Here is a 71,560-nt window from a genome sequence, read left to right as displayed (position 1 = left end):
GCGCCTCGTTACCTGATTTTATAGAATTCCACGTCCTTTTGGAGTCTTGGATTACAAAACAGACACTGAGAAGTCATGCACTCCATTAACATTGGAGACTCGGCTTAAATTTTTACCCAGAGAAGTTTTCAAAATGTAGCATGTGTTAGTCACCACGCGCATTGCGAAACCAAGGAAATATCTCCAAAGTGCTGGCCTTGACAGTGTAATCTGGCAAGGCTTAGGGAGGAGTAAAAATAACGCTTCTCTGCATCTCCATCTCCAGGGGCAGGAGAGACCCGGCCCTCCCCAAGCCCACAGGTGGTTGGTTGTGTGTGAAGGGCTGAAGGACTGAGCCTGGCTGTCCTCCCTGACCCCTCCTGGGGCCAGCCCAGGTCCTGCCTGCCTTTGGGAGGTTGATCTCAGCCAGGGGTGGCAACGAGAGAAAGACTGGGGAGTCAGGCTCCAGGTTGGGGTCTGGGTCTGCACAGGAGATCTGGGCAACTCTTGGACCCCACTGAGCATTAGAGACTGGACCCCGGGTGTCCCCAGGGACCAGAAACCCCCAGGCAGCCTCAAAGGGTTGTTCTGTGGCAGGAGCTGTGTCCGGGATGACAGAGGGGAGGCGGCCCCTGGACCTTTCCCCTTGCAGCTGTACAGAGAGCTGGATTTTTCTAAACACAACAAGCCCGCATCTCCCCACTGAGTTGCAAGCCGGCAGGTGGCTTGATGAACATGTAGTTTCTGGATGTGACATGAAAGTCAGCATTTGCATGCTCTGGGTCTGGCTTCCCTGGGTTTGTTTTTCTTGCTCTAACGCCCTGAAGTCGTCCAAGCGTGTTTATGTTGAGGAAGAATGCATGGAAATGGAGTGCCCGGGCACCAGGGTCTGCAGACTCCACCTCCACGGCCCCTCCAAGAGGCACCAACTGCGAGGCCCCTGCGGGTGCCCTCCTGACCCCATGCCTGCGGAGCCTGCCCCTACGGCTCTGTGGCCAGGGTCCTGAGTCACCCCCCAAGCAATTTACTGCAGAGGCATCAGCCCCAGCCTGGCTCCCAGGACACCTGTCCACCGGTCCCGGCGGGGCTCTGTGGGTGGCACCAACTGCATCTCGGATCCACCTGGAGTGCCTCTGCCTATGGGAACCTCAGCTCTGGGGTCTGTAAGGGGATAACCCCTGACCCTCCCAGCAACCAGAGCTTGGGATGATTCGCAGAGGAGGAAATCGAGGCTTGGCAGCAAGTTGCTGGCCTAAGGCCACATGGGCAGTGCAGGCAGAGCTGGGTTGGAAACCACCACTTTTTCTGTTGTGCACATGCCTCCTCCGGCTGCGTGGCTGTCTTTGTCATGGTGACACCTGGCTCCCCGGAGCCTCCCTGACTATGTCCAAGGCTCACAGTGTGTCTCCCTCCCGGCTTGAATGATAGGCTTCCTATTCACTCCTCTGTAGCCTCCTGGCACTGCCGGGAGCTGTCCTGTCCTGCCTGCCTGTCGAAGCTGCCACCTGCAAGGGGACAGGGACCTCAGGCTGGCTGCCCCCGAGCCTGGCCCGGGGCAGCCACGTAGCTGACTCTCTACGGAGCCCCACAAGCGGATGGTTTGTTTTTATTCCCTGCGATTGGGTTTCCACGTGTCTGGGCACAGGAGGATAGAGCCTTCCCTGCCTCCAGCTCCTTGGCTGGTCAGCATTTCAAATGATATTGTTTCATATTAAATTATTTTAAATTCCATGGACCCTGGTTTCACAATCAAATAATTCGATCTTGTTTACAAATGGAATTTTTACTTTTTGACGGATTCTAGCTTTGCTGGGCTGGATGGTCAGTGAAAGTGTGTCCTCTCATGCCCCCAGTCCATCTCTGCTGCCTTCCCCAGGACACCACGGTGTCCAGAAATTGTCCCCGGGGTGGGGGGCCAGCGGGCTAGTGGGCACTGTGTTTGGATGAGGCCACCTCACTGTGGGCATGGGAAGGAGCTGCTGCCCTCTGCCTCTCACCTTCCAGCTCCAGCCGTGGGAAACCCACAAATAAAAAAATTTAGGAGGACCTTTGATGCCTGTCATTCTCATGCCCTTTTTACAGGTTGGGACACCAACCTCTAAGGACTGGATCCTGTGGCAGCGCTGAGGACCCAACGCCAGGGCCTCAGACTCCTCCTGCAGGCAGCCCACTCTCCATCCTGGGCCTCCCCAAGCCCCAGCCTGCTCCACTTTCTGCCCAGAGTGAGGGGGACCGGATGTGGAAGACACAACCTCTGCCTGACCTCAAGAGGCTTACAATCTCCCTGTGGAGATGACCGGCCCGACAAGAGACAAAGGGAGGCTGCAGGATGAGGGGCCACGGGAGGCTGGGAGGGGCCGTGTGGGGCAGTCAGGGAGGCCATGCTGAGGAGGGCGGGGGGCAGGGCTGGGAAGAGCAGGGGCGGCAGATGGGGCCCAGCGCGGCTGTCGCCCCAGCCACCTGCGCAGATGCTCGGAGTTCTCAGGAACACACTGTCAGTCTCTCCGGATAGGAGCCCTTGTCACCTTGGAGGCTGGGTCGGTCGCGGTTCTCCAGGGTGCACATGTTCTCAGAGGTTTATGATAAAGAATGGGCTCCTGCAACTTTGGAGATGACAGGTCCCCAAACCTACATGGGCCAGCTGAGCCCCAGGAGAACCTCGGGGGGTCCCAGCGTGGACGTTGCAGGCTGCAGACTCAGAGCGTGTTAGGACTGAGTGTTTGTGTCCCGACCCAGATTCCTAGGTTGAAATCCAATCCCCAGGGCAAAGGCCTCGGGAGGTGGGGCCTTGGGAGGTGACCGGTGGTAGGGGAAGGATCCACACCACTACAAGAGACACAAGAGCTTCTGGCATTTCCTCTCTGCTCGTGACCAAGTGGGAACCGAGAAGGCAGCTGCCAGTAGATGGGCAGCCAGGGCCTCACCAGAACTGGACCGGCAGCACCTCCATCTTGACTCCGGCTTCCTGAAGTTTGAGTGCTGTCTAAGCTGACCGTCCATGCTCATTCACTGCATCAGCCTGAGGAGGACAATGTCCCAGCTCAAAGCCCTGGGGTAGGAGGGCTCCTCCCTTACTCAGGCCAGGCCTCTCTCTTTTTTAAAATTTTTTTCCAGATCTTTTTTTTCACATGTACTTTATTTTTTTTTTGCATTACAATTCTTAATACACATATATGCCACAGTTTTTCAGATTGACACCCAATTCAAGTCTTCACCCATGTACTTTGTATAATGATGACCATTACGTCCCACCATCCTTGCTAATCCCCTTCCCCCTCCCTTTCCCTCCCACCCCTCAGTCCTCCTTTTTGTTCTCTGCCAGCCATCAACTGATGGGACGAGGCTCACCCCCACCAGGGAGGGCAGAGTGCTTTTCCCAGTCCACTCCTCCCAGTGCTAAACTCTTCCACAGACACCACCACAGAAACATCCAGAATAATGATCGATCTGATACCTGGGCTCTGTGGCCCCACCACATTGACACAGAAACTTGACTACTGGAGAGGCTGTCTCCTCATTGCTGGGAATGTGCAGAGCTCCCTCCTGGAACTTTCTCTAAGTGACTAATGGCTTAGTGGCAGACAGCGTCACTGTGTTGTGGCCACTTGGATGTTGACCGGGGTTGTTCCCATCAGCATCCCCGCTGGGCTTGGCTCAGAATGGCATCCGCTATTTCCACAGGCGCCTGGCTTTCTGAGGTCGGAATTGAATCTGCTAGCGGGGTGGGGGTGTCATAGACAGAGGGCCCTGTCCCTGCAGGCGTCCCTCAAGGGCCCAGAGCTCATGTTTAAATGAGTCCTGAGATGCCGAGGGTCAACCTAGGAAAGCGCTGGGGAAAGCTAATGGGTAAGGTCGGGGCAGGCACGTCCCTCTGTAGAGTGTTCTGGAAGGCCTGCTGGGGTACCAAGGAACTGGCTGAGCTCCCAGCTTATTGATCCAGGGCACCCCTAACCCTCAGCCTAACCCTCACCTCTGCTGCTCTGTGGCCTCGCCACGGCCTCCGTGGTCCCTGACTGCTTCCCACGGCCACTTCCACACCAGGTTCCCGGGGACACACAGACTCTGAACTCCAGCCCCCCATCCACGGAAGTGCCAGGGTGACAGAGCAGCCAGTGGAGACCCCAGCGCTGTGGGGACGGGGGAGAGGGGACACACTCCCATCAAAGGAAGGGTGAATCCAGGCAAATTAAAAACACTCCCCAGCACGGGCCAGGATGGGCTGGTGCAGCACCAGCGTCTGGGCAGCGGCAAAGGCTGGGGACCCACAGATCAGAGGCTCACAGCCACCCTTGGGGCCCCTACGGAGCAGCTGCATCTCTCTGCACGTTTTGGGCTGCCTGGGTCTCGAAGCACGAGGAGCTGGACAAAGTGTGACCCAATTTGGGGTTAGACAAAGAAGAAGAGCTAGCTGGTGGCACATGCTCTGGGAAGAAGCGGGAGTCACTGCGTGTGCTAGTACTGAGCACTTCCATGGGCCGGGAGTCCTCTTCCAGAGCCTGCGCAGAGCTAATTCTTTGAGTCCCTGGGAGGCCTCGGGAAGTGGCGTCCTCATTCCAGCCGCAGCAGGTGAAGGCTAGAAGCTCCAGGAGGCAGCGAGGACCTCGTCCTGTGCAGCTGGGACCTGGGCTCCAGGCCCTCTTTGGCAAGACCAGGGGGTGGGGTCTGCTGGGAGAGGGGCTGGGCAGGAGGAGGAGCTTCCAGGTTTCTCTGTAGTTTCTGTATCCTCTGCATTTTCTTCACCTTGGACTTGACTTCAGGAAATGTCAACAGGGACTTCCTGGGTAGGGATCTGTTCCTTTATTATGTTTTCCTCTATTTAAGAGAAAACCAGTTAGGTTGTTTTAAAATTTTACCTCTCAGAAGAGAAAGTACTGGGTCTCCAGGAAGTTGGCTGAAGAGATGATCTGGACACCAGGAAAGTGGCCCTTGTTGGGAAGGCACCTCTGTGCCTGCTTGTGGCGACCCGCTGTCTCCCGTGAGGCTGGGAACAGAACGTGGGAGGCAGAAGAAACCCAAGCAAGGTCTAGGCCGATTCTCCCCATTCTTCATATCGCAGGTGGGGAAGGGAGCCCTAGGGAAGGGCTCTCCCTTGCTCTAGGCATCCATGGGGTCCACCTGGCACCAGGACTCTGGGTCTCCAGCTGCCCTCGGCTGTAAGCTGGAAGAGATGAGAGGGACCAATTATTTCGGCACCATGGCTGCATGATTACCAAGATCAAAAATGCTCCAGGAACTATATTTAGAGCAGAACAGAATTCAAAGACCACCTGGCAACAGGACCGTCCTCCCGAGAGGCCTGGCCCCGCAGTGCCCTCTCGCCTGCCTGAATCCAGCCCGCACTCCAGCGCACACTTGCTGCTCTGCCACTCACTCGACTCTGGAGAGTGACGCTGCCATTGGTGACTGCAGGTATCTCGGCAGCCTGGTGCAGAAAGGCCACTTCAGGCTTCAACGAGGGCCTGGGTTTCCACGGGAGACGGTGGAGCCTTGGTGTGGCTGCCATCCAGCCCTGCCCCCAGTTAACTCCAGGACTTGTCGAAAGGCCCTCCTCCTGGGCCTCAGTTTCTGTAAAACAAGGGAAGTGGCCGGATGGCATCAGACCTGCTGGTGGAAGCCTCTGGGATGGACAGTGCAGCCGTCCGCACGCACCTGGTGCTGCCCTGACTCAGGCGGAGGAAGAAGGATCCTGTGGTTTTCAGGGATCCTGGTCCCATCTCCATGGAGACCAGCCCATGCCCCCCTGCCTGGCTCGTTTCCTGGTGGCCACCATGGGAAACAGTGGCCTCCAGCCCCAGGCCTTGATTTTAGGTCCCTGAAATGGCCGTAATGTGGCTGCCCATTACAGAGAACACCTCACTTCTCAGAGGAGGGACCTGGGCTGTTGCTGGCTTCAGCCCAGACATCTCTGTCCCAGGACGGGCTGCTCACTTCCCAGAGGCTTGCCTGTCCCCATCGGGGCCTCTTTTAATTCCTGGGGTCTGTCCATTTGCAAAACGGGGGCCTCTTACTTCTACCTTGGCCCCCAACTCCTGTCCTGACGTCTGTGAGCCCAGCTGTTCCTACCTTCCACCTCACAGACGAGGCTGTGGGTGTAGGGACTGTCACCAAGCAGGTAGGTCCCCTCCCAAGTGTGCACAGCCCATCTGACAGTGTGAGGCTGCCACCGGCCTGCGGGGCCGTCTTGGACACGGGTTCCCTGGCATCTCCAGGTTTTCTCGATGAGACCTGGTTTCTGCCTCAGCCCCAGAGTACTGCCATGGCTCTCCTGGGAATGCCTCACCCAGTGTGGACAGGACAGAGGTGTGGACAGGACAGAGGTGTGGACAGGACAGAGGTATGGACAGGACAGCTGTGGCCTTTACCTGACACCTTCCCATCACCACTTTTCTGAGGGTCGGTGATAGAAACTCATCTCAAGTGGGCTTATCATTGAATTTACTGTTTCTGTTTTTGTTTTGTTTTGTTTTGTTTTGTTTTTTGATGGAGGATGGCTGGGGATTGAGGATGAACTCAGGGGCACTCGACCACTGAGCCTCATCCCCAGCCCTATTTTGTATTTGATTTAGAGACAAGGCCTCACTGTTTGCTGAGGCTGGCTTTGAACTCTCAATCCTCCTGCCTCACCCTCCTGAGCTGCTGGGATTACAGGTGTGCCCCACCATGCCCAGCTGAATTTACTGCTTTTTGTGACCAACAAGTTCACATTCAGCTGGCCCTGGCTCAAAGGACATCACCAACTCCGTCCAATGTGATAAACTTCAGTCTCTCCCTACAAGTTCCCTGGTCACCTTAGCAGCTGCGTTCGTTAGTCAAGCTTCTCCAGAGAAATGGAACAACAGAATGCAGGTGTCTAGTGCAGGGAAGTGGCTTGTGCAGTGGAGCTACACGTCCCCAGTCCTGCTGCTGGCCAGCCAGAGAGCTGGGAGAGCCGTGGTGGGCCTCCAGTGGAAACCCAGCAGTCTGCCAGGGGCTGAATGTCTGTGTGCCCCAAATTCACAGTGTGAAATCCCAGCTCCCAGGGTGAAGGTCTCAGGAGGCGGTGGGGTCTGGGGAGGTGACAAGGTTGTGACCCAGATTAGTGACTTTCAGGGAGAGTTTAAGAGCTTTCTCCCTCTCCCTGACCTCTGCTTTGTTAGGACGGATTAGGTCTGTCTGTCTCAGCTCAGCTTCCCCCCAGGTCCTTGCTTTCTAGTAGAGCTCCACAGAGTGGCACAGTGGCAGTCAGCTCAGGTTTTGGCACCAGTGTGACACCCTCAGCCCCACTGGGCTCTGGGTCTGACTCTGATTTGGCCCCCTCTGTGCCCTGTTAGCCAATCTCAGCTTCCAGAGGGAAGGGTGGCCGCTGGGTCAGGCACCCCCCTCCTGTCCACTCACACCACCCAAACTATTCGGACACCCTGGGGAAGGAAATCGCTGGGCCAGTGGGCAGCCCGCCCAGCCACAGGGTCCCCCTAACCATGAAGAAGAGCAGGAGCAGAGCGCAGGAGAGGAAGGTCTGCAGACTGGGCTCAGGTTGCCGGTTTATGGAGGCGGCAAGTCAGGCCAACGCATGCCCCGGGGCCACTTCTCTTCTCCCCTCTTCCATGTCCTCCTCGGCAGGCCTGCAGTTTCTCCTGGGGTGTTGGCTTGTCCCCGCCAGCACTGGCCAGCTCGACACACCAGGGGCCACGTGTCAACCCCCAGCCCAACTCCTCAGGGAATTCCAGCTGCCTTTGTGGAGCACACCTGAGGCAGGAAGGACACCGTCTCCATGTCACTACGTCCACTCCACATGTCCGAGGGCTTCTCTCTACAGAGCTTGGCAGGCTGTGCTGAATTAAAGTTGCTGCCCCCCCATTCACGTCTGCCCAGCCGTGCATGGCCCTGCTTGTGTTCCCTGTTGGGTCCAGCACTCCTGACCAGGAGGGAGGCCCTGGGCTTCCTCAGGTGATTTCCCAGGGCCCGCTGCATGGTGGGGAGTGGAACTCAGGCACTTTCTGCAGCGCTTGCCAAAGAACACAAGTGAAGACCTATCTGGGCACAAACCTGCAGAAGCAATGCCCAGGCACAACAGGTGGGCAGGTGGAGGTGGTCACAGGTGCTGTGGTGAACTGCAGATCCAAGACGTCCATCTTGGGGAGCAGATGCATGACTTCATGGTGCCCATGCACGGATGGACCCATCCCAGGGAATTACCAGAGATCAGGCCCTGGGGCCTAGGTAGCCCACAAAGGGCTCTACACCCCAAGCTGGCTCCACAGGAAGCTTGGAATGGAGGCACTGGGCCAGCGGGTACACAACTGTTGTTCCCTGTAAGGATAGTTTTGTCCATGGGACAACAGGTTCATGCATGTGCATGGAGAGGAGGCTTGGTGGATACTGATGCATTGAGCTTAAATGCATGGAGTTATGGGACCAGGGCTTGGTGTGTGTCCCATGCATGTGAGCACATGTGTGACATGGCTCTGTGTGTGTACAGACGATGCTGGGGTGACCCTTCCCGATGTACATTTCATTGGAGCCAAGTCCATCAATTCCCGGCTGAAGCCACGAGGACTAATAGTGGTGTGGGACAGCTGTGGTCTGCTCCTGAGGGGACAGTTAAGAACAGCCAAAGGAAACCAACTTAGCGCTCCTGAAGCAGAGAGGGGCATGCAGGTTGCCCGTGAGGATCAGGGATAGGGTCCAGCTGGGCCATGCTCCAGGGGCTGTGAATTTGGCAGACTGAGCATGAGGGTCTTCACTGGCTGCCCCATAGACACAGACCACACCTTTCTGGACCCCAAATATTGACCTGTTGCCAATGTCTCCGCTTGGCACAGAATCACGAGCCACCACACACCTTGTAGATTCAAACAGCAATCCTTTATTCCGGAACTCACACCGGCCTCTGCACAAACAGGTTCTGGGGAAATCCCAGTTCTGCCAGCCCAATTCACCTACTCCACGAGGCTTTTTTTCCAAATCCCATTTGAATCTCAACGGGAACAAGCAGCAGGAACACCCTAATCCCAGCAGCAATAATCTTCAACCTCCAACTTCCCTAAAACCCCTATTGTCTTAAATCGGAATGCCTTAAACTCAAGGAGCAGGGAAACTTCCTCAAACCTGATCAGCTCTAAACCCAGATCCGCCCTGGTCTTTGAGCAAGGTCACCTTACTAAAGCATACATGCAATGTCCCATCGAATGTCCTCTAAGCAGCATGGGGTACGCTGGCAAGGAAATTTCAATGCGTCATTCCTACTTGGCAATGGCCCTCAGCAACCTGTAAAATGGGGAGAAGGACATTCCTGTTCCCAAGGCTCCACGGTGCCGTGAGGCTGGCACAGGAAGGCCTGGCAGAGAGCCGACTGCCCATGAAGGCCACATGTTGGGCAGGGCGCACGTGTCTTCAGGCTCTACCACCCTGGCAGGTGTCTACCAGGGCCGCCCTGATCTGTGAGATCCGCAAATTGCAGCGGGGACTGGAAGTGGCCCAAAGGGAAGCCTGGGGTGGAGCTGGAAGGGGAAGAGGACTTTACTGGGGGGTGAATGAGGGAGAAGACAATGTCCTGGGTATGGCCAGAGGCACAGGGACAGATGGGACAGGTGCTTGCCACCTGTGTGGGATCTCACTGTGACTCTCGAGTTGGGAGTCGACATCCTTCCCCTAAGAGGAATAAGTCAAAACTCTGAACGAAGGGAGGTGACCTCCCCAACATCCTTGTCATGAGATGTGCTGCCCAGAATCACTCCCGGCAGGATGGTGGGACCCCAGGCCTGGCATGGCGGAAAGAAATGCAGCAGGTGGGACTGTGGCCTCCCCTGGGCCGAGTCCTGAGTTGCCTTGTCCCATATCCTCAGCTCTGCAGAGTGCACTGCAAACCCCATACCACCCTCGTTTATGTCCTAGGATCATTCAAGTGGGTGGCAGACACCATTTGAGTTTTAAAAAAGAAGAAGAAGAAGAAGAAGAAGAGCAGAGCAGCACACAGGATGGTGCGTTGTAGCATGCCCGTCCTTTGTGAAAGCCCTCGGTTCCACCGTAGGAATGGTCCATCCTGTACATGCAGTGGCTGGGGGCACGCTGGGTTGAGACCCACAAGGTATTCCGTTCCCTGGCCACGTCAGCAAGCTTTGAAAGCCACTGCTTTCAGCCTTTCTTGGTTCTGGGACGGCCTCCGGGCCTTTGTTCTCAAACAAGGACGCCAGCACTGGGCACAGGCCAGGGGCCAGGACACACTGGAGGATTTCCGCAGCTGGCTTCTCCCCGTGTGCCAGTGCAGCTGGCTCCGCAAGGTGACGGTGGCATCAGGGTGTGGGGCTGAGAGCATGGTGTTTGGCTGTGGCATGGCGGTGGTGGCTGATGTTCCCAAGGCTCCAGGGCCAGCCTGCAGACAGGCCTTTCTCTTCTCCTGGTCACACAGTTCTCCACATGTGCATGTGGCTGGTGCCGTAGGGGCTCCCAGGACAGCTCCACGGGGCTGGCCAGCTCCAGAAGCTCCACACTCTGTGCGTTGACTGAGGAGATGGAATAAGAGCCTCTCCCGTCCCCAGCCAATGTTGACAGTAAGGTATCTGGGGGTGGCTGAGTGAAGAGCCATAAACTTCTAGATGCTGGGAGGCCCGCAGGGGAAGGAGTCCTCGGAACCTCCTCCTGCAGGCAGCCGGCAGGTGGAGGAAGGCTTTGGGTGGACCCAGTTTGTTTTCTCATCAGGTAAGTCTGGCCTGGAGTTTGGGGCTGGCTCCAGGTTTCCGTTTGCTGGCTTTCTAAAAAGGGAGCTGCCCCTGCCACGGAGACCTGGATGTGGTGCAGAGTCCCAGCCTGTGCCTCTTCAGACGCAGCCTCCAGCTTCCCATGGCAGTCTTTCTCCCCTTCTCCAGGGGCATTGACAGACACGTACTTTTATTTCTAATTGCCCACTCTCCCTTCCTGGGTCTGGCCTCCGGTTTGGACAATTCCAGACAACACTAACCCTTCAGGTGTAATAAGTGCAGAGGGCACCAGCAAACCCTCAAGACTCAGCGTCCTCCTCCTGATCTTGCCCGTCTTGTTTGCCACACTGCCCGCCCCAGCACCCGCAAAGGGGGCTGCATTTTCTCAGAAACACAGAATGAAAGCAGAAACAGAGTCCCTGACACGCACACACATCCACCCAACGGCCCATTCACAATCAGGTCCAAGGCCAGAACCCCTGTTACCAACTTTTGTAGGATGTGAATAAATATGCCCCATTGTTGGCTTTCTCTCCAGACCTTTGGACCCTGGCAAGACCAGCAAGCTCAGGACAACCTGAATCCCAAGATTTGTTCTACAACTCGGTCATGTTTTGTTTTGTTTTGTTTCACTGAAAATGTCCTGGGGCCCCTGACATTGCTGACAAATGACCGGGCCTCTGGGGAGATTTTAAAAGACAGAGACGCTTGCTGGATGAAGGAGAAACCTCCAGGTAGGACCCAAACATGAACAAATGGAGGGTGTCAGATAGAGGAGGCTCAGGCTGCAGAATGGGTGGGTGTCCTGTGTGCCTGCTCTGGGCCTCTCCTGCACTCCTGTTGCAAAACAGAACCATCGGGCTTCCTGCAACTGCACAATTACACAAGCCATAACTGAGAGGGTCACTGTGGAGTGTCTGTGTAGCAGAAATAGTCACCTGGAGCCAGAATGCAAGACATCCTCCCACAGAGTGGCCTTTCTTCTCCATATGGCAAACAAAAGATACAATAAAAATGTATCTTTCCCTTTCCTGTTCAGTTTAAAGGTTATTCCTAAAAAGCAGCCATCAACATGTTTTTCATGTTTTGAAACATGGAAAATTATTTACCAAGGACATCAAAATCATTTGCTTTATTTTATACTCCCCGTTTACTGAGATAAAATCAGTGGGAAGACCATCTCAGAAAAAAAATTTCAAGATTAACATAAAAACCAGAAGGTTACTGCTTATGAGCACAGCTGTGGTTAAATAACCCTAAGGTTATTCTAAGCCCGTTACAAACTAGTTAAACGTTACTGTTTTCTACCAAACAAAACCAGACATTTTTTGGTTTAAAAATAATTGGTCATTTTTCCTGTGCAAATGTTATCTCAAGGAGAGCTCTGATTTTATCTATTTTCAATAAACAGATCGTCAGCATCATCATCAACAGCAACCGAAATCTGAAGCTGTTTATTTCCTTCCTTCTTCCCAAAAATTTATGAGCAACAGAAGAAAAGAAAACCAACTCGAGTGTAGCATTTTCTCTACACACTACAACAACAAGGTCCCTTCCACCCACCTGGAAAGAAATTAGTTATTTCTATGTATTAGTTTAAGATAAAATGATTTTATTTTCACTGTATTTTTCTTTGAGCTTTAGAAAAAAATACTGGGGAAAAAGTGAGAGAGAAAGATAGACTGTAGTTACTCCTCCATTTTCTCTGCAGCCTTTTCTTAATTTCTGGCATTTGTTTTTCTTCTTTTTTTTTTTGGTTAAAAATGTACAAAATGTCTATTTTAAATATCAATAAAATGATAGATTTTGAACACGAGGAAACCTTAGATTCACAATACATTTTTACAAAAATATTAAAAAATACTCTCTGTTTTCAGCCTGTTTAAATTAAAATGTCATTTTCATTTCATATCTCCGGATCTGTTCAAACTGACATTTGTTAGATGTGAAGAAGCTCTGCAGAGGATTTCAGAAAATATTTGAAAAACGTAAACAACCTATATGGAGGAGGTCCACAGAGGCATCCCTGTTTGGTGCACATTAATTTTTAAGACTGTAGGATCTGAAAGGGCAAGCATGGCCCGGGCACCGCGGGGCGGCTGTCTTGGGGACACAGCGCAGCCGAGGCGCCGAGGCCTCTCCTCGCCCCTCCGGCCGAGGCAGCCCCTGCGCCCCTGGGCTGGGCCAGGACCCGGCACCGCGCGCCCTGAGCTTTGCAGCATTTTCCTTCTCCGCATCTCGCGGAGGATGAGGACAGATTCCTCCCGGGCGGGAGGAGGGTGTCGGCCTGCCGCTCAGATCCGGCGGCGTGTCCCACCTGCTTTCGCCTGTCCCGGAGGGCCCAGCACTGCAGCCACCGGAGCTGGCAGCCCCGCCACCCACGAAACGTCCAGAGTTCCCTCCGTCTAGCTCCCATTTGGCTTTTATTTGCCTCTCCCCATCCTAACTGGTTCCAGATTTGCAGCACCAGGGGCGCTGGGACTGGGCTGGGCCAGCTCTTAGCCCCCCAGAGACCACCAAGCAATTACAACGAATGCAGCGCGCGGGACAGGTAGCCTTGCGGGCTGCCCATAACGGCTAGACGCCGCGGGGCTCCTTCCCGTTTCTCGAACTCTCCCGCGGGTGGCGGGGCTAAGACCCCAGCTCCAGCCCTGCTGATCCGGGCACTTGGTGGCTTTCCCCGCCCCGAGCGCACGGCCTCTGCCAGGCCAGGAGGGCTTGGGGAGGGGTCCTCAGTGCCTTTGGATGCAGGGCGTGAGCCCATGGGAGACACTGCAAGCGGGTGAGGAGGACTGTGCGGCGCAGACACTGGCTCCCAGGCCCTGCGCCCCGGGCGGGAGAGGCACTGAGCCCTCCCTGGCGGGCGGGACCACCCACGCAGCAGCCTACATGGGAACCGGGCGGTCACTGAGGCCTCCAGGGGCGCCGCGGGGTCATGAGCTTTGCTTGGTCTCAGCACACCACCGGGCGCCACTATTCTGAGTCACTGTCCTAGGTGGGGAGACCCCATCCCGACCTGATTTGAGTGGTCCGAATCCCCAAGGCCGGGCACCCCCAGGCCTGCCCCCGTGCCTGGGCCCCGCTGGCGCCGGGCACCGGAGGGGGAGGGCTCCGAGGGCTCGGGGCGCAGTTCCAAAGGCCAGAAAAATGGAAACTGTGCGGAAAGAATCCCCAAATCCGGCCGGGCCCGAAGCCCACCGGCTTACATAAAGCCCCGGGAGCCCGCCTGCCCGGCCGCGGCCTCCCGGCCTCGGGGCGAACAATCGGAGGGCGCCCGGCCAGGCCGTCCTGGGGCTGGCACTGCTACCGACCCCCTGACCAAGGGCCTGGTGTGACCCGGGGAGGGGGGCAGGGGTCTCGGCCTCTTCCCACCGTCTGCTCCGAGAAACGTTTAACTGGCCTTTAATCACATTAGCAGCCGGCCCCAATTAGGGCCGCGGGAGGGGGAGGCAGGAGGAAACCGCCGGCCGTGTCACTCGAGGATAAAGATCCTTTCATGCCCTTGGCCTGGCCGTGGGCAACGCGGCGGGCAGCCACCCCCGGCCTTTGATTGTCGGCGCCTCGCCGACGCCGCCACTTCTTTGCCCTCTGCACCCCACAATGTGCGGTTGCTCTCAGGGTGCGGACTGGGTACGCGGGACAGCACGGGAGCCCCCAAGCGGGTAGGGGTCTTGGCGGGTCTAGCCCGGGGGTCTGTGTGCGGCACGGGGAAGGCAGCTGGGCTCGAGGGCGGCACACAGAGCACCTGGGGACAACCTGCTTGGCCCGCCAAGGCTGAGCGCCCGCCCGAGATCCTGGTAAGGCCTCTGCCTGGAGTGGTTCACAGAGCGGGCGGCCTGCGCAGGTCACCTGAGCGCCCCTGAACTTCTGAGAGAGGGGACACAGCCCAGGGTCGGGCTTGGTCCTTTGGGGCGCTGAGTGAGGCCCATTCGCCTCCGAGCCGGGCCCAGGCTCAGGCCCTGGCCGCGCGCTTCTGCGGGCGGTCTCCCCGGGCTCCGAGCTCCCGCGTCGGAGACTCGGGCCACCCAGCCGCCTCGGCCGCCCAGCGCGAGAGAGCGGTCCGTGCGCGCTGTCGAGGGGCCGCCTGGAGCCTGGGCTCGGGCCGCGGCTGCCCGGCGAGGAGGCTTACCTTGCTCGGCGGCCCGGTGGGTGCCGGGCGCGCTCTGGACGGGCCGGGGTCGTGCGAGGACAGCAGCCGCTCGCGCAGCCGGAATGCTGATGCCGCCGGCGGCCGCGACTCGCGGTGGCCGCCCGAGACCCCCGCCCCACGGCGGCAGCTGCAGCCCGGAGCCGCGTGACCCCGGCCCCGACCTCCCCGCGCTGGGCTGTTTGTCCGCACACAAAAGAGAACACTCATATTTTTCTTTTCCCGGCACAGACTTCACACCCGCCCCGTCTCCCCTCCCCCAGCCACCCCCCACCGCACACACGCTTCGCTGAGAACCGCTTTTTCTCTCCGCACCCACTTTGTCTCGCCTTTCTCTACGATTTAATTCCATAGTTGTATTCGAGGATGTCAGTATAGCTTAGAAAGTTTCATAGAAAGTCAGAAAGCAATTAGAGAGGCCCTTTTATTGGCGTCTCGTTGGTGCCATGGAATCTTTTAAAGGAGAGCCCGAGGACCGAACACAATCCCATTAAGCCGCCAAAGCTCCCACAGTCTTCAATAGGGGTGCTCAATACTTCGACAGACTTTCGCTGGCTCATTGGGAACCGCGGGGTTTCAATTCCTAGTTCCGAAGCCGACTCACAACAGCGCGGCCTTGAACCCCTCATTCCTTCCTTTCTCATCAGAATTTCCATTGGTAAAATGGCTTACAGGGCTGCAGAGAACATTAATTAATGTCGGCAAAGCCTTGCGAGGTCGCTGACAAGTGCTTATGAAAACTTCAAGCGCTTTCATACAGCAACACCGCATCCTGACTGTTTATTTGAATTTTATTTTTTTTTTTAAATTCCAGCCCCGTTTCTAGAAATGTTGAGCTCAGTTTTTAAATAAACTCTTACCTCTCTCTCAGTTTTAAAAAATTGATCCGCTAACGTTTGGAAAATGGGTCAAAGAAATTATGCTTTGCTGGAAAAAGACCACGTATGACCAAAGTTTCAGCTTAATTGAATTTTAGTGCCAAATTATAACTCACTGAATAACTAGATTTGGGCGAAGGGGGGTAGGGGCCATGGAGGAAGGACAGCCAATTCTAATGGAAATACAGCCATCCTGAACTGGGGTGGTGGTGGCTACCCTCCCTCTACAGCAAAGGACTGTGACCTCCCCTGCAGCCTAATTCCAAAGAGGTGAGGTTTTCAGACTAGCTTTTATGTGAGAAAACTGGGCAGGGCCCTGTTTGGTTTGTGGATCTGGATTAATATTTTTGGATATTATTTAATGCAATAGGCAACCCCTCTACTGGGCTGATCCTTCCCTTTGCTGTTTTGGAGAATAACTTCTGTTCTTGCCAATAAAAATTAATCTCTTTCTTAAGAAGTCAGTATGTAAAGAAAGCAGGTGTTTTAAGGAAACAAAGTATTAAAAAAAAATAGGTACTTGGTTGTCAAAGCAAAATGCCAGGTTTAGAACAATTAGGATTCTGCTCCCGGTGGGTGATCACAGATGTTCATTTTGTTAAATAGAAGTTTGTGTTTGACAGTTTCTGGATTAATTTTTTGAAAGGAGAGTAGGAGATAGGCTTACACGGAAGGACTTATAATTTAGATGCTAATGTAATGAGCATGGGTTACAAGGAAAATGGACTGTTTTCTAAATCTATCAGGATCATTAAAAATAGGTGTGCAAAAGTGAATGTTTAATTTCAGATGGCTTTGTGCTAGCCATCAGTTAGTCTGAAAACCTTCCTCAAACTTGTCCCCTCTCTCTCACGGCCCCTCCTGGTCCTGCTGCTCCCAGGGTCAGCTTCTCCTGCTTTCTCTGGTCTCTTGTTTTGTGTCCACCCCGCCTCCCCCCATCCACAGTCATTGTCCTTCTGCATCTATTTACTAGGATTCCTCAAGGCCTCTTGTAGCTTGGGTGGTGACTGACAGCAGCCTTCAAGTCCCCTGCATCCAAATGCAAGCCCGGCACTTTCCAGCCCTGCCTTCCAAATCCCAGTCCTCGGCCTGGCCACCTGGGCTCTTCACTGATGGTCAGCAAGTCTTTCTTTCCTGTGAGTGGGCTGCCTTCAGCCTTCTCCCTCCACAAAGCCCTCTCTATCCTCTTTCCCCCTGCACCTCTCAGAATGACTGCCACCTCCTTACCACTCAGACCAACAGGATCCTGGCCCTGTGACCTGCCATGGAACTGTCTCCTCTGCTCAGTTTCACCAAGGCCTGGTGGCACTGTCTGTTTCTAGCACTCTGCTGACTTCTCATACTGCCGTGGGGCTTTGGGCACATTTCTGGTGGATGGGGAGGAGGTCATGGGAACACCTTGCAGGAGGTGTCATCTCATACACTTCTCAGGGCTCCGCCAGCACCCAGCACAGAGAGGAGGCATGTGTCAATCAACAGGACGCTGACTTACAAGTCAGAATCACATTTCAGCAAGCAGGAGGGAGAGAAAGAGTCAGGAGCATACCCTGTCCAACCAAGGCACGTGCCAGCGAGAGGACGTGCTTCTTTGCTGAACTCATAGGAACTGTCACTGGACTTTTTCAAACAACATAAAACTACTTAAATTAAGTGGAATCTTAAATTGTTTAAAAAATGAATATGACTCAGTTGGACTGTGATAGAAAGTAAAGGGAAAACAAACAAAAGCAAATCTAGAAATCTAAACAGTTCTGTGTGCTTTGGATATTCTTGATTTGCCTAAAAAAAGGAACAGATTCCTGAGAAGCAAGCAAGAAACTTGACCGTGCTGTAATGTCTTGGCCAAGGCTCCTGAACAGCCTCTGGGCAGTTATCTGCTTGCTCATTCCTGTAAGACCCTCTTCTTTGAAGTTGCCCTGGGCCAAGGCAGGCTCTGAATAGCTTTGAAAAAGTGCCATTACAGTGATGTCCCGGGCACCTGCACCTTCCCCAGGGAGCTGCTCACACTGAATCCTGCTGAACAACGGGCTCTGGAGAGGATGGCGAACTCACCAATAAGCTCCTGATTGAAGCAACAAGATAAAAATGACGCAAACACAGCTACTTTTAAAACTCTTTGGGGACCAAGGAGATGAGCAATTGCCACATACAGGAAGAATAGAAATGATGAAAATAGCCTTCTCAGGAGTTTGAAGGAGGGAAATTTGGCATTCAGGTTTTTCTGAAAATGTGTTAACAACCCATATCTGAGCAAGGTGTCATTTCATACCACTCAATCGAATTAACTAAATTAGAAGTATTAGCATTTTAAGATGCATTGTGTCTCTCCCATGAACTTTGTAATCGCTGAAAGGGACCATCCTGAGAGTCTTCATGTTCAGCTGAGAAGCTGAACTTCCCTCTGGAGCACCCAATTCTCATGTCATACGTGTGAGTAACAGGAAGATAATCAAAAGGAAAGAAACCCAGATATAGAAAACAGAGCTGGATTTGGAGAGCAGCCAGGTAAAAAACGCAGTCCACGTGGCATGAGTTTCAAGCTGTTTTACGAACTTGCAAAGCTTCCTCCCTTTCTCCCCAAGGGAAAGTTTTTTAAAAAATGGATGGGTGGGTAAACTGAGAGTCTTTCCCGCCCACGGAAGTGTTTGACCTTATTGCTACAGTGTAGCCTGGGGACTAAATTTGAATAAAACACTGATTCTGTCTCTGTCATTTCTGAGGACTATTTTGATGTTTTGGTTTTGTTCCAATTCAATAGTTAAATTGAATATGTGGGTCCAGGTTTATTTTAAATTGATTCACTAGGTGTCCTTCTGCGGGGGAGGGGTGGGGGCAGTGGAGAGAATCAAGACAAAACAGAAATACCCACTGCGGATTTCTGGTTGAACGCAGAGCTGATGTTGGAGTCGATGCCAGCGGTCAGTGAGCTGGCACAGAGTTTGGATGTTTGTTAGAGACAGCGTTGGACCGCGGCCAGGTTTTCAGTTTTAATCCGAAGCATCACCCTCTTTATTCGCTTGAACTTAGGTGCTCCTGTATCTTAATGAGACACCAGGCTCCTGCTTTAATCAGACTTTCACAATATCTGTCCACAAAACCTCTGGGGCTGGAGCTTTTCAGAACGTAGATTTCTTTTTCTTTCTGATTTTAGAATGGGGATATGGTAGTAAAGATGACAGTATGGGGCCCTTCCTTTCCAAAAAAGCATGGTAAACAAGGACTCTTCCCTCTAAGCCTGGTGACGGGGAGTCTGTAAATATCCTCGTTTGGGGTTGTGTGCTAGACTTATGACACCACTTTTGGTTTCCATAGACTTTTGGAGTTTCCAACTTGCCTGTAAGGGGTGGTGAACCTGGATTTTACTTTTTATCTTGAATTAAAAAAAAAAAAAGAGGCAATGGTAGAGTCTGATAGATCCTTTCTACTAGTCAGTTTTAATCCTAGCTCTCGTGTTTCAGTGCAATCTGTTCAGATAATATCTGTATATGTTCAGATAATTCATAAAATGCCCCTGCTTTGGTGTATTAAACACACACACACCACACGAACATTTCTGTGAATCATCTCTGCCTGTCCTCCAGGTGAGGGACTGGCTACGGTATGCGCCTCACAGAGGCACACAGCATCAGTGACCATGGGTGGCCCCTGAAGGCCACATCCTGCCCCTCCCCCTGCCAGGAATGTCTCCCCAGCTCACACAAGCCCAGGTGTCTTCACTTGTCTCTGGCCTCCACCAAACTGCACATGACAAATAGTACCTCAGGCCCCTCACATGCCGAAAGGCGCTGGTAGCACGTGGCCTGGTTCCTGCTGGAGGGGAGGATTGAGTTACCTAACTCCTGCGACCCCACCCGATTTTGACTCTGGGAATCTGCCTGACCTGTAGGTATTAAGTTCTCATAAGCATTAACCCTTTCAAGAGACGGGAACCTTTTGAGCAGAAGGAGTGAAGGTTTCAATTTAAGTGAGAAGATGAAGTACATTTTAATTATTAAATTCTCATTTTATCATGAAGGATCATGCATTGTTTGAATTTGATTGATTTTTTTTTTAGAGATCGCAGGAGCGAATGACATGCACCTCAGCAGTGTTCACAGGAAGTGTCAGACTTCTTCATTAGATTTTATATTGTGTTGGACACTAGTACTTGGCCTCAATGAATGCCCTTCTGAAATTAAAATGAGAGTCATGGGCCTAGAAACACACAACAGATATCATTCAGAAACAAAAGGGAAGGAAATCCCGTCCCCGGGAGTCACAGGGACAGAACTTGAGGACATTCTGTTAAGTGAAATAAGCTAAACACAGAAGAGCAAACGCTGCTGGACCGCACGTCCACATGGAAGCTAAAGAGGTCGATTCCATAGAAGTCGAGGGCAGAAAAGCGGTCACGAGGGGATGGGAAAGGGTGGAGGGGGCCACGGGGTGACAGTGCCGATGTGGGGGTCCGATGGGAGGAATGGGTTCTGTAGACCTGCAGTGGAGTGGACAACTGCTGTTCAGAGCAGTTATGCATCTTATGAAGGATGAGAGGAGGAGTTTCCACGACACAGGAATGGCCTATGTCTAGGAGACGCGATGGTGGTCACCCTGAGTGTCAACCCAGACAGTGCTGTCATGCTCTGCCCTGTAAATGTGGACACATTTTTTTAAACAAGAAACTCACGGGGAGAGGTGATTCAGCATGGCAATAATTAGTCTTGCCTGTGAGTGTTCCAGATCCATCTAGGGCTCAAGGCAGAACAGTCCAGGCTGTGGGGGCTCCAGAAGTAGCTGAGGTCTGTGAGCGTGCACTTGTGGCCACTAGACTGTCCAGACAGCACCCTGCTCCCAGGGAAGTGATCATGGTGCCAGCGTCTCCTGTGTTTGAAAGGTCTGAAGAGGTAGGAGGGGAAGTGGCGACAACTCCTAGGAGAATGTTCAGGAAGAAAACTGAAAGATGCTGCTCTGGTGCACAGTGGAGCAGGGGCCCTGGGGAGAGAGAGGGAGGAAGCCTGGCTTTCCATCCCCCCTCTCCTGCAGGCACACGTGTGTGTGGAGGGGACTACCAGGCCCAGCACGCTGAGCAGCCTCGCAGAGTGGACTTGGGCCTCCGTGGGAGATGCAGCCATGCCTGCCCTAGAGCACAGCTTTACCCCAAGTTCCTCTCCATGTTTTCCATGCTCGCAGAGCTCACAGCACTGTGCAGAGCCTTTCACGCCTGACAACTCCACCTCGTGTTGCATGACTTAGAGCAGATGGTGAAGGCACAGGCAGGGGAGAGGAAGCAGGGTATCGAGGACGGCGAGAGGCAGGAGCCAAAGCAGATCCAGGCACTGGCTGGGGCAGGTGAGCCCCTCCCTCACTCAGCAGTCGGGGTGTAAGGAAGAAGCCACCTCTGCAGAGCCAGAGTGGACACACCTGGCTAGGCCAGGAACACATCTTAGAGGAGGCTGCAGGGTAGGTTGGCATTGGCCAGGAGGAGGGGAGGGCATGGTGATGTGTAGGAGATGGTCTCCAGGAAAAAGGAACCAAGAAGGCCACACAGGGAAGGCCAGGAGCTCGGAGCTCTGGGGTCCCCGTCACTCAGCATGGCTTCCCCAGGACGAGCGGGTGAGGGCGCCTCTGTGTACATGCTGAGCGCTGTACTGCACTGCAGAGGTGGCTCCAGGTTCTGCAGCCTTTCTGTGCACACAAGAGAGACAGCGACGCACAACTTTTCCAAAGTCCTGTGTACTTAGCTGTGTGAAGGCTTTGACGTACCGAGCTCTGCGGCCGCTGCTCAGGGTCTCTGCATCAGTATCGCCTTCATTCCTTTGTCCAGTACGTATCTGTGGGAATCTGACAGGCCCAGAGCACTGGCCCAGGCACCAGGGAGTTCAGAGGGCCAAGGTCATTTCAGAGGTCTCTGTGGTAGATGTCTGAGGGCACATGGGATGGGGGTGGTCAGTGCTCAGTTTGTGGGGTACCCCCAGGGTGGGGGACTACAGAACAGTAGAGCATCTCCAGGACACATCTCCAGTGGGGAGGCTGAGAGTGTCGCAGGCACCCTGGCCTGTCTGAGGCTACTTTGTCCTCCTGGCTGAGATGAACTACACCGACTGCCCGTGTCCCATCCAAGACGCTACTGTGTAAGTGCACATTTTACACAAAATGTGTGACGACATTAGGTAAAACTTGGCATCACTTAAAAAAACAGCAACAAAACCTGATTTCCCAAACATAACCCAGATGGCCAAGTAAAAAGCCCAAGTGTGGAACACCAGGAACAGGTTGGATTGTGAGTCCTTTCCCCAGATAACAGTGCCCCGGGGGCAGATGGAAGAGCCGCCTGAATTTCACCAAGGCGGCCTTAGATGATTCTCTTTATTCCGCACCTCCCCAGGCCCCGGTCTGGTCCCTTGGAGAGCTCTGCCTGGCTGCCCAGTGGGCTCTTTGGCTTCCACTGCGGGGACCTGGGACGGGGAGGAGGCGAGGGCTGTCCGCCTGGGCTGGGGGGATCAGGTGATGCCGATTTCTGAGTTTTTTTTCCTACAAGTGTCACATTTCCCCCCTCTGAATGTGGGTAAGCGCCACTGTGAAGAGGCAGAGACCAGAGCGGACTGAAGCAGCAGGTCAGGCAGCTGTGACTTCCTGCTAGGCGTCTTCTCTCTCAGACTCAGAAAGTTGCCTGTCTAATACAAAGAAATTGATTTCCAAGCTCAAATACCTTTTTTTTTTTTTTTTTTTAAAGAGCAACCATTTAGCAATTAGTTGTTCAATTCAACTGTTTTTTAAGGCCTTCTTTAAAAAAAAAAAAACTTTTAAAAATGTGGTAGATTTTTTTTTTTTCTGGGCAAATTCTTAGCATTTAATTGCACTTAAAAATTGTGGAGCCTGTCAGAGTAAATTGCAGATAGAATAGTCTTACCCAATAAAACTAGTCCTGTGATTGTCACCATTGTCAGGCTTCTCAGATAAAGTTGTGGGAAGGACAATTTAAGTCTACACGGTGAACCAGACTTCAAATCAGTATTCAGCACCAAGCTCGTCAGGCTGAAAGACAAACACCCAAGTTAGCAGCCATGATGTTGCAGGAATCAGAATTGGATTTTAAAATGATTCCGAAAATTTGCCCCCCAGAGATAAGGAAAAATATCCGCCCCATTGGTTTTAAGTTAAGGCAGTGACATTAAATCTGTAAATATATATATACATATATGTATTTTTTTTTGAAAAGGCAAAATAGTCTTCATAATGTATTAAAAATTGTAGAGCATAAACAATATTACTAGCTTTGTGCAAAATTGCATCTGCTGTTGGTCTCAAACAATTTTTTGTTTATTCCTGGGAGTGACTGTGGATGGCTGTCTGCCACGGGTTTGGGAGGCTTTTCTCTGGACACCGGAAAAGAGACCACCTTTAGGGGGTGAAAACCAGATCCTTTTATTTATTCACCCTAAGAAACACTTTCATCCTTTGTTCATCCATTTTTGATAAGTGAGCTTCCAGCAATGAATTGATGTGTCTTCATGAAAAGCAGAATGTTCCCGCATGTGCATCTTATCTGTTCAACCAAACTGAGTTCTGGGGGTGAGAGGGGGTCTGCTGCTTCTAATTCTTTTCCCAAATCCCAGCCCTGGTATTGGCCAATAATAAACCTCAACTAAGTGATAACTGATTTATGAAGGATGGAAAGTCCTTCCTCTTCTGTTTGCAGTTACTTTCAAGTTATAGAGTATGATATTATGCCTATCAACTGCGAATATATAATTTTTATATCCATTTGACCTATCCTCTGCAGGTCAGGATGCAGAGGGAAAACACCTTCTTCTTAGGTGGCATCTACTCAATTCTACTTTCTGGCAAAAGCAGGTGAGTAAAATAGCAGACTACTAAGGTGGTGGACGTTTGGAGGAGACAGTGCTCAGAAGGCAGGAACAGCTTGGCAGCTGGACTTGGCTCCCAGAGTCACCCAGGCTCAGGTGTGTCTCCGGTTCTTCTGCTTTGTGCCATGTTGTGAAAGTTACTTGATCTTTCTGCACCTCAGCCTTCTCATCTGCAAAAGGGCTACACATTGGTCTCTTCATCAGGCAGTAAGTGAGGGGCTGAGCCGATAGCCCAGGCATAGTCCTTAGCCTAAGGCCTAGTTTAACCATGGAATTAATCATTTAGGAGAAAACAGGATTTTACAAAAACGAATTAGAAAATTGTGGTGGTTGAGTATTTGTCTTATCAGTAATCTATTTTTTTTCAAATTAACCACTTGATAATTTAAAAAAATATTTTCAGTTGTAGATGGACACATACCTTGATTTTATTTATTTATATGTGGTGCTGAGGATCGAACCCAGTGCCTCACACTTACTAGGTGAGCCCTCTAAAGCTACAACCCCAGCTCACCACTAGGTACACTGATTATGTACATTCTCAACATCTGGGTCCTGAAGAAGTTGTCCACAGGGGTCACTAGGTTGTCAGTATGACATACACACTCGTACACACATACATATGTGTTCATATACTGGTGTGCCCTGGCAGCTGGGTCTGGTCATTTCCTAAGCTCTGCAGTTGTCAGACAGAGCAACCGGGCTAGTCCTCGACCCCTGCCTGCTCTGAGGTCCTCTGAGGAGGACCCCCACAGCCAGCATCAGCTTGGACCCTTGCTTAGGCCAGTGGACGGGCCATCGATAGCCTCTGGCAGATCTGGCTCAGCTCCCGGCTACAGACAAATCTCTCAACCTTCCAGAACTCAGGCTCCTGTTGTGTGAAGGTTTGCTGATGTCACTGAGATTGGCTTCAGGGACTGTCTGGCTTCCTTTTCAAGGAGCCCAGGTGAGGGATGCTTCCTGGTGTCTGAAAAGGAGGCGGCTGCATGGCAAAGCAGTTTACTCGGATGCAGTGCTGGGGTGCATCAGGCCTCAGAGTGACTGACAGAAGCCGGGGCTGGCCAGCTAACCCATTTGCTCTGTTGGCCGTAGAGGGCTGTTGGCCACGCGGCCATTTCCACAGTTTCTCTTCACTCTGCAGTTGTCTCTGTGCTGGAGAGAAGGGGAGCCAGCCCACACCCAAGGCCGTCTCCCAGGCAGGGGCCTCCTGGCCTTGCACCCTCCACCAGGCCCTGGGACAGTTTTCAGGAATCCAGAAGTTTCTCTACCCAGCCTTTTCAGGGTACTGAGGTCATCTTGTTGTGATCATGGCCTGGATGCATCCACACCTGAGGAGCCATGTCCACACACAGCCTAGCTAAAATGTTACAAAACATACCGTCAACTTTTTCCAGACTATTATCTGAAGTTTGAGTCTGGCTCATGCTTGCCATAAATATTCAGGACTGGGCCTATGAACATAGAAACAGTAAGACATTAATTACCCATTGTTCAATTTAATCTGGGTAAGATTTAAAGCTCGGTGTGAGTGTGGATAGTCACAACATGAATCCTGATTATCAAAAGACAATGTTTTTGATTCAAGTTCTGAGTATGGATTATGTTATCCATTATTATAAAATATATTAAATCTGCTTATTTCCCCCCCCCCCAAAGAGAACTCCTTGATAAACTCTTCTGCAGTTCAGTGTCTAAGTTGCTTTGTCCTGAAGCTAAAGGATTTAATAAGAAGAGCTGATGTGAGTTACATGCGGATCACATCTGACTCTGCTCTGACGGCGCTGCTCCTTCATTCCCCAGACCAGTCTGGCCTGATGGGTATTGGACTGGGAACTCTGCTCTGTGGGGGTGACTAGCTCTCCCAGGGTCCAGGGGCCTTCACATCAGACCTGGCCTTGAAAAGCTCTGGTGCTTCTTAACGTGTGATAATGCTTCTCAGCGTTACCGAGACTCGTGGGGGTATTTTAGTTTTAATGACAGCTTATTAGGTGACAAACTAGATAACCATAAATAGGAATGGACGGAAGTCAGGGCCGGTGGGCAGATTTCACAATAGCAAGTGTTTTGAATTTCTTGCAGTATACTTCTGTAACGTGCAGCCCATAGGCCAGTGGAATTGAAAACCAGTGAGGACCAAACCCTGCAGATAAGCTGGGTGCATTGGCATGTGCCGTAGCCCTGGTATTAGGGAGGCTGAGGCAGTAGGGTCACCTGAGCCCAGGAGTTCAGGAACACTGATCATCAGAGGGTGCTTCCTAATTGAATTTGTCCTGTGAAATTTTAGGGGAGGAATCATGATGGAAGCTCAAACTCCACGTATGTCACACACTGCTCACTGATAGTTAATAGTAGAGAATCAAAACCACAATTTTAACTTTCAGAGCCTTTCTTCGCCTGCTCAGCGGCTCTGCTGTACCCGTGTGGGGGCCCAGGGAGAGTCTGCTTGGAGGAGCTCGCAGGCTGTCGGGGGGTGGGGTGGGAGCCACAGCCAGAGCTTGTGAATACACTCCTGGGGGGACGTGAAGAGCCTCAGAGATGAAGGGGGTGTTACGGAGGTCTAGGAAGGGAAACCTGTTCAAATAATGACCTTCTGTTTCCTAAGAATACCGGCAGTTTCAAAGGAAGCAAGGTAAACATTAACTTGGGGAATACCAGCGAAGTAGAGTAACACTTAATGAAATATTGATTGGGAGTGTGTGCTACTGAAGCTGGATCGGGTCCTAGGGCTCCCTTACCCAGACACAGACTTTTCGGTAACAGCCTGCCCCATTTCTGACATGAGTGTATTTCCACACATTTGATTTACGGGTTAAGTCAAGTCACAGATGAACAGTATCCCTGACGGGAATCCCCCCATCCATCTGCAACACAGAGAATCCCAAGAACCCTGGCGGGCGTGGGCCGGAGGGCCAAGAAGAAGAGACTTTCAGATCTGAGTCAGTCTCCTCAGGGGACCAGACGCATTTGTGCTCATTTCAAAGCAGAAGAAACACTCTCTTCGAGGAAGAAGAGAAGCTCAGCTCTAATCCTGCCCACCGGAGTCCATGGCACAACTTCCAGATGGTGATATTCAGATTCTTTTGATATTTCTCCAGCTAGGGATATGAAATACATATGAGGAAAAAAAATCTTTTGCCCTGGAAAAAAAATAAATAACCACCTCCTAATGGCTGAGTCTCTCATCTGAATGCGAGGAGAGGATGTCCAGGCTCATGTCACCAGGTCAGCTGGGGGAGACGAGGGGAGGAACACCACATGGCCACACCCCTCTCCTGTACCTCACCTTCCCTCGAGAAGACAGAGGGTGTCGGTGGGCGTCGTAGGTCCTCAGGACGTGCGAGGGTCCACTGAATTTCTTATTGACACAGAGGAATCTCGGATGGAGACATTTAGATGGAGAAGCACTTGGATGGTCAACAATTTAAGATACTTGTGTGGACCACTGAGAAGTTCACGGTGGCACTGGGTGACATGATCTTCTTGGGCCTTTCCCTAGGTTCTTGAATAACTGCAGTGGAACAGGAAGAGCAGGGAGGGATTTCAAAGTCCATGTGACTGATTCACGGATAAAAGCGGAATAACGCGTCGGAGGAGTCTAATGGCGCCAAGGATCTCAACAGACTCCAGACCAGTGGGACGGTGCACTCACTTGGGAGCCCACAACGTGGGTCCTTCAGAAGTGAATTTTTGAGAATTAGTTTGAAGAGGGCAGGATTTCCCCTCCCTCCCTCCCTCCCTCCCTCTGTCCTCTCCTTTCTTTCTGGGATGGTTCTCCCAATGAACGATTTTAAGGAGACAAAAGAATGCATGCGCCAAACCCCAAGGAAACAGGAAAAAAGAAAAAAACAAAGAGCAGAATTTCCTCAAGGACGTGGGCCCCAGACTGCGGGAGGGAGTCGGTTTGAAAAATCTTAGTTTGAAGAAGGTGGCAGAATTACATAATTATTCACAACTCATAAAATGAAAAAAAAAAAAACATACCTCTTCCAAATATGAAGTTGTGAGATAACACAAGCCGCAAATTCTGGACGTGCGGAGGGCGTGTGGCTCTCCCACGCAGAGCCCACATCGGCGTCTGGGCTGCGCTGGCTGGAAGGCGGGCGAGCAGAGGAGGAGGAGGTTGGGCGCCCCACGCTGCTCTCAGGGCGCTACCTGCAGGGAGGTCTGGAGCCAGCTTGGATGCTGGCCATCTGGGCCACCACGAAGCCCCTTCTTGCCCACTCACAGCACCAGTCCCTGAGGTGAGGAGCAGCCAGAAAGGTCCCAGGAGGAAGGTGAGATGGGAGGGATATGGGAGCCCAGTTTTGGTCTGAGAAGCTCGAGCTGTGGTCCAGGATGGGAGCCTGAACCTCTGTCCTCGCAGGGTATAGTGGGGGAATTCTAGCACCTGGGTTTAAACAGATCCAGTTGAGGCTTCCAATGGACCACCCAGGGCTTCAGTCAGACCCACTCCATGGTCCTGCACGGGGAAGCAGAGGGGCTTCTTGCCTGTGGGTGGTTTGCCGCCCAGGAGGGCCGTCAGATGGGCAGACCCTGGGCTGACCCACAAGTGTGCGGTGCATGGTGCTGAGAGAGGCAGGGTGGGGCAGAGGCAGAGAGGAGGCTGCGAGGGGCTGGCTGGGGAGGCTGGGCCCTGGAGTGTGGGTGGCAGGAACCTAGGGTGAGGCAGGAGCAGCTTGGAGGAGAGCAGGAGGGCGGGCAGGCTGGTGAATCTGGGAACCTGGAAGGTGCGGGGAGGGTGGAGGCGGCACAGCCCTGGGCAACCCAGGAGGTAGAGTGGGAGCCATGTTGGAGTAGGAGAAAGCCACAGAGAGCAAGACCACCCCAAGGCTGGGCAGGAAGTGAGTGGCCAGCGTCGAGGATCATTGCAGAGACCTTAGGGAATAAGGGGCCAGAAGTCCATGGAATGCCCTCAGTTGGGAGGTGCTGGTAGCCAGGCCTAAGCAGTTAGTAGGGACAGAAGGCTCGCTGGGTTGGGGCTGAAGCGTGAGTGGGGAGAGTGTGGTGGACAGAGGCTGCCGCCAGCTGGTCTGGGGCCACCCTGGCACTTGGTGCACCCTGAGTGCCCACTCCATGGACTTTCATCAGACAGAGCCATTTCTCTGTTTCTAGAGACACTCATTAGCACTGCTCTTTCTCCAATTTGATGTTACTCAATTTTTTATGAAAACCATATAATCTTGAAATAGGAATTGGGCTTGGTACAAACTTGACCGAGGACAGCAGGAGATCATACCCGCTCTGTCCGTTCGTGTTGTTCCTCCTTCAGCCTTCGGAGTCCCCCACAGGGGTCTTCCCTTTGAGCTGTACTGTCAATGGCCTGAGCCGCGAAGTTCACAAAACAATTCCCACCACATTGTGTTGGATGCCTACTGCCTGCCAGAGATGAATGAGCGCTGCGTAGCTGCTGTGGGTTGGGAACTTGCAGACTAGTTCCTTTGCTCAACATTGTGGGAACCAGGTAAGATGGAGTTCCCTGAAGCAGAAGTGATACCTGGGCCAGTGAGAATCACAGAGCGTCCACGCCAGCCTCCTCTTTAAGAGACCAGAGAACCATGAAAACAGGATGATAAAACAACCACCATGAACAAGTGTCTATCGCCAACAGACCCCACCTATGGAGAATTCACCAGCCTGAAGCCACACTGACTCTGGCAGGGAGGGGGTTAAAATGACAAATAAATGACTTTATTTAGACTCCAGAATTTCTGGCATTTTTTTTTCTAGACGTTTTCTTCCTTGCCACAGTATTTGATGCGACAGCTTTTGTTTGCTCACACTTGTCTCTCTCTTAAAATTCTCGTATCAGCAGTAAACGCTATTTCTTTATCCTATAACATCTTGAGCTTGGTATCCAATGATGGGAGAAACTGCTCTTGCATTTCTTGAGATTTTCATATTGTGCCTAATTCAGGGGGAGAAATGTCCAAGTGGTTTACGTCTTGAAGCCCTGAAGACTTTGCACAAGGTCAGGAGCACTACGGTGCTGATTGGTCCCGACTACTCCCCCATGGCAGGGCCTCCACTTCTGGCCTTCCGTGGAAATGCTGATTTGGGCATTGGCCAAGGGAAGGACAGCCATTACCCCCACGGAAGCGGGCAAGCTAGAGAGGAGGGTGCTGGACTCAGGCCACTCTAGGCACCCCTCTCAGCCTGTAGCCACTGCGATTCTGAAGGCAGTGCCCTGGAAGAGAAGCCTCCTGTAAGTGGGTGAAGGCTTCAGAGGCCCAGAGTCCACACCTGCAGAGGGGTTGCAGGGAGAAGCCTACCTTCTCCACTCTGTGAGATCACCACCAGACCACCAGACCACTGACAGACCAGAATGCGATGGCTCACCATTTTAAGGGCAATTTTGAACAGTAAATATGTGTTTCTTGAAGTCTGCCTATAGGGCCAGAGTTCTGAGTGTACTCAACTCCTTGTACTTTCCAAGGCTTCTCCTGGTCACTTCTGGGTCACTGACTCAGTGTGGCTGATGGGGGATCTTCTCTCTCTGTGTCTTCTTGGGGGGTGACAGCAAGTGAAATACCTTCTGCAGTTCTCAGGGCTGAGGGGCCTGTCACTGAACCAGCACGGTCTCGGCGGCTGGTATTTCCTAAACTTCTCTGTGTATATCATTGAAAGCAAGCGTTACCACTCTAAAGAAGGACACGGGGGAGCCAAATGCCAGTGGAATTCTGTAATGTGGGCTGCAGTGTAAACTGTGCTAGGGTTGAGCTGAGGACGGTTCTAGGGAAGCATGTAAGTAATTAAGTCCTCCCTCCAGCAAGGTAAAATCGGAGTCTCAAGTACACTCGTACAAAAGAGAGGGAGGCCTCTGTTGATGGGTTTACTTGTTTTTCTTTGTCTTTTTAAATATAAGTAAATAAAGAATTCTGGCAAGAAGAAAGAATCTTGTGTCTTGTTACTAACCTAAGGAGAATGAGGCCGAGAGGCAGCCATTGCTGGTTGCATGTTTTAAATTGCTGAGGTCAGGGCAAAACTTAGATTACCCTGTTTCAGCAATTCCCAAACCATGTTCCAGGGAATGTAAGACATTTCTTAGGCAGGGAGGAGGAGGGAAAGATTTCATGGCCAACTCAGTTTCAGAAACCTTGCTTATTATTATCCCTTCTCTGGAGATTCACAACGCAACGCACGTCAGTGTTTCGAAAGAGTTCCATCAGCCATTGTCCAGCACCTCTTCATCTTGTTTGGCCGCAGAATCCTCTGTCGCAGGGCCCCTGCTCACATCTCAAAGGAATTCGCACGTCAAAGCCCCGCCCACGCAGAGGCCACGCCCATGAGGAGGCCACGCCCGCATGGGAGCCACGCCCAATGAGGCACTGCCCACAGAGAAACCTTGCCCACACGGAGACCACGCCCAGACCGAAACCCTGCCCACATGGAGCCACGCCCACACCCAAACCACGCCCTCCAACGGTCGCTGACTCCACCCTCGGCATTTACCAGGCAGCGTGTCCTTGGCGTCTGGGTGGTTGTCCAGCCTGTTGTGGTGTGTCGCCCAGCTTTCAGGATGGACTACACACTGTTGGGGACAGACACTTCCCTCGTCATCTTTGTGTTTCCAGAGTGCTTCGTGTGTGGGAGGAATGTCGAGTTGTTCTCTGGGAACCCTTGTCTTCGTGTGGATCCTCGAGGGGGACCCAGGCACCTGTGTGAATCTGCTAAGAGCCACGAAGGTGGGAAATCGACCACGGAAAGATAATCTGCAGAACTGCCCAGGTCCGCTGCTGTCTTCCCGCAACCTTTCCTCAGGGGTAGCAGGTCCCTTCCGCGGACCCTTTCTCTCTCTTTGCACTTGCAAGAATCCACGTGTAGAGAAAGTGTTCTGTTTAGAAAAGAAACCCTCCACCGGACGAGGACTCCGAGCAGACACGAGGAAGCCAGTAGGGTCAGCGCACAGGGACTCCGAGCAGCCGGCCACCGGCAGAAGAGCCCCGAGCGGCCCGGAAGCGTGGCCATCCTCTGCGAGGAGACCGAGTCCCCAAGAGGCAGCGAGCAGGGCAGAGCCGCGCCTGGGCACCACGGTAAGCGGGTAAACTCGGGAAGCTGGCAGTTCTGGCTCCGGATGGCAGCGGCGCCCTCTTGGAACAGAGTTTGGGTTTCTTTACTTTTAAATATTTAAAAATATTATTTTCATAATTTAAAATTTATGTTAGATATTTGAGAATGCTGAGACACTTAGTTTTAATAGTCCCTACCTCCTGAGGCCATCGCCTTCTGTGAGGCACCTATGCATGCATTTGCATGTCTGCCTTAAAACCACAACACCGAGCAAGTACTCGAGGGCACAGAGGTGTTGACATGGGTTGTCTGGGGGAAGGGACAGCCAGCAGTGTTTGTGCCACGCAAAGGCCGGGCACCAGGATGCTCTTGGGCAGTCCCTTCCCCTCGTGAATTAAGCTGAACCAGGCAACCACGAGAATACTGCTGAAATGGGGACTTCTGGGGCTAGGTGGCAAGAGGCCTTGCAGCTTCTACCAGGTTCTCTTTTACTCATTGCTCTGGAGTGGCCCGCCACCATGCCACCATGTTGCGAGAACACTCAAGCAGCCCTGAGATCCATGAGATCCATGAGACAGGGACAAAGGCCTTCTGCCAAGAGTTAGCACCAATGTGCATGAAGGGTGCCATCTCGGCTGATCTCCCAGCACCCACTCACACCTTCAGATGAGCTGCAGTCCCACCCCATCTCTCAACTACCACCCAGAACACACAGCTGACTGCCCCCAAATTTCTGACTTCCAGAGGCTCTGACATAATAAGTGTTTGTTGTTCTTATAAGTCACTAAACTTTGATTTTTTTTGATTCAGAGGGATGAGTAACTAATAAGAGGCAGGGGAGAAGAAAAGATTGCATTAAAAAATGGATGGCATGCATGATATGATTTCATTCACATAAAAGTTTATATAAAGAATATGGGACAAACTGTAGTTAGATCTGTATCTGATGACTTGTAGGAATGTCCATGTGACAGTGTCAATGGTCAAGTGACAAATACAAATTTTGGAATGGTGTGTGTAGACGGTATTATTTTGGTATAAGAAGCAACTAATCAAGCCTTTGCCTGCAGATCTGCTTGCCTGCATTCGCAGAAGCAAGAGGAAGGTCGTGGTGGGGTTTGTGGAGGAGGGAGTGGTTGTGTCTGCCTGGTGTATCTTTTTCTTATGTTGTTTTATTTGTTATACTAAGCTTAAATTATTTTCATAATTTGAGATGACAAGTAAATAAAGTTTAAAAAACCCAAGTGGTTGAAAATGTGAAGAAATAACTTTTGCAATTTGTTGGCATATGGAGGCTTTCATCAAAGAGTCTTTTTGTGTGTGCCCTGGGACCTGTTTGGTGGTCCCCGTTTGGTGGTCCCTGTTCAGTGGTTCACATTTGTGGACCTGTTTGGTGGTCCCAATTTGGTGGTCTGGTGAAGCCTCCAATTCCTTTCAAACTGGTATTTGTAAGTGAACTGTTTAAAAGACAAAGGGCTACAAGAGAAACTTGTTCTACAGGAATAAAGACATAAGATATCTCAAAGGCAAACTTGTGACACAGTAATATAGGTGCTTCTTCATTAATATTTTAAGTAAGATCTAATGGTAGATATAACAACTGCCAGGCTTTCAAAGTAGCAGTGAGTGTGATATGTTGAGACACTTGCAGCAATTTTAATGTGATAAAATATTTGTGATTTCTACTGATGGCAGAGTCATGAGAACTGCAAATATGAGGCTTCTTGCCTGAGTTCATAATCAAGGTGTCCGGTAGAGAATATTGAGGATAAAGACAGAAGTTCCCCCCACACTCAAGTTCACGGACCTCTATCAAGAAAGGGAAGCTATGGTTAAGTCCAAGCTCCACGTGCTTCGTTTGGGGAAGGTTAGTTGATGGCATAGGGAATCAAGCCTTGGATGGGCAGTGGAACCAAGGAGGGTAGGCTGGGAGATGCCCAGGAGTCAGATTTGGCCACAAGGCAGGGCTCAGGACCCTGGTACAGTTTGGGAGCTAGTGAGGAGTTGGCACCTTACCCCCATGCTTCTCCAGCATGGCTCTGCAAGCTGCCCTTCTTTGTTATTTTTAATTTTTAACAAAAAAAAAATGCTGCTTTCATTCACACATTCCCATTTTGTTCATTCATAGCTTTTCTTGGAAATTATTTCCTGGAAGTAATACTCTGAGCTAATCTCCGGTCATGGCTGGCTCTCTTGAAGTTGTCAATCATTTAAATATTTCTAAAATTACAGGATTTGCTTGGGAGCCCCAAGACTTGGGTAAACACTTTAAAGCAGCACCTCTGGATCAATTTCCCTTTCTCTCAGGGTCCCTCTGAGGGACCTCACTATTTGTGAAGGTAAATCGTGTAATTTACCACTAAGCCTAACAAGTTGGAAAGATCCAAAGGGCCAGAGACCGAAATCAAGGCCTTTCCAGCTGCTTCTTGGGCATTCTCATAATCAGCCAATTAGTTAGTCATTCATCAAATATTTATGGAGAACCTCTTCTGCATGAGGCACCTTACTAGGGAGTTTATGGACAGCGTTTATTACACCCCATTAGAGGGTCCAACTCCAGCAGTGAGTTGTGACCGACATTTAAAAAGAGAAATAGGGGGCTGGGGCTCAGTGGTAGAGCGCTTGCTTGCCTAGCATGTGTGAGGCACTGGGTTCAATCCTCAGTACCGCATATAAACAAATAAAATAAAGGTCCATCAACAACTAAAAATCATATTAAAAAAAGAGAAATAGGAAACACCAGAACGTGTAAATTGTGAAGGTAAATACACTATCTTAAAATGTACGTCTTAAATCTTCACGCGCCTGTGGGCACTGGATCGTGATGTGCACAATGTATTCATTTCCTGTGTTCACGCTGACTTTCCGAGCTCTCCGACTGTTGCAGCCAGGTGGTAGGAGTGGTTAGCACCTTAGTGTGTACAGAGCTGGTTCTTCTGAGACTGCTGCACATCCACACTTAATATTTTAAAAAATGTCCACTGGGCTGAAGACACACCCACTTGCTTTTTGGTCATTCTACCTAATGTTACAGTGCCACAGCTGTTTGCATGGCATTTACATTGTTAGGATTTAAATGTAGCTAGAGCTGGTTCGAGGTCCAGAGGAAGATGTGTGGCTATAGGCACGTGCCTGCATTTTACAGGAGGGACCTGGGCACCTGTGTTTTTGGTGTTTTGGAGGTACAGGAACAAGTCCCCTGGATATAGAGGGACCACAGTGCGTGAAAAACTATCACACAAAGGGGAGAGGGTGATTGAGTGACATGTGGTGGAGAGCCTGCCCAGGTGGGGTGCATGCCCAGGGCTAAGGTCAGCCGGGATAGCAGCTCTGGGAGGCTGCGGCTGCAGGAGGCCAGGGCTGGGTTTAGGGGTGTTCCTTGTTAGGAGAACAGGAGGAAGTTCAGCAGGCCCTTCTCAGAGGCAGATATAGAGGACAGGCTGGGGCCTGGCAGTGCCATCCTGGGAGAGGGGTTTCATTTTCTCTGAGAGCAGGGAGGCCACCACAGGAGGTACATGGGTGAAGTGGCATGATAACATTTGTGTTGTCAGAGAAGGGCTTCGCTGGATGCTCATGAACCACGTGCTGAAGGGCAGGAAGAGGAGAGGAAGGAACGTGTCTGCAGAAGCTACAGGAATCTGGGAGGTTGGTCCAGGTGGCCAGGATGGGAACAGTGAGCCTGGAGACAGGTGAAGGGATCCAGGAGAGATGGGAGGTGAAATCCAGAGCAGAGGTTGCAGACAGTTTCTGTAAAGAGCCAGTTGGTAACACGTTGGGCTTTGTGGGCTGGGCAGCCCCTTTGCCACTGCTTCACTCTGCCCCAGGGGAGTGGAATTGACCACACACAGATGGTAAGTGATGGGCATAGCTGTGTTCTAATAAAACTTTATTTGCACAAGCAGACAGAGGGCCAGATTCTCAGGGTTGTAGTTTTCAGATCACTGATCTCAACTAAGGCTGATTTTGTGTCCCTCAGGGGACATTTGGCAGTGTCTGGAGATGTTTTTTCATTGTCACAACTTGGGGAGGGGGTGCTACTTGCATCTAGGTGATAGAGTCCAGGAGTGCTGATAAACTTCCTGTGACGCACAGGACAGCCCTGATAAACAGCACTTTTCAACCCACAATGTCAATAGTGCCGGGTTGAGAAACCCTGGCCTGGGGCCCTGAACAGTCTGTGGAGGTGGCAGCGCTGGGGAGGGGAGCTGCCCGGAGGCGCCTTGGGCTTTGCCATCACTGATGTCACCTTTTCTTTTCACGCAGCATATATGTGTAATAAAAGTAACAAAATTTTAATTAAACTTTATTTAGTAACTAAAAATAACCAAGATTGGCTAGGTCTAACAATTTGGAAAAGCATTTCCTTCTGGTGCAAGTTTATAGGTAGTCTTGGTGGGATTTTTCCAGACGGGAATGTCACAGTGTTAAAATCACGTGGGTCGCGTACGTTCAGGAAAGACATGACATGCAGTCGTGCGGCTCTGAGTCGGCCTCTGGTTTCCCCTTCTCCAGATCTCCAGACACAGGACTGTCCCAGGGCTCTGGCTCTTCAGACTGACAAGGACACAGTTCCCACAAATGGTGTCACCTTCTCTGGTTTTGCTCCTCCTGTGGTTTGGTCTCCCTTCTGTAGCGCTAGGGGCTGAGCTGGAGTGGGGTCAGGATCCGCACAGTCCACCAGTCTCCTGGGCTGGTTTTCAGCTTCATGCTGGCTCTGGTCTGCCTCTGCGGACTCTCAGAAGTGAATCAGGAGCCACACTGGACCAGTGCCTTGCCAACACTGTCCAGGAGGATGTCCTGACCTTGGGACAGTGCAGTCCTTGTCCCTCCTCTGACCTCACACACACTTCTGTAGAGCACCGAGTGTCACTTGCATTTCCTTCCCCCTTCTCATGGTCACAGGGACAGGCATGTGGTGGGCGGTCTCTTCTCTCAGCTCCTCGGGGACATTAGTCATATGTCATCCTTCACCCCTTGGCTGATGTGCTGTGGGCCAGTACTTTCGGAAAGAAAAGCTTTGTTTCTCTTTGTTTCTCTCATATTTTCATATTTTGTTTGAAAGTTTCACTGTAAAATTCAATGTGTGACTTTTGACATGTTCTAATGTTGGCCTTTGATAGAAACGGTGATTCCATCAAGTGAAATTTCGGACCTTTGTGAATTGATGTCCAAGGTCGATACTCGTAGAGACGCACTTGCCTGCCGCGCTGATCTTCAGAGTCGTGCATTTCCCTTGCATGTGTGGTTTACATCGCTGCTCACAGATTTTCTTAAAAATAAAATTTTCATGGTAGAATAGTTTCAGACTTACAGAAAAGTCGCCAGAACAGCAGAGTTTTCATGATCCCCACCCCTACTTTCTCCATTATATAATGAACATGTTACAATGGAAAAGATGGAAAGTCCAGGGAGGCGGGGCACTCGGCAGCTGAAGATGGCTTTCTGACTTGCCAAAATCATCTAGAGGGCCACCAACAACGCTCAGGGCAAAGGTCAGATTCCACAGAGGTTCTCAGCTCTCTGGGGGGATGGCATGAAGCCACCTGTTCCCTGAAATAGCTGCAACCCCCAAAAATAGGGGACATTGTGTGGGGGGACAGGGATCCCCACTTCTTTCTAAATCATCATAGGCTGCAATTGTGCCAGCTTTTATATGTCACATGACATCGGGCAAGGGGGCACATTTGTTGTCTGGCCTCTGACACCTTTCAGACTTAGTTCTTGGAACGGGCTATGCCCCAGCTGGGCAAAATGAGGCCGCGTCCTGGAGCCTCCTGGTGTGGAGGAAGGCTGTCTCCGGCCCGGTGGGTTGGCAGCCTTCCCCACCAGCAGGTGTTGTTGGGACACCGAGGTTACTGTGGATCGTGAACCTGGCTTTGTTAAATATTTTGCAGGGTTGTGTATTTGAAGTCCTTTTACCTCTTTAGGACCTACCGGGAGGTGGGGGCATTCCGGGAGAGGTGTCCAGTCCCAGGGAATGGGAGCGGAAGTGCCCGCTGATGTCAGAGGACCTTGCCAGGCCCTCTCCTGGGTGCAGGGGACTCTGGGCCTGCCCCCACCCCTCCCACCCTGACATAACTGAAAAATGCCCTCTGAGCATGCCAATCTGCTAGCCTTCCTGGTGACCCGTCCCTCTTTTGCTGTGTATGCTGTCATCCTGGTCATGAGGAAAGGATCAGGAAACATGAGTTCAGCTAGGAAGCTCTGGCTCTGGACAGTGTGTCCTCTGGGAGAAGGTCAAAGTTCCCGGCTTTTTGCAGCACAGCACATACTGTCCAAAGCTTTGCATGGCTGAACTGGTTGATTCTGTCACTTGGGTCCGGCCTTGTGTTCTCCCACCAGACTCTTTAGATTCCTGGGTGTCAGCCTAAGGCAGGAAGAAGGATGTGGGGCACACCCGTTGAAATCGGTGTGCAGTCTGTGCAGCACCTCGGGCCACAGATACATGCCGTTTATCTAATGAATGTGTCAATTGTTCAATCAACTTTCCAGCCATCCAATAATGAAGCCCCTCTCAGTCTTTTGAGACTGCTATAGCAAAGCTAGCATGGCCTGGGTGATTTGTGAACAGCAGAAATCCATCGCTCACAGCCCTGGAGCAGCTGGAAGTGCAAGACTAAGGGGCCAGCAGGTATAGTGCTGGGGAGGGCTCTCTGCTGCTTGAATGGTGCCTCCTGCTGAGTCCTCACCTGGCAGAAGGGACAGACAAGCTCCCTTGAGCCTGTTGGATGAGGAAACTAATCCCATTCAATCCCATTGGAGCAGGATCCACCCTCATGACTTAATCACCTTCCAAAGACCCACCTCCTCATACTGTCACACGGGGATTGAGCTCCAACCTATGAATGGGGGGGGCTCAAACATTCAAACCACAGTGGACCCTTTACCTGAAAATTCACTATAGACTGTCATTGTTCCAGAACAAAACAAAAGCAAGAGAAAGGTAGTTACCAGTTCCATTTTACCTCGATGCTCTCTGTTAGTATAGGAGGTTCTCCACGAAGGGTGCTTTACTCCTGGACACCAGGGCTGCCCTGTTTACTGGTGGACTGGAGAACAACCATCGTCAGACTCTGAACCTTCTAATTCATTTGCATGAGGCATTAAGGAAGGATGTCTGTCCTTCAGGACAGGTGAGAATCGAATTGGAGAAAAGATTGTTTAAGGCAATGGCTCTCAATTCTATCTGATTTACTCTCCCTTTTATCGCCAACGTTTTGTGATGCTCTGTAGAAAATAGCAAGACATGCTCTAAAAGTTCCATGTCTGCGCACAGTCCCTTGGCTAGGTGATGTTGCTGTTCTTCTCGTCAAGCAGGGGTGTCTGTTCTCTGCCCCCTGGAATGCAGGCAGGCCAGCGGTTAGCTGTGGCCAGCAGGAAGCCGTGCAGTTTCTACCTTCTCCCTCTGGAACCAAGGCACTGTGGGAAGAAGCCTGAGCTAGCCATGTGGAGGGGACGCATGGAAGAGAGTCTAAGTGCCACAGCCAGCTGCCAGACACGTGGCTAGGCAGGACATGCCAGGCACGGCTGGCCTTCCAACTTGCCAGGGCAAGGTGCTCTCAGCCAGCATGCTGCAGGGCACAGAAGGCCATCCCACCTAAGCCCCGCCCCACTGACAACCTGTAGAATTGTGCATTGTGATTGTGTTCAGCCTCTGTTCTGGGGCAGTTTGTAATGCACCCATAGATGCATGGCACACCCTCTTTATTTTCTTTGGGACTTATAGGTTATATGTTAGGTATATGTGAAGCACATAACATATAGCACATATGTAGAAAGCACAGGTTTTATAACCTACCATGTATATAATTAAAGAAATACCCTCATTGTCATAGCAAAGGGAAATAACAGCAAAGCGATTTGTAATAAAAGAACACGTGGATGCTGGAGGAAGACTGCACAAAGCCACAGTGAAGCAGGTAGATGGGCCCAGAATCCTTCGGAACTCACCTGCTGCACGTGCAGGCTGCTGCCACACGGGTGGTGACTCAGAGCCATGAGTGGTGGTGTTGTCAGTAATGTGATTTTCCAAAATGGTGATTGGCCAAGTTTAGAAAAACAAGGAATCATATTTTATTCTTATTGACATAGCAGTCACATTCTTAGAAATTTTATATGAAAATTGTACCTCCCAAAGTCTTTGGGTTTATGTACAAAGTGGAGTTATATTCTAGACCCAGGTTCTTATAAACACATTCAAAAACTGAGATAATCAATCACCAACAGACCTAACTTCAGCTAGAAGAAAATCTATACCATTTATAAATAGGGTTCTCTCAAGAGAACACATAGTATCAGAAACGGCAGCTACGTGGGCAGATATTTAGGGTCCTTTTCTTATCATGTAGGTATTTTAAATGATAACTGACTTTCAACAAATAATAATGTGTGACAATCATAACCCAAGTACGGGAGGGGAGATGGAAGTACACTATTGTGTGGTGTATGTGTGTGTATATATATTTGATATAATATCTGTTGAAGCTAGACAATGTTAAGTTAAAAATATATACTATAAACCCCCAAACCACGATTAAACTGGCAGTTATGTAGCTCACAGTATCACAAAGGTAGATAAAAATCTTAAAAATACACAGTCAGTTCAAGAGAGAAAAAGAAGAAGAAAGGACAAATGGAATGAATAGAAAACTAGCAGGGTACAGACTTCAGCTGGAGTTCACCAATGATTACATTAAATGTTAATGGGAGATACTCCCAACTAAAAGGCAGAGATTGTAGGCTGGATAAAGAAGCTAGGACCACCCACAGGCCACCTACGACCAGTGTACCTTAATGTGAAGATACAGAGGTGAGAGAGCCGTGCTGGATAAGGACCCCAGCTGCTCCAGTCACACTGCTGTGCTGTGCACCTGAGGATTTAAGGTAGCAGATCTCATGTTAAGAGCTCTCATGACAACATTTTAAAAAGGAATAACTCTTTTTGAAAAAGAAAAGTGGACTGGCTCTATTGATACTGTTGAAGTCAATTCAAAACAAAGAACGTTTCCAGGGATAAAGGAGTCCATTTCATAACGATATTGAACCCTGTCTGCTTAGAATCCATTGTCATGATTGATATCCCCGATAATAGAACCCCAGAACACACAGCAAACTCGGCAGGAGGTCGAGATTCCTCAGACATTGTCAGGGGCTTCTGACACTTCCTCAGTGATTGGCAGAGGGAGGTCACCGGAGGTCAGTGAGAACAGAGGAGGCCAGGCTCCACTGGCTGGACATTCACCTGATGGCGAGGCGCCCGATCTCTCCCACTGCGTGGGCATGTTCATCAGGATAGATCATATTCTGGGCCCGAACACAAGTCTCAGTAGGTGAAAGAGGTTGTTCAAGTCATGCAGAGAGAGCTGTTTGACCACTTTGAAGTTTAATTAGAAACCAGCCACCAAAAGACCCCTGGAAAACCCCCATTGTTTGGAACTAAATGATGATAACTTGTACAGGACTCAAGGGTCCAGGAAGAAATCAAAAGGGAACTGCGCACCTGTATTTTCAGCTGTGTTTGTGAAAATAGAAACACAACATGTGAGAATGTGTGGGATGCTACTAAAGAAGTTCTTATAGGGAAAACGCCTGCATGGACCCCTGGATTAGAAAAGCAGGAGGATCTCAAATTAATGACCTCGGTTTCCATATTAAGAGGTATTAAAAATAACAGTAACATGAATTCAAAGGGAGCAGAAGAAAGGAAATGGAAAAGATCAGAGTGGAAATCAGTGAGAACCAAAACTCAACAACAAATTAAAAAACAACAGAGAAATCAGCAACCACAAAAGAGTACGTTAAATAGAGAGATAAATCTCTGTTCACACTGAGCAGGAAAAAAGGGAGAAGGAACAATGAACCACAATAGAGAAAGATGTGGAGAACAGTGACATCACTATAAATTATGTGCATATAAAATATAAGAAGACAATATGAAAAACAGTATGCCCGTAAGCCTTTAATTTAGATGTAATGGACCAGTACCTTGAAAGACATGAATCACCAGTGCTCACTAATTAAAAATTAGATAACTCATTAGCCCTAATCCATTACAGAAATCGAATTTGTAATTAAATGATTTCCCACAAGGAAAATGTCAAGTGAAAATGGCTTTACAGGCGAATTTTACCAACATGGAAGGAAGGAATAATACCAGTGCTACACAAACATCTTTAAAACACCAAAATGGTGGGGAAAACTCATCTCATGAGGCTACTACCATCCCGATCCCCAAATAAGATAGAGACATTAGAAAAGGAAATTATAGACCAGTGTCCTTCATGAACATAGATGCAAAAATGGTAACCAAAATTCTATCAAGCAATGGGCAACAAAGCTAGCCAGTCATGGCCACGTGTGCTTTATATTGGCTTAACACTAGAAAGTTGATCCAGGCAACACACCAGGACCAAACTGTCTGGTCACTTCAGTGGATGCCCTCTTTCTCTCCACTGCAAAAGCTCTTAGCAAAAATCCTATATCCATTCCAAAAGGAACAAGGGAGCAAAAAAAATCCTGTTGGCAAATGAGGAGTTGAGGAGTTTCCCGAGTGTGGTGTCATGTCGCAGGAGCGAGACACAGGTGTGTTCTTTGACTGTTTCTATTTGTTATTGTCCTGGAGGTTGATCCCAAGGCAATCAGACAAGAAAAGCAAACAAAAGGTCACTTGATAGGAGAATAAGAAGTCGAGTTGAGCTGATTAACAAACTATGGGATTGTTCAGCTGAAGATCTGTAGTGATAGTCTCCTAGATGTGTTGTGTGGTGGTGTGTGTGAGAGAGATGCTTTGATATATGCAGTACATCACACACACATTTTATGCCAAGAGTGCCGGGTGAGAGGGTTGAATCCCCCTGACGGGTTCCTCATGGGTCTGCTATCCTCATCGCATTTTCTGTGTCCCAAGAGGCTTTATTTGCCCCAAACTGCGAGCTGTGGTGCGAGCTTGCTCTCCAGCCCAGGGCAGTCGGGTAATTGTTAAAACCTCAAACAGCATCATCGTGGTTGTGATTGTTTTACCCCACAATTAAAGAGGATATTTAAGGCTCTCCCTTGGCTTCAACCCGTCATTTAAGGATCTTGGCTTTCTTGCCTACTAATTTCTGCCATCTCTGTGAAGCCCGGGCCATCTGGGTCGGAGGGGAACAGAGACTGGCAGCTTGCACCCTCATCCGCTCTGCTCGCACGGTGAGCTCTTGGAGGCAGGTACTTACCTTTCTGCTCCTGTGCTAGTGTCTAGCTGATAAGTGGTGACTCATCAGTTGTGTGAGCCCAGAGTCATGTGTGGTGTTGTTTTAGTTGATGGTGGTGTGGTGTATGTATTCTCCCTTCTTTTCTCTATTCTGCTTTTAGAAAACATGACTCTCACCCATTGAAGGGGCATAGGCCGTCTAATAACAGAACAGGCGGCCTTGGAAGTCTCTTCCATATTTCAGGACCCAGTTATTAAACACGAATGCCTTCATGATGTGCTTGACTGGTCAGAACGATTTCCTCTTTTAAAAAGTGAAAACAAACCAGCGATGTCTAGGCCTGCACACTCCAGCTACCTCATTCCCCAAACATCTGTTGATTTTATTGGCTGGGTATGACATGGTCTAAATAATGCTGTCCAATTAATTCACCCACGCGAGCATGGCTGACAGGTCTACGAGGTACATTGTTTACGGAGCCTTGAGCCCTGCGGTTCTGCAGTACTGATTTTTATGGTGGAACTTGAATCACAGAGGTTACTATGAACTTAGTGTTGTTTTAAAAACCAAACTCAGAAATGTTAGTGCCTCTGGGAGTGGAACCTAGAACATCAGGAGTAGTTAGGACTTCACAGGTCACCTGGGGTGCTCTTGTGCACCCTTACGTTCAGGAGTGATGCATTTGGAAAGCACGTGACCTCAGAGGGTTTAGGGGAACCCACAAGTGATCAGCCCACAGCTGGCTCTTGGGAGATTCGGGAATGTATCTGGGGCATGTGTTCTGATCCCCGGACACTGATTCGTGGGAAGACAGTACCAGGCTGATATTTAGCCATATGCACTGCTACTTGATCAGTTAAATAGGTTTTCTCAGCTCCTGACTCATGCTTATTGTAGTAAAGGGACAAGGCTGAAAGGCATAAAGAAATAGGTAAGTCTCATTATTCAACAATAACCATGGCGCCTGTGCTGTTTTTAATAAATGCAACTTTGTTTTTCTGATACTGTATTATGAAACATTTCCAAGGTACAGTAACGTTGGGATGGATTTCAGCGATGGCTCTCGGGCTCATGTATGGATTGTGGAAGTCATTCTCAAGGTCGTACGAGGAGCCTGGCCATGGTCTCCTCCCCAGGCTACTCATCTTCTATTGCTTTGTAATGAATTCCCACCAACCAGAAGCTTAAAGCAGTACAGGTTTTATGTGAGTTTCTGTGTTGGGAAGTCGGGGTGTGCCTTCTCATCTTGAGGGCCAGCAGGGGCTCCGTATCGATGCCTAGAAGTGGGTGAGCCGTAGCAGGTACCTCAGCACATGGGGTGGCTTCAGAACTTCCCCGAGAGGCAGGAGAGAGAAGGCCGTCGTCTCCCTGGATTTGGGGGGGGGGACTGCAGGTGAGGAAGCAGGGGAGGGGATCCTTGACATATAGTGGCAGAAAGCTGGGCCACATTGTCCCCTGCAGTTATGTGGGAAGCAGAACTTGTAGGTGACAATTTGGGTTACTTAGTCCAGGAGAATTCCCAGCAGCATTGATGGTATTCTCTGATTTCTTCAGCTGTTGATAGTAAGATGTGAAGAGAGAGAAAACAAGAGAACTTTTTTCCCCCATTACTGGGGATTGAACCCCTGGGCACTCTGCTGAGTAAACCACTAGCCCTGTATAGTTTTTTTACTTTGAGACAGTGTCTTGCTAAATTACCCAAGTCCACCTTGAACTTGTGATCCCCCTGCAGCTGTCTCCCCAGGAGCTGGGATCGCAGGTGTGTGTGGTGTCTCTCCAGGAGCTGGGATCGCAGGTGTGTGTGGTGTCTCTCCAGGAGCTGGGGTCTCAGGTGTGTGGTGTCTCTCCAGGAGCTGGGGTCTCAGGTGTGTGTGGTGTCTCTCCAGGAGCTGGGATCTCAGGTGTGTGTGGTGTCTCCCCAGGAGCTGGGGTCTCAGGTGTGTGGTGTCTCTCCAGGAGCTGGGGTCACAGGTGTGTGAGGTGTCTCTCCAGGAGCTGGGGTCTCAGGTGTGTGCAGTGTCTCCCCAGGAGCTGGGGTCACAGGTGTGTGAGGTGTCTCCCCAGGAGCTGGGGTCTCAGGTGTGTGCGGTGTCTCCCCAGGAGCTGGGGTCTCAGGTGTGTGTGGTGTCTCCCCAGGAGCTGGGGTCTCAGGTGTGTGTGGTGTCTCCCCAGGAGCTGGGGTCACAGGTGTGTGCGGTGTCTCCCCAGGAGCTGGGGTCTCAGGTGTGTGGGGTGTCTCCCCAGGAGCTGGGGTCTCAGGTGTGTGCGGTGTCTCCCCAGGAGCTGGGGTCTCAGGTGTGTGTGGTGTCTCTCCAGGAGCTGGGGTCTCAGGTGTGTGTGGTGTCTCTCCAGGAGCTGGGATCTCAGGTGTGTGAGGTGTCTCTCCAGGAGCTGGGGTCTCAGGTGTGTGGTGTCTCTCCAGGAGCTGGGGTCACAGGTGTGTGAGGTGTCTCTCCAGGAGCTGGGGTCTCAGGTGTGTGAGGTGTCTCTCCAGGAGCTGGGGTCACAGGTGTGTGAGGTGTCTCTCCAGGAGCTGGGATCACAGGTGTGTGAGGTGTCTCCCCAGGAGCTGGGGTCTCAGGTGTGTGTGGTGTCTCCCCAGGAGCTGGGGTCACAGGTGTGTGCGGTGTCTCCCCAGGAGCTGGGGTCTCAGGTGTGTGGTGTCTCCCCAGGAGCTGGGGTCTCAGGTGTGTGTGGTGTCTCCCCAGGAGCTGGGATCTCAGGTGTGTGTGGTGTCTAACCAGGAGCTGGGGTCTCAGGTGTGTGGTGTCTCCCCAGGAGCTGGGATCTCAGGTGTGTGTGGTGTCTCTCCAGGAGCTGGGGTCTCAGGTGTGTGTGGTGTCTCTCCAGGAGCTGGGGTCTCAGGTGTGTGTGGTGTCTAACCAGGAGCTGGGGTCTCAGGTGTGTGGTGTCTCCCCAGGAGCTGGGATCACAGGTGTGTGAGGTGTCTCTCCAGGAGCTGGGGTCTCAGGTGTGTGCGGTGTCCACAGGAGCTGGGGTCTCAGGTGTGTGGCTGTCTCTCCAAGAGCTGGGGTCTCAGGTGTGTGGTGTCTCCCCAGGAGCTGGGGTCTCAGGTGTGTGTGGTGTCTCCCCAGGAGCTGGGGTCTCAGGTGTGTGGCTGTGTCCCCAGGAGCTGGGGTCTCAGGTGTGTGTGGTGTCTCCCCAGGAGCTGGGATCTCAGGTGTGTGTGGTGTCTCCCCAGGAGCTGGGGTCTCAGGTGTGTGGTGTCTCCCCAGGAGCTGGGGTCTCAGGTGTGTGGTGTCTCTCCAGGAGCTGGGGTCTCAGGTGTGTGTGGTGTCTAACCAGGAGCTGGGATCTCAGGTGTGTGAGGTGTCTCCCCAGGAGCTGGGGTCTCAGGTGTGTGTGGTGTCTAACCAGGAGCTGGGATCTCAGGTGTGTGAGGTGTCTCCCCAGGAGCTGGGGTCTCAGGTGTGTGAGGTGTCTCCCCAGGAGCTGGGGTCACAGGTGTGTGAGGTGTCTCTCCAGGAGCTGGGTTCTCAGGTGTGTGCGGTGTCTCCCCAGGAGCTGGGGTCTCAGGTGTGTGAGGTGTCTCCCCAGGAGCTGGGATCTCAGGTGTGTGGTGTCTCCCCAGGAGCTGGGGTCTCAGGTGTGTGCGGTGTCTCCCCAGGAGCTGGGGTCTCAGGTGTGTGCGGTGTCTCCCCAGGAGCTGGGGTCTCATGTGTGTGTGGTGTCTCCCCAGGAGCTGGGGTCTCAGGTGTGTGTGGTGTCTCCCCAGGAGCTGGGGTCTCAGGTGTGTGCGGCTGTGTCCCCAGGAGCTGGGGTCTCAGGTGTGTGTGGTGTCTCCCCAGGAGCTGGGGTCTCAGGTGTGTGTGGTGTCTCCCCAGGAGCTGGGGTCTCAGGTGTGTGCGGTGTCTCCCCAGGAGCTGGGGTCTCAGGTGTGTGCGGTGTCTCCCCAGGAGCTGGGATCACAGGTATGTGGCTGTCTCCCCAGGAGCTGGGATCACAGGTGTGTGCCACTGTGCCTGGCTAAATCAAGAGTATCTTAAACAGAAAGAAACTAGGATGATTTTGAACGCTCTGAGCCTCTGCTTTTGGCCGCAGATACTCAAATTAAGATAGTGTGGTTTGGAGAAGAATCTGAGGGTGGGACCTACAACCTTCTGCCTGAGTCCCAAAGATTGAAAGATCAGAGCCTTCAGGCTCACAAGAGGTCTCCTAGGAGGGCGCATTTCACAGCCCCCTCAGAGAACCAGAAGACTCCAGGCTGGAGAGCAGTGTCCTGGGGTCTCCAGGGCAGACAGGACCAGACACTCTTGTGAGCCTGAGGCAAAGGTCTAGGGGCTCCTGTGGGAACTGAGGGTGGTCTCCAGATGACAGCAGACAGCTACTGCCTGCAGCCTGCTAGACAAAAGGAATGACTTCTGACAACTCAGGGGAGCTTGGAAGCAGATTCCTGCCCAGTCATTCTTGAGGGGACAAGGTAGCTTCTGTGGGGTCGTGTATATGGCAGCCCTGATCCCAGGAAGAGGGGCAGGATGTAGTGTGTGGAGGTCCGACCAGGAAGAGCTGCAAGGTGACACGTGGGAGCCGGTTAAGCCTCTGTGTCTGTGGCAATTTGTTATGCAAGAGCAGAAAACACTGAGTTTTGACAAATTTGTTTCTTTTCAACCCAACCCCCCACCCACATAGAAAACGATGCCATTACCTAGAAAGGTTCCCTGTGCTTCTTCCCGTCAGCTCACATCCTCAGACAACTAGAGGTAAAAATGAACCCAGGTTTACACTATCAGTTAATTTTGCCTGTTCTAGAAGTTCATATAAATAGGATCATACAGTATGGACTTTCTTTCTCTCAGCGTATTTCTGAGGTCTGCTTGTCTCTGTGTGTAGCTCAGTAGTTGGATAGTTTGGTCCTTTCTGTTGCTGAGTTTTTCCTGTTGTGGGAATATATCATGATTTGTTCACCCATTTTCTGGTTGATGAACATGGAGGAGTTTCTAGTTTTAGGTCATATGTGCACTGAAGTTTTTTTGCATACACCATTTTGAGAATGTATATATATATATAGATATATTTTTAATGTCTCCTGGGCAGATACCTAGTTGTGGAGTCCCTAGATTGTAGGTAGGCGTGCATTTGTTTTCTTAGGAAACTGCCAGGTATTGTCGAAGGTATCTGCATCATCTTACATGCTGGTTGCCCTTCCGCCTCTTGACATTTCCTCCTTCCCCATTTTAGCTGTTTTCCTAGGTGTGCATTGAGATAGCAATACAGTTTTAATTTTCCTGTTTTTGGTTTCTAATGATGGTGAGTATTTTTTGTTTGTTGGTTTGCTTGCTTATTAGATATTTGCATATCTGGGTTTGGAAAGTCTCTTTTTAAAACCTTTGCCTCCTCCGTTTTTGGCGGAGAGTGCTTGTTTATGCTTTACTGTTGAGTTGGAGGGGTTCTTAGCGTATCCTGTATACCAGTCCTGTGCCAGAAATCTGTTAAACAAATACTTTCTCTCAGACTGTGGCTTGCCTATGAATTTTCCTTGTCCTGCCCTTTGATGAGCAGAAGATTTTAATTTTAGTGAAGTCTGATTTTCCATGTTTGTCTTCATGGTATTGTTCCGTATGGCTTGTTAAAGAACCCTTTGCCAATTCTCAAGCCAGAAACTGACTTTTCTTAAGCAAGTGCCACGAGGTCTGATTGCTGCAACTTTAAAGCAGATTTTGAAAGTCAGGTAGTAAAAGTTCTTTAATTTTGTCTTTTTTTTTTTTTTTGAGATTGCTTTCATATTTGAGGTCAGCTCTGACCACTAGAACTTTCTGCAATGATTAAAAATTTATATCTGTATGCAGTGTCTGGGAAGGGTCGCCACCAGCCGCATGCTGGTGTTCAGTCCTTACGAGGTGATTTGTGTAGCAAGGAACTGAGTTTTTTACTTTATAAGCAGCCACACGTGTTTGGTCATGACCACAGTCGTGAGTGGTGGCATGATAGGCTTTCTGCATTTCTTCACACTGTTCAGCATGAGCTGGTCGACTGCTCCCAGCAGGTTCTAGCACTGAAGTTGGAATCGTGCTGAATCTGCGCGTCAGTGGCAGGGTTGACCCTGAGCCATCTTAAGTCTTCTGACCACTGGACAGCACATCATGGTCCACTTGTCTATGACCTCAGTTTCTTTCAAGATGTTTTGTAGATTTCTGTGCACCAATCCATAACATATTTGGTTAAATTTATCCCTAAGTGTTTTGTATTTTTGATGGTATTATAAATGGATTTTATTTTAAAATTTATTTTTCAATCATTTATCCCAATAATTTTTGTGTGTTTACCTTATATCCTAGGACCTGGATAAATTCAGTTCTTAGTTCTAGTAGTGATTTTGTTGATTTCCTCAGATTTTCTATGGAAACAGTCATATGATTTGTAAAGAGAGTCTGGCTTCTTCCTCCACAGAATGGATGATCTTATTTATTTATTTGTGGTTCTCTCGGCCCTGCTGGGCCCTCCAGAGCAGTGCTGATTAGGAATGGTAAGAGAGAACACCTTTGCCTTGCTCCCCATCTCTGTGGGGAAAACTTTGGTCTATCACCATGAAATATGATGTTACGTGTATATGATATTATTTCTAGTTTTATGATGGCTAGGCTTTGAGTTTGCTGAAATGTTTATTCTACACCTATCGAGATGATTCGATGAATCGTCCTCAGTCTGTTAATGCTGTGAATTGCTTGGTTTTGTGAGTGTCAGTTCAGCCTTAGGCTCTGGGATACGCCCCTCTGTCATAATCCTCCTTCCTATTCCTGAATTCTGTATTATTTACCAATATTCTTCATCTGTATCCACAATCAACGCTGGTCTATGATTTTTTTGGTCATTGTTTATCTCTATGTCAGTTTTGTTTTAATGGTTGCAGGAAACAGCAGAGAAGGGCCCCTCCCCATTTTTAGGAAACATTTTATGTGGTTGGTGTGACTACTTCATCCAAGTGGACGGAATCAACTAGTGAAGCCAAGAGTGGCCCTAAAGTGGCCTTTGTGAGCACTGGACCAACTCATGAAATTATTGAGATTTTATATTCTAAAAAATCTGTCCATTTCATCTTCATCACCAAGTCTGTTGAAGTTCACATCGTGTATGATCATATTTTAATCCCCTTGGGGTCTGCAGCCATGTCTCCTGACTCATTCTTGACTGTGCTGGTTTGAGCCTTCTCTGTTCTCTTGGTCAGAAATGCTCGTGGTACTTCAGTTGTGTTCATCTTTCAAGAACATGCTCTGGGCTGGGCATGGTGGAGCACCCCATGATCCGGGATCCCAGCCACAGGGAAGGTAGAGGCAGTAGGCTCCCAAGTTCAAGACCAGCCTGGCCAGACCCTGTTTCAAACTGGAAAGGGCTGGGGAGGTGTAGCTCAGTGGTAGAGTTCCCCGGGGTTCAGTTCTCTGGTGCATGAGGATTAAAAAAAAACAGCTTTGGCTATATTGGTCATATTGATATTTTGAAGTTTTGGTTTTATGTCACGTTGCTCTTATGTTTAGTATTTCTTTCCGTCTGCTTTGCTTCATTTTTTCCTACTGCCTTAAGCTGGAACCTTGGATCATTTAGATCTGTCTTCTTTTCCAAAGAAAACATTTAAAGTGATTATTTTGCCTCTACACACTGATGTACCTCAATTCCACAATTTTTGATATGCATGTCCATTATTGTTCCGTTCCAATATTTTCAAATTTCTTTTGTGACTTATTCTTGACCCATGCATCATGTAGAAGTGTATTGTTTAATTTTCAAATATTTGGCATTTTCAGGATATTTCGTTGTGATTCAATTTCTAATTCTGTTGGAGTCAGAGACCAAGTTTGTCTGATTCTAGTGAAACTTATCTATGTCTTAATGACTATATCATGTGCATTTGAACAGAAAAGAATTCTCCAAGTTTTGGTATGATATAAACACTCCACTCTTGAAGTCCGTTTTGCCTGATATATTAATATAGTCACTGTGACCTTTCATGCTAGCTCTTCTCATTATAGATGTATTTTCCACTCATTTGCTTTCAACCATCTGTATGTTTATATTTAAAAATGTGATCTGTAGATGGCTTAGATTTGTGTCCATCTTTTTTCTCTTTTCTAATCCATTCTCTTTCTGCCTTTTAATTAAAGACTCTAGTCAGCTCACAGCAGAGCACTTTATATGCTTGGATGTAGCTCTATCTACCATTATTTACTTTCTGGTTGTTCATGCCTTTCTTCCTCCATTTTTCCATTTCAAGCTTCTTTTAGCTGTTATGAATCTTTTTAGAATTTCATTTCAGTTTATCTCTTGGCCTTTTTAGCTATCCATCTCTGGACGGCTCATGCTTTCTGTGCATGTCCTCAGCTTGCTGCGCTCTCCTTGGACTTAATCCTGTGGCCCCTTGGAGACGCACAGGAAGGCCCATTGGTCCCCCCACTTTTATCCCATAGTTATTGTATGTGTTACATCCACATTATAATCCCAACCTGAAACGCTGTGATTTTCACTTGAATAGCTACACATATTTTTAATGAATTAAGACAAATAGTTTTTGTAGTTATGCAGATATTCCATATACTCACCATTTCTAATAATTCTCCTTTTTTTTTTAAGTGGATTTGAATTTCCATGTGATTTTATTTTCTAAAAATGGAAAATCCTGTAGCATTTTTTTTTTTGGTTCAGTTGTGCTGTCAATGAATTCTCATTGTCTTTTTTTCATGATATAAGGGTTACTTTAATAAAACATGTCATATAATCTACATATTTACTTAATTAGTAATCCATACACCATGGTGCACTCCCAAATGGTGTGTGCCATACCGGAGGGTGACCTCAAGTCCTGGTTTGGGAAGTCTCACTCTTCCCTGACCACAGTCAGCATAACAAGCCATCACATGTAGGGCTGAGGGGAGGGGGACCATCGCCAGTCTACCCACTTTGGACAAAAGCCAAAACATAATCTCTTTAATTCTCACCTTTTTCTGATGTAGTCTCTTGGAAGGAAAGCCCCTGGAACGCACAGGCGATGTTGTTCTCATTTTTGTTTAGATCAGGAGCACTATGAGCACTCGGAAGTTTCTCATTTGTTACACCAGAATATGTCAGATAAAAGTGACCCTGTCTTAAAGCATGGCCTTAATATGGCCAAACACACTTAGCACTGTGGGTTGCTGCTCTGTGGTCCTGGGCTCCCACGGTGACAGACAGGCTGCTTGTCTTGGCTCCCTGTGTGTAGTATTCCTTTTCCTCCAGTTCCTTTCAAGAGTCTCTCTTCAGCCGGGCACTGTGGCCCAAAGAGACCAAGGCATGGATTAAGAGTTCAAAGCAGCCTCAGCAACTCAGAGAGACCCTGTCTCTAAATAAAACACAGTAAACGTCTGCAGAGGTGGCTCAGTGGTTTAGTGCCCCTGGTTCAATCCCCAGTACTAAAAAAAAAAAAAAGAGTTTCTCTTCCTCTCTGATTTGGAACTTTGGCTGCAAGTGATGTGTATACTTCTTGTCTTTTTTCTGCTTGAGAGTCTAATTCTCTTATCTCTAAATGTATGTCTGTTATTAAATTTGGGAAATTTCTAGCCTTTATTTTCCAAATGTTTTCCATTCTACTCTCTCTCTCTTCTCCTCTCTCCCCGTTACCCTGATGCTGGATGGTTGTTAATGTGGCATATGTTTCTGGGTCTTTGTTGATTTTTAAATCTCTTTCTTTGTATTTTCCAGCTGGGATGATTTCTGTTGGCGTGTTTTCAAGTTCACAAACTCTCTCCTCTGTCAAACGGAGGTGATATGAAGACTACACAGTGATGCCTTTCCTATGTTGTATACTTCTAAAAAAGCCTTAGAATTTTAGAGCAGTGTTAGGTTCACAACTCAGGAGAAAGTATAGAGATTTCCCCAGGTCGCCTGGGTCCCCCAAACACACACCTCCCCCACTGTCAACGCCCCCATCGAGAGGGTGCATCGATTTCAACTGAGGAACCCACACGTGCTTAACCAAAGTCCATAGTTCACATCAGGTCTTGCTCTTTTTTTTTTCTATATTCTGTGGATTTGGACAAATGTATAATGATATGTGTCAAATATAACAACATCATCCAGACATTGTTTTTGATGCTCTGGGATTTCCCTTTGATTCTTTTCTGTTGTTCCTATTTATTCTGCTTACTACAAGTCTGATCTTTCCAAGAACAGAGAGCTTCTTTTTATTTATGCACTTGCTTTTAAATCTTTATTTGATATTTTTAAAATTTGGGTCCTTTGGGAATGGCCTCCATCTATTACATTTTCTCTTGTGGATAAGTCATGTTTTCTTGTTTCTTCCATGTTGTGTGATTTTAGATCGGATCCTGCACATCGGGAATGCCATCTGGATTCTGTTATATTTCTTTGAAGAATATTGTCTTTGTAAAAACTCTTCCTTGGTTGAACTCAAACTAAGAAGTCTTCTCGGAGCAGATGACATCTTAGGTCGACTCCTGATCTGTAGCCCTGGCCTCCACGCTCACACACAGGCTTCAGGAGTCAGCACCTTCTCTCTCTTCCAGAATCATATCCTCGCTCTCCAGTACCCCTGGTTGTCTTGAACTGTGTCCTCAGGTGCTCTGGGCCAGAAAATCTTGGAGTTTTTTGTAGAAATGTAGTGATTTGTGGGGTAACAGCTTTAACTTGCCCTCTGGCTAAAAGATCTGTACAAAAGGGGTTTCACCCCTTGTCACCCTTCTTCTATCATCTGTCAACTTCCCCCTTCAGTCAACTCATGCCTGAGAAAACAGAACCAAAAACCAAATATCGACTTCCCTCTGGACCCAGTCGGAGTCCCCCTGCCACAGGACGGGAGTCTTATTTACTGTTTAACTGATAACTGTTTTCTGCAGGAGGATTGGGGCCAGCAGAAGTCTAGTCACACTAGAAGGAAGAAGCTCCACCGAGGTTAAATAGGTTTTCCTATACTACCTGCACTATATGTTTTTTTTTCTTAAAAATAATGTCAGAACCGCATAAACCAAGGTCAAAGCAAACATAAACCATTGGCCAAGATCTGGCTCACTCTGAAGTTTATAAGGAAGACACAAAATCAAAATAAAATTCGCAAAACGTTCTGTTGCTTGGTAAAACTTTATTGAATTGAGCATTATGATAGCATTATAGGACTTACCCATATTATATTAGCTTTTGAAATAGTGTTTAATGTCTATGTATCACTTCATCACAGGGTGCACACTCATCTACTTAACTATTTCTTCACTATCAATTGATGCTGTTTGCATGTATATATACACACATATATATGTATATACATATATAATCATTATTATTTTGCCCGTATTGGTTACTATTCCACTGAATACTTTTGAACATTAATCTATGATGACCAATCTGAGTACAGGAAAGTCTTGCTCCTGAGCCGAGCTGCTGCTGTGTGGTTCCTCTCTGGCTGCCTTTCACTCTGTTAGGGGTGTGCTAACTACAAGTTGTATTCATTTCCAAACCTGTTCATGCCGGTCACTTCTGTGGTGAAATTGATTGGAATCCCAGCTTAGAAGCATAAGAGAAAGGGTGATCCTCCTTGTGAAAGCTAGACTGAAGGCTCTGGTGAGCCTCAGTGAAGTAGGAATACAATTGCTACGAAACCAGGAATGGGCCAGGTAGCGGGACAGTTGGAGAAAATAAAATGATAAAATGCAGGAAGGGTCTCCTTTCAGAATGAATCGCAAAGACCACTAGGTGTGTGCCCCACTTTAGGGCAACCAAGATGCACAGTTAAGACTGGGCCTCGAGTAGGCATGGTTTATAAGAAGGACGTCACAGACTCCCAAAGAGGTGGACTTTCAGAAAGGCCCTTTGCAACAGAGTCGAGTTAGGAATTCACATTTTCGTACCCTAACTGAAGATGAAATATAACGGTCTGCCTGTGCCCCTGTGTACCAATTCCCCACTTAACAGACCTTTCAGTGGATTGACTGGATTGACCGATTGCTGGTCCCAAAAGCCTAGAAAAGGGGACCTTAATTGTACTTCCTCAGGATAGTGTCCTAGAAATGTGATTACTGAGCGTTTTGAGACTATTAATCTGCATTACATAATTTCCCACTAGAGAGGGGGTATCAGTTTACGTTCCCAGATAGGGCTGTTCCCTGAGTTTTACAACTGGTGGGCGAGCTGCCAGTGTCCCCCGTCCAGCTTCCGGCTGCAGTCCCATGGCGTTCTCACATGCCATTGGCCTGAAACCTCTTGAAAAAATTCCCAGGATTGTCCCTTGCTCCAGAGAAATGGATCCGATTCCTTTCTGTCAATGCCAGATTTGTGTGAATTCTAACTCAAAATAGTGTTAACCATAAAAGTGCTGGGCTTGTTGGTCAAACACAACACCCATTTTGCCTATGACTCTATAATATTCAGACAATTACATTTTTTTTTTTTTAATGAGAGAGGGTTACATGGTAGTCAGTATTTATTTATTTGTTTTGGTTCCAGGGATTGAACCTAGGGGTGCTTAACCACTGAGCCGCATCCCCAGCTCGTTTTATTTTTTAGGGTCTCCCTGACTTGCTTAGGGTCTCACTAAGTTGCTGAGGCTGGCCTTGAACTTGTGGTCCTCTGGCCTCTGCCTCTCAGTCACTGGGATCCTAGGTGTACGCCACCGCCCTCCCCACCTCCCTGGCCAGCTTTTAAACCTTTCCTTTTGAAAATTGAGCCCTGGCATGGAGAATAAAAAAAAGAAGTGACTTTCAGTCCCAGCCCCTGAAGCTTAGTGGCTTCTCAGCTGAGCTCAGGACTCAAGCCTGCAGGCCGCTGGTCTTATCTGGCTCTGCATACCTATCCCTATCGTACTGGGGAGAGAAGCAATGCTGACATTTCCATGCAGAGCTCCGTAGTATCCAGGGGAAGGCTGTGCTGTTATCAGATCCTGCCTATCACAGGAGCTAACATTTATTGGGTGCTTAAATGTGCCAGATACATTGCAAGTGCTTACCCGGATCCAATTATCTTGCTTCCCTGTGTAAACTTCATAATGACTCACAGAGACCCTGCTTCCTAGATAAGGAAACAGCACTGAGAAGTCCCTGTGGCCTTGCAGCTAGTTGGGGAGGGGGTCCAGCTCATGGCAGAGCCCGGCTTTGCGCCCGTCTACTGAATTGCCTCTGTGCATCAGGAGAATATAAGGAAAGCATCGCTCATTGATGTCTACACCAAGTAAGGCATTTTCAGATGTTAATATACTTAAAAAGATTAATCACTACAACCTCATTTTCAATTTGAGAAAGTAAATACTCGATAAGTTAAATGATTTGCCCTAGGACTAGGTGGGAGGAGGTAACAAAGCCAGAAATGAAGTCAACGTGGGGCTCAGCCTGAGATCCTGAGGTCGGGGAGAGCCATAGCGGCCTCCCAAACTTGAGCAGCCTTGGCATCCTCCCTGCGCCCTGGAATTATCCAGGGAGGGCTAAACGATGCTCACGTCAGTGTCCACTCCCAGGGTTTCTGGTTTCATTGGGGTGAGGTACAGCTGGGCAATGGGATTTAAAACATCTCCCAGGGGATTCCCTACACAGCTCGGGTGGGTTGGTCACTCTGTGCTTTTGTTTCTTTGTACAATATGAGGACGAGGATAAAGCACATCAATAACAGGCCTATCTTCAGCAGTGTGTTAGTTTCCTAGAGGTGCTGTGATAAATTACCATGAACCCAGTGGTAATTTGAGAAATAAGGTCACGGCGTGGGCAAGGCCATGCTCTGTGGAGGGTGCGAGGGCGGCATCTTCCTGGCCTTTCCCTTCACTCTGCTCGTTGCCGCCACCCTTGGCGTTTGTTGGCTTGGTGCTCTGTTGCTCTCATCTCTGGCTCTGTTGACCGGAGTGCTTCTTCCATCTGTCTCTGTCCTCTCAACTTATGAGGACATCAGTCACTGAAATTAGGACCCAACCTAATCCAATACGACCTCACCTTAACTAATCGCCTCTGTGACGACCCTAGCTCCAAAGCAAGTCATGCCCATAGGCATGAATTGGTGGTGGGGGCACGATTCTGTTCTGTACAAACAGAAAAGCAATATTGCAATTTGAAGAATGCTTGCATCTCTAGGGATGTAGCAAAGCTGAAATTATCTTTTGGCACTGATATTTTAAAAAGAGATTTTACAAAAGCAGTCCTAGTACGTGTGTCGCTAAACTTTAGAAAGATGTATATCTGACGACGTCTCTGGGTTCCTTTGGTGTGTTCGGGAATGCAGGGTGCCCTTCGGGCAGAGAAGGCTCAGCCGGCGTCTCTACCTTGTGCCTCAATGTGTACAAAAAGCCATGCAAAGGTAGCTGTTTCCAAGGGGGAATTGTTTTAAAGGAGAAATCAGTTTCTATCTTGCTTCAGCTGTATGCTGACAGAAGAAATCTACAGCTCTTTGTAAGTCCTCAGAGAGTGAACTCCATCTCCCCAAATGTGGTTTGTACGACTTTGTGCATTGAGGCAATGAAAATTTGGAGCCTTGTTCTGAGGCCATTGTTTTATTCCAACACTTGCTTTCTTTTTCTGTAATGAAGCCTTGACGACAATTTCAAAGTACCAAGTCACAGAAAATCTGATTATCTAATTCCTTAAAAGATATTTACAGGTCAAAACTGGATGGCTACCACTGACCCTTATTTATTCTTCTCCCCACCAATTTGAAAATAAATTCCTACTACAAATACCACTGTGGCTTCTGTACTGCGGCTGTCTCACGGTTAGTCCCAGCTCTCACTGACCTCCATTGCTAAGCTGGGCTCCATTTTGACAGGTTCATGGTTTTCATCTTGGAAACAACACAAAGGATTTAGTTGAAAGGCATGGTCAATTATTCTCCAAAGTTATCTTCAAAATCCCGCCTCCTCCATCCCCTGGCCTTACAATCCAGCATCATGACACCAAAACCTTTCCCAGATCCTCTTATTTGTGACAAGTCTCTGGACCCTGGGCAGCATGCAGTGGTCACATCTGACTCATAGATTGGTACTTCACCCAGGAGAAACACAAGAATTGGTACCGAATCTGTGGATTTTTTTTTCAAAGCCCGATTTGTCTTTATAAAGCCTCAATAGCAACATTTAGGCAGTTACTTAAATAATACATCTCTGTTTCCACTTGGAGAAAAGTCCTGGCCTTTCTGTCTCAATTTTGCCTTCCTTAAAAAGGTTACAGTTGGATCTGAGTTGTATTCAGTCAGTCCTTAGGCAAAAATGAAAGGAAAGTCAACAATTTATTTCTTGTAAGTGCCACAGAATCCGATCTTCAAAGGCTCTCCTTGACGATGTTATTGCAAACAAGTAGTCGGCTAACTGCGAAAGGCTGCAAAAATACGAGGGCTGGTGTTTCATGTTTATGAACTGGTACCTGACAAGGACTTTGACGGCTGCAGCGCCGGGGGTGGGGGATGCGTTGCCATGGCTCGGAAGCTGGCTCTCCAGGCTGCTTGGCTCCCAGCTGAGGTGCCTCTGTAAGAACAACCCTAAATAATAACAACTGTGGAGTGTCACATTCGCCCATTTAAGAATGGCATCACACTTGGTGTAGAGAGTTCTGTCTCTGTCTCTTGCAACTCATGGAACAAAAACCTGTGCATTCCACAGAGAAAAAATTAGCCCATGCTTTATGTATAAAAGAGGTATTTGCAGCTGTTCACTTAGTGAATTTGCTAGAGACCCATGTGAGTGACCTGGAGAAGTGGAATATCTTTATGTTTAAATGACTAAGTCTTTATGTCTTTGTGACTTCTCCAATTCTTTGGAGGCTCAACGAAGTGTTGAGTCCATTGCACACAAAGTGGTTGGAAAACAGGCGCTGATGGCACTTTATTTGCATTGGGCTGATTCTAACCAATGAGGTCATTTGCTGGTTAGGGGAGGTGGGGAATCCAAAAATCCTAGCATCTGCAAAAATGTTTTTGACAAAGACTAGGATGAGCTTTGAAAGAAGTGTCTTGGACGTCAGTGGAGCACACTGACAGGAGATTCCAGGACGCTGTGGACAGGCCACCTGTCTCAACTTGACTCTGGAGAGTGCTTGCTTTGAGAGCCCAGAGGCTGCTCTGGAGTTGCCAATTCACATGGAAGTCTGGTTCTTCCTCACTGACTGCGAAAGACGGCAGGGGGATTCTGAAGTTAAACTGCAGGAGATGAGCCAGTGACTCCCTAACTAGGCAAGCTGGTGAGGCCACACTGTGTGCTGAGGTATGAGGGGCTCACATTTGGGTCATCTGTCCTTCCCTTGTGCCCTTGCTCAGAGGAACCTTAAGGAAGTCCCACCGTGTTTGCTCTCTCTGGGACTCTGCCTGGGGCAGGAGGATGCGCTGGAGCTGGCTCTGGTTCACTCTGCTCATCTGGACAGGACACCACGTGGCTCATTTTGACCCCCAGGCCCTCTCTCGGGTCTCTGCCCATAGTACAGAGGTCCAGCTAAGATGGTCCCCAAGCCTGGACCTGTCACCTGAGAGGTCCAGCTAAGATGGTCCCCAAGCCTGGACCTGTCCCTTTGATAGAACTGGCCTTGGTTTCAGTGACATCTTGAGTGGACTTCAGTCAAGTCCAAGGGGCTGGCAAAATTAATTTTTTATTAGCTTTGAAAAATGTCTGTGCTTTAGAAGAAGGGCACACATTCTAAGACAAATGGGCTGCGTCTGTGTGGCTCTAGCTGCCCAGGAGTGAGGGCGTCCACTGCCGGCTGCTCTGACCTTCCCTAGGGGCGGTGTGATGTGGGGACCAGCGGGAGCTCTTCTCAGCCCTGGATTTGATCCCTGGCCCTCTCCCCGTTTCAGACTCACCCCAAGTACTTCAGGTCTCTGTACTTTACGCTGTAAAGAAGGCCTCACGTTGCGAGCCCGGGGAGTCCAGGAGGCCAGCACAGGAGCCACCCACAAGATTCCGGCACACAGTAGGTGCTTCCCAAAGGGTGACATTTAACATTACTAGCAAAATACTGAGCACCCTAAGTGCCTGTCTTTTTTCCTTTCTTCCTATTTTTTTTTTTTTTTTGTCTAAAGCATCCCATGCAGATCCTGAGAAATGTCTCTGGTGTCAGCAAATGCTTTGATCAGAACACAGCCAGCTGAACAGAGTCACCCAAACATAAATTCCTGCAAACCCTCTGCCTTGAGCCATAAAGTAGATCTTCCCAAATCCCCTCAGCTTAGAAACAAGGGGCCACTGGTTCTCTGGAGAAGAAGCAGGCCTCAGACAGGAAGTCAAGTGGATTTAATGTAAGCAGGTCTGAAGAGAAAACAGAATTTCCTTCTAGAGGTTTAGGAAAACAATTGGAAATAAGGCCAGAAATAACAAGATGATGAAGAAGTTCACCTCCTTCTTGAACACCACTGCACCACCCATGGAAGAAAGAGATGCCCGGGAAGCGGCTCTGACCCGACGGTGGATTCCCTCCATGCTCCTGACGGCCTAATCTGCCTCTTGGGAATTTCAGCCTCCGGCCACCAGGACGCCCACATCATCTCCACTAGCTCCTCCTCCAGCAGCAAGGGTTCAGGATGCCTGTCCAGTGGACACCCTTCTCCGCTAGCTCATGGCAGGACGGAGGCTCAGCCCAGCTGCAGCAGCTCAGCGTCGTGTGCACCCGGCTCCGGGCTCCCACTCTTGGAAACGCGCTCTGTAGGAGAGAGGGGAGCTAGGCCTGAGCCGCTGGCTTTCTCTTGGTTCTGGGTGGTGATTCCTGGTTTCCGCTGACCTGCACTGGGCCTCCTTGATGTTAGTAGTCACAGGCAGTCAACACTGACCCTTGGTTTTTGGGTAAGTCCTTGGAGTAGGAGCGTCTTGAAGGCAGGGGGTTTCCAGGCACGGCCCGCCCAGAGCAGATGTTTAATCTCATTTCCCATCTGAATTATGAAGGAATCTGATCTCATCTCAGAGGTCAGGAAAAGACCCTGCCAGGATCTTTCCAGAAACAAAGGCCAGCCATGTCCTTTTCCTGCCTTGTTAGTGTTTGGGGCTCAACTTCTTTGTGTGCCAAGATTGGTCTCAGGAGGTCCTTGGCCTGCTCCTTGCTGCTGAGCCTTGTGCCTGTTCATCCCCCCAGGGCCCACTGCGCTGCTCACGGGTTGACCCAGCCAACCTGTCCTCAGGAACCAGGGGCGTTAACCATGGAGTCGCCGGGCTGCAGCCACGAGGGGAATGAGCGACAGCAGGGCCATCCTCCCGCCCTCTGACCATTGTGGTACAAGAGGTGCCCTTGGCTCCTGCCCTCCCTCTACAGTGCCTGCTCAGTGACTCACAGCAGAGGGACCTAGACAAGGCAAACAGGCTGGCGGCAGGGGAGGAATGATCTGGCACCTAGGCTAGCAGGAAAATCAATCGTGTCAGTGCTCTCTGGTGGAGCTCCTGGAGGACGGTGCAGGTGGTGTACTTCCCGGTCCAAGCAGCTCTATAGGCTGCCGCTCTGTGACCCTCACACATGGCTGGATTCATTACATCCAGGACCGAGAGGAACCACAGAATGAGATACATATTTAAGGAAATAGGCACACACCAGGTCTATTGTTCTTATCTGATTTTTTTCTCTGGTGCAACATGAGCGCTTTGAATACTTGGCAACTGTCCTTCCACACTCAAGTCGTTTGTCCTTTCTGGGGCTGCTGCCGCCGTTATGATTTCCCTTTGGGAAGGAATTTACAGGCACATGTTGACCCAGCTGAATGGGAACAGGGAGCCACCGGGATTGTAAACAGGCACGGGGCAGGCTGGAGACCATGGGTTCCTCCTCTCTCTTGATGACGACTCTCCGTCTTGTTGAGTGGAATACGCCACAACTCCAGTGTTGAACACCCGGGTCCTCTCTCCACCTGGCCTTGAGATAAACCCGCCTTTCCTCGCAGGATCTGGGAGTGACAGTCAGAGCGCGGCACGTTATTGTTGGAATACCAGGGAAGTTGGCTCTCGGTAGCAACGGTTGCTAGGTAAGGTGCGCTGCCTTCAGAGCCAGCAGAGGGGAGAGCAGGAAGGTGAATGGGCAGAAGGACCAGGCAGGAGGCAGGCGGGATGGGCCAGCGTGGAGTGCCGAGGTTGACCTTGGCCCACTCTCCTGCCTGGCCCCTGCCACTGCATTCTGCTGGGAGCGTCCACCTCTCCAGCCTCCCTTTCTGCAAAGGGTTGGCTTGGGTCTCGTCCCCACAGATCTGTCATGGACCATTTGTTAGATTTTCTGGACCTCCTCGCCTGCAGGGCTGGGGTCAAGGAGCTCAGAGTGCTGTGGGGGAAGCAGACGCCGTGGACGGGAACCTGGAGCCAGCTGGTGCCCTCCCAGTCCCAGCAGAGGCTGCTGACTTGCTGTCCGGCCTCCTTGGGTCCACCCAGAGGCCACTTGTGGTCTTAATGGAGGACATGTGCAGGGATGGCTTTCTGTGTCTTTCTGTCTGAAACTCTTGCTGGCCACAGGAGTTAGAGCCCGGGAAGGCCCCTCGGCCATGGGAGGCTGGGAATCCGTGGGCAATGCTGAGCAACCTCCCAGATAGGGGGAGTCCCTGTGGCTCATGATGGAACCTGCTGGAAAAGGAGCCCTGCACTCTCTCCCTGTCCCCATCTTGCCTTCCCTGTCCCCTGTGGGCTTCTTGGGACCCCGTCCTAAGTAAACAACCTGCAGATTTGCATTTGCCCACTCAGGTGGCCAGCATGCTAGGGTGTGGCCCCAGTGCCCAGGAGACGGCCCACCTCGCTGGGGAGGGGCTGGGGAAGACTCTGTGACATGTTTGGTGGTTACTGAAGGATGATGACTGGGGGCAGGGGCAGGATGGACACATAGGGCAGGGGTGGGGTGGGGGCTGGAACATGAAGGGCCTGAGGCCCCCAGGAGGTGTTGGGACTTCCTTTTGTGGGGAGTGGGGAGCCCCTGCAGGTTCATGAGTGAGGGAGAGGGGCAGATTGGAGAGGGACCTTGAGAAAGACCCCAGAGCAGCAGGTGTGGTGTGGGGTTGCCGGGGAGGCAGGAGGGGAGCCAGGGAGGAGGAGCACAGACAGGTGGGGCAGGTGAGCTGGTGCTGGGGGAGGCAGGGTGGCCGGAGGCTCTCCGAGTCCTGATGGTGGGTGGAGGCAGCCCACAGGCTCACGGAAGCCCATGGGCCAACCACGTGTGGTCCACATACAGAGGAGGACGGGAACCCAGCCCATGCTTAGTGGGCTGGACCTGGAGGACACTGTGCCAAGGAAACAACTAGTCACAAAAGATCATGGGCCAAGGAGCCGAGTTACCCAGAGCAGTCAGATTCCCAGACACTGAAAGTAGAAGAGGGGCCTCTGGGGGCTGGGAAGGGGCCAGGGCGTTACTGTGCGGGGACAGAGCTTCCGCCTGACAGGAGGGGCCCTGCAGGCGGCTGCTGCAGCACACCGTGAACGTGTTTGGTGCCGCTCAACTGTACACTCATGAATGGCTACAAGAGCCAGTTTTATTTTTGGATAAGTTAACATAATAAAAGAGGAAGGGAGAGACTTCACAAGTGGACAGGGCAGGAGGGAGAAGCTAGGCACACAGGCCCCGGAACCTCCACCAAGTCCTGGTGTTGACCTCTCAGCTTCCCAGGGTCTCCCTCTGCACATCCGGGAAAGGGCCTTCATGGTGCCCACCTGTCAGGGTAGAGGCCTTACGCTAGAGCAGCCGGTGTCATGCAGGGGTGGCTAGTAGGGTGTGGTGACCCTCCAGCTCTGTGCCAATGTGTCTCCCAGTAGAAGCAAGCTCCTGACCTGCAGAACCTGGCTGGCCTCTGCCCATGGCCACTGACATAGGTGGGCATGGTGTCCAGGCCCCCTCAAGACCCACTGACCTTCTCCTTCCATCTCAGCCTGTAAGGAGTGAAGGGCAGTGTTTCTGAGTCAAAGGCAGCACTTTAAACTGAAAGGGAAACTCAGTGAAGAAATGAAAGCAACAAGATCAGATTATCGACCAACGTGACGGCGATTCCTCTTTTTCCTCCAAATGCATACTTAACCTTTAAATCTCATTCCCACATGCCTCTTGGTCCTCCTAGGATTGACATTAAATTGTACAAAGGCTCCTGACTGCAGGACAGTGAGGACTGCAGCCCACAGTTGACAATGCCTTGCTGCTCTGAACTTTCTCCTATTCCCTTTGCCTACAAGCATAATTTTCAGGAACTGTGTCGTAAATCAGGGGCAGGCAAACAGCCCTCGTGGGCCGAGTCCCGCCTAGGGCCTAGTTTGGTAAATAAAGTTTTATTGGAACCCAGCCAAGCTGCTCATTACATGTCTTCTACGGCTGCTCATGTGTGGCCACAGCAGAGCTCACCCGTTGCGACAGAGAACACGTGACCTGCAAAAGCAAAAACATCTACTATCTGACCTGCCATGGAAAGCCGCCAATACCCTGTTGGAAGAGATGCTCAAGTGCTGAGTTCTTTGAAGATCGGGGCACATAATGTGTGTGTGTGTGTGTGTGTGTGTGTGTATGTGTGTGTGTGTGTGTGTGTGTGGTGCTTACTCCACCATATTAAAGAAGGAAAACTCATTTATTATCAAGCATCCTATAACCATCATGAAATAGCCCCATGAAACAATGTCTCAGTATTAATGCTAGTATTCTAATGAGTTCCTATCAGCAGATTAATGAAACCTAGGAGGAGATTTAAATGAAGACACCAAAATACTACATCAAATTTCTCCTGCCCTAAAGTCGAGATGTAGGGTCTACGTGAAGTAATCAGATCAAAAGACATTTGCCTACTTTATCTGCATCCCTAAAATTTCATATATATAATCATTTTTCTTTTTGGTGGGGAATGATATTTTTTGTTTGGCAATTCCTTCTAAATTCAGATATAGAGGTTCTATTAATTATATAATTCTTGCATTGTTCCACATAATTCTACTGAAATGACATCACGAATCTGGGGTGCCACAAGGAGTAGAAGTGGGCAAGTCTGGGTGGGATTCACAGGTGCTGGCTCCTCCTGGGCCCTGCAGGATGAGGGAGATGAGAAACACGACACTCTCCTCCCTGTTGCTATTTTTAAAAATCACACACCATGTCTGATCAGTTCAACCAGGATCCTGGACTCCTGCACAAGGAGACGAGCTCTTTGTGTAGTGGGGCTGGTCCTGCATTGAGCAGCCTCCCTGGCCTTGGCCCATTAGATGCTGGTGGCAAACACTACTCCTTCCTCCACCTCCCGACCTGATAGCTCAGACTGTCTCTAGATGGTGGGAAATGTCTCCAGGGAAAATTACCCCCAGGTGAGGACCACCATGTGCCCAAGGGGGAACCATGTGGGTGTCCTGCTCCAGGGGAGGGACTTCTGCTGTGACTCTTGGGAGCAGCCAGACACCCTCCCTAGTCCACTCCAGTCTTCTGGGTGTCGCCCTACGAGGCTGCACAAGGCTCCCACCAGTCCTGCCCTCCAGCTTCTGGTCTGACTGGGTGAGGCAGTGCCTTCTCGGTGCCGTCCCCATTACAAATCCCAGAGAAAGTAAATGATGGAAAACAACCCCCCCCACACACACAAATAGCTAAACACCAGATCTGTTCAAGTTGGAGATACTTTTAAGAGGCAGAGGCTAAATAAAATCTGATAAGAAACTTCATCAACTTGCAGGTAAATTTTTGACGAGGTCGAGGATTCCCGATGGGATGGGATGCCTAAAGGCTTCCAAGAGAACTGAGGACAAGATGACTTTCAGAAACTTTCCTTCTCTTCGAGTACCATTTTATGTAATTTTCTGACATCGAAACAACAGCTCTTCTCCTTGTTAAAAAAAAAGAAAAGAAAATCAGCCCCAGCTCACAGTCAACAGAGCTCTGGTTTTGACTAATCTCTATAATCAGAAGCTAATTTGCCTTAAGAATAATAATAGTAACAATATGCCTGTTATGAAAGAGGGTGCTTCTATCGTTTTATTTGCCTGTGATTATGTAAATTCCAGATATACAATGGTGCAGCTCGAAAGCTGCCCCGAGTCTGCTGTGGGAGCCACGGGGAACCAGTGACAGGGCCTTCTGCCGACAAAGAGGGCCAAATCTCACTCCCTGTGCAAAGAAGTTTTTTTCCCTGCAGATTGGCTAAAACATCTGAGAGATTAAAGACAACATGTTGGAAAGCTGGCTGAGCCCAGGGCCTTCCTGTCCCTCCCTCTCCAGCCGCTGTGTTTCTTCCTGCAGTTCTGTCTCTGGTGCCTGGCAGGAGAGGCCCTAACCCCTGCAAGAATCCCTCAGTCTTAATCCTGCCTGTTCCCATCTGTGGTCTGGGGCTCAGGGATTCTGCTTCTGCCACCCTCTTCCTGAAGACAGGATGCTAGCTGCCTCCTGTCTCATCAAAGAGTGGCATGACCCTCGGCAGTTCTCGGCCCAGCTCCCTCTGGGCCTCCATGTGTCCACAGAGGAAGGAGTGGGCCAGAGGGGCTCCTCTGTCCCTCGAGGCCAGGCCCATGTGCAGATTTGGGACCCCATGGCTATTGTTCCGAGACGGAAGATGAGTGCTGAGCTCTGGGCCAGGACCTCGGCTCCAGCCTGGGAGAGAAGCCTCTGCCAGCACGGAGCTAGGGCTTCTGTGCAAGGGACGTTGGGAATGTATGGGACTAAATTATTCTTTTACAAATTGCTGATTACATTTGTGGACTTGCCCTATTTCACAATCTCTGCAGGTCTTTTCTTGAGCCAATCACCAGCCCTCCGTTACTCCAAGCCTGCCCAGAGCAGACCATCTGATTTGCTGTTGGGAATGCCTGGCGGTGGGGTGGGCAGGTTGGGGCAGGTGCAGGTTGGATCTTGGCTCGGTGGCCTTCTGGCTGAGAAGGTAAACCATCAAACACCTCTGTTCCTTGGTGTCCTTTCCTGTGACAGGGGAACAATAAGCACACGTTAGGGTCGTGTAGGGTGGAAAGGTCTCAGTAAACGTTAGTTAACTCTAGCTGCTTTGGGAGGCTCCCACTGGGCACACGTGGGCCCAGGTGGGAGAATGGCAACCTCATTTATCTTGCTATCCATCACACAATTCTAGAGCAATGAAAGGACTGACTTCTTTCTAAATGAGGACTGGTCATGGGACTTCACCTAAAGTTGTACAGAGACCCAAATAGGAGCAAGTGTCTTCTCTGTGCCACATGCAGTTTGCGGTACTTCTCAGTAGCTTGCTGGACTCTCGTGAGGAAGAATGAGGTCAGTGTTTCTATTTAGCCTAGTGTCACAGGGGAAACTGAGGCACAGAGAAGCCAAGTAACTGCTCAGGACCACACAGTTGTGAAGTGGCAGGGCCAGGATTCAGAGTAGACCGTCTGGCCTGGAGCAGGCAGCCCTCTGGGCACTCGTTACTTACCCTGCGTGGACAGGACAGCTGACTCAGGGCTCCACATAGCCATTCTTCCATTCAATGACAGAACATTCTGGATGAACTCAGAGGATTTAGTGAAGTGTGGGGGGGCACATATTGGTGCTTCTTCAAAGTATCTCAACTCAGCTCTCCCTTCTACTCGACGGGCTCTTAAGCCCCTGGTTATGTACCTTTTTCTTCTTTTCTTGCTTTCATACTGTGTGCATCTGGCTAGAAAGCTCCTGTCCTTTATCGCCACAGTCCTGCTTCACCGCTGTCTTTTAAAGAAAAGCTCTTCACTGGTGGCCACTGATGTCTAAGTGGCTGAAATATCAGATCATTCTTAGGACCTGGAAAGAAGGGATCTAAAAGGGGGAGAATCTGCTGCAGGCTGGGGTGGGGGTGTCGGTGCCCACGTTCAAATGGACCTGGAGTGGCCGACGGTCCCAACTAGCTGCTAGAAGACACTATTCATGGAAACACATATTGGTGAAAAATGACATTTCACCAAAGATAGTTTGAGTTCTGAAGACAATTTTCTCTGCTATGAGTGAAAACCACATTTTCCCAAACCAAATTATAATGAAGATAAACCAAAGAAGTCGGGCTTTTGTTGAAAACTTGACGTTAGGGTATAATTTGGAAGTTTTAGAGTGTTTGAAAATTACCTAATTACAGAAAACAGCATAGGCACAGAGAAAAATTTGTAAAAACCAAAAAAAAAAAAAAAAAAAAAACAATGACAAAAAACAAACAAAAAGAAAGCTAAAAGAAATCAGGCAAAAAAGCTAAAGAAATCAGGCAACCTCCTCAGATCCCAAGGCTGAAAGCTACTCCAGGACCCTAGGTATCTTGGTGTGTTTTCTTTCTGGGGGGTTTTGTAACTGATTGATTTCATGGTGCTTCAACCCATCTCTGCCCGGCTGTCAGGGCAGGTCCCCTAAAACAAGCCACCACACCCCAAGAGGACGAGCTCGTCAACTGGCTGTTCAGGAGGATGCGCGCCGGCTCCGAGGTTGGAGGCATTTGGGGACATGGCGGAGACAGGAGGGTGCTGCTTACTCATCCCGCTGGCTGCTCTGCAATTAAGAGGAATGTTCCCGAGGCTGGGCTGGGGGGGGGGGGAGCTGGATGGCAGAGCAACAGGATAATTAGGCACAATTGGGTTAACCGAGAGCAAGTGTCAGCCCGGTGGCAGCCGTGCCCACAGCATTCCCTCAGCCCCGCGGGGCCTTTCATTTCGGGCTCATTCCATCACGTTTAAGCAGCACCCAACCACCAGCAAGACAGCGAATGGACAGATGCGGGGAGAAGGGACTCGGGCTCCATTTGGAGCGGGCTCCACCGGATCAACTCCATTGAGACGCCACTGCAGCAGGTCTCTCCAGCCTTCGGTTCTCTCCAGCGATGGGAGTGCGCGCGTGTGTGTGTGCGCGTGAGCATGTGCATGGGCATGAGTGCACGTGCGCGTGTGTGTGCATGGGCGTGGGCATGTGCGTGCGTGTGTGTGGGCGTCCTCTCTCTCGCACACCCGTCTGCCGGGGATGTGGACCCCGGGCAGGACAGACTTTCTGCAGGGCACCTTCCCACGCTGAGACGCGGGGATGACCAACCCGAACGTGCCCACGGAGAGCCGGGGTGAGTCGGGCCCGTGCCCCTGCCCACGAGGCCGGGCGCCGTGTTCTGACCTGCGCACGTGTGGAAGGAGGTGTCTGCTCACTGATCTGTTCCTGGGAGCTGGTCTCTCTGATGCTGTGAAGCCAACGGTGTGGGTGGCTCCCAGGAAAGCCACTGCTTCCACTTAATTAGCATTTATTTAGTGTCTTCTCGAGGGCCCTGGGGGCACACGGGAGGGCTTTCAGAGATAACCAGAGTGGGATTTTATACTCTACCCCGCCTCTCTCCTTCCTTCCTCCCTCCCTCCCTCCATCCCAACTTTGTTCAGTGAACACGTTTCAAGGTCTTTGTACCAGACAAGGGGCTGGTTCTTGGGAAACACAGACATAACCAGCCCACACTTTGGGTTCTCAAAGACCAAGCGTGTAGAGTGAGGGCATATGTCCAGCCTAGAGCTGCCCCCAGAGTGGGCTTAGCAGACCCAAGAGCCAGTGTTCCCAGAGGACACATGGTGAGCCACCCCAGGAATGCAGCACTCCCTGGACGGCCTTCCCGGGGCTCACACTGCCAGTCCATCCCAGGGACTGCTGCCTGCCTGGGTGTCCGCACGCCTCTGACCTCATATAGTTTTTGATTATTTTAATTTCTCAATATTCATCATTTTGTACCTTGTTTCATAGGATGGTGACTTTCCCTTTGAGTTAGGGCTGTGAGATTTAGGGGGACAGAAGCAGAGAAGAAAGAAAAAAAAAGAAAGGTAAAACCCCAAATAAACAAAGCCTGCAGGATGTCCAGTTGAATTTGAATGTCAGATAAGCAACGTATTCCTTCTTTTAACCTAAGGAGGCCCCATGCACTACCTGGGACACACACTACTTGTGTGTGTGTGTGTGTGTGTGTGTGCTGTTTACCCCACATTCAAATGTAGCTGAATGCCTGTGTCTCATCTGGCCATTCTTCTCTGAGGGGCTTAGTATGACACTCATTAAAACCTGGCACAGATGAAGAGGTATGCTGGACTTGTGTCTCAGTGTTTTAAAAGAGATGCTGAAGTGTGTAGCATTTACACATTCGAACTAAAAGCACTAGTGCAGCTGTTGGGTCTCCTTATACAGCAGTTGGGGCGAGCCTGGTGGTGGTCATCGACACTGCTCCAAGACACCTGTGGGATCACCCAGTGTGGTGGTCCTCAGTGCCACCACATGCATCTGGCTTACTCTCAGAATGTGGGAGGCTTGCCTTTCTCTGCCACCCTTGAAGGTGGCTACTGGATCTGCTCTATGACACCAGTCCCTTCCAGGTGGGACCCTGCAGCAAGGATGATACAGACTCAGAGCAGAGCCACCAATCCCCCACGGACAGAGTGCAGGAAGGTGCACACATGTGAAGGCCCTCGGTGGGGGTTGTCTTCACACAGCACATGTGAGCTCGTCCTACTGACACACTGGACGGTGACGTCAGGTTAGCCTTTTATTTTCCACAATACTTGACATCCATGTTTGAAATAAGGATAACAGTACCAATCTTTTTAACATAAGTTTTTATTTGGAAGTAGCTTAAGACTCACAAGAAGTTGTGAAACTAGTACAGAGGTCTGGTGTAGGCGGGGGCTTGAGTACAGCTCTTAACGTGGTTTGAGGAAAATGCTGGTTTGGCTCACCAGAGAACTAACTTTTTCTGGTGAGCAGTAGTTATTTGTGAGGTCAAAGTGGTTGGAAATTGATTCTCCATAAGTTCCTGGAATCCTGAGGGAAGGGGACCTCCAGGGCGAGTGACCGACCCCCAGCTGCTCCGCCTGGGTTCCCCAGGTGCCCCCTGTGCTGGGCCGCCCTGTTCAGTGAGTGTCTGCTCTGTATTAGCTGCAAGTTGACATTTAAGTCTTCTCCTTTCTTAGGGAACTGGTCCAAAGGCTTATGTAAGCTTTCTGTCTTAGACACATTCAAAAAACATGTTAAAACAATATAAAACATCTACTGGAACCTCATGCACTCAGGGAGGGATGGGGAGAGCAATTCCTTCCACATAGGACAGGTCTTGATGGACCCTGTCAGGAAGTTTGTCCTACTCCTGGGTCTGCCTGGTAGCACATCGGCCGAGATGATGTTTTGGCCAGGAGATACCTGCTGATCTCAGTCCATAGATGGCTTACTCCATTGCTCTAGGCCAAGGTAAGGTGGAATATCATGGTGGAAATATGTGGAGGAGGAAAGAGCTGAGGACATTCAATCAGGAATCCAGAGAGCTCTGCTCACCCACAGGGTTCCACCTCCTCCAGCCACACCCTGTCTGCCTGCAGTTGCCACCACTTAATCCATTTGTTGGATTGATGCACTGATTAGATTGATTTTCACATAATCCAATTGCTTCATCTTTAAGTTTACTTTGCATCATCTAACACATGAACTTTTGGGGGGAACCCCATATCTAAACCATAGCATCCCTATAGCAACTCTATAGGTTATATATTATTAATCTCCTCATTCACAATTGAGGAAACTGAGGCAAAAGAGGCTAAATAGGAGTGAAATAGCAAAATTAAAGTGCAGTGAGAAAAAGAGGGTGAAAACATAGAGAAGAGTATGAAATATTTGTGAAGTAGTAAAAAAGACTAACACCCTATCTTTAAAAGTAATGAGCATTTATGTAATTGAAATCTAAAAAGGTGGGGGAAAGCAAGTCTTGGAGGGGAGATGGAGGAAAATTTGAAGGTATCAGCTACAAACTTATCAAAAACTGGTGAAAGACACTGAGCCACAGGTTCAAGAGTTACTGTGAACCACACAAAAGGAAGAGCACACTGAGGCCCTTCCCAACACAAGTGTGAAAAACAGTCTCAGAGGAAAAATGTAAAAGAAGCTGGAAACCTCAGATAGGACCCTTCAAGGGAGCGACAAGAGATTTAAAGACCCACTGGAATGGCGGGGCCAGAAAACGATGCATGTTATCTCCAAAGTACTGAAAGAAAGTGGCCAAA

The sequence above is a fragment of the Ictidomys tridecemlineatus genome, chromosome 5, assembly GCF_052094955.1.
Source record: "Ictidomys tridecemlineatus isolate mIctTri1 chromosome 5, mIctTri1.hap1, whole genome shotgun sequence".
Classification (NCBI taxonomy): domain Eukaryota; kingdom Metazoa; phylum Chordata; class Mammalia; order Rodentia; family Sciuridae; genus Ictidomys; species Ictidomys tridecemlineatus.
This window is presented reverse-complemented; position numbering follows the sequence as displayed.